A 72,089-nucleotide genomic window follows, 5' to 3' on the forward strand; every position below is an offset into this window, starting at 1 on the left:
CCCCCTTTATTAGGTCCCCCTTGCTAGTAGCGGGTTGGACCTCCTTTATAAGGCCCACCTTGCTAGTCTTGGGTTGGAACCCCTTTATTAGGTCCCCCTTGCTAGTAGCGGGTTGGACCCCCTTTATTAGGTCCACCTTGCTAGTCCCGGGTTGGACCCCCTTTATTAGGTCCCCCTTGCTAGTAGCAGGTTGGACCCCCCTTTATTAGGTTCCCCTTGCTAGTAGTGAGTTGGACCCCCTTTATTAGGTCCCCCTTGCTAGTAGTGAGTTGGACCCCCTTTATTAGGTCCTCCTTGCTAGTAGTGGGTTGGACCCCCTTTATTAGGTCCTCCTTGCTAGTTACGGGTTGGACCCCCTTTATTAGGTCTCCCTTGCTAGTAGCGGGTTGGACCCCCTTTATTAGGTCCCCCTTGCTAGTAGTGAGTTGGAACCCCTTTATTAGGTCCCCCTTTGCTAGTAGTGAGTTGGAACCCCTTTATTAGGTCCCCCTTTGCTAGTAGTGAGTTGGACCCCCTTTATTAGGTCCCCCTTGCTAGTAGTGAGTTGGACCCCCTTTTATTAGGTCCCCCTTGCTAGTAGTGAGTTGGAACCCCTTTATTAGGTCCCCCTTTGCTAGTAGTGAGTTGGAACCCCTTTATTAGGTCCCCCTTTGCTAGTAGTGAGTTGGACCCCCTTTATTAGGTCCCCCTTGCTAGTAGTGAGTTGGACCCCCTGCAATCCTTCAATTTGCTGTTTTGCTCCCGTCAATTTTAATCCCCCAAATCTTAGAAGTTGATGATCCGAGATCTCCGGATAAAGGGGAGGAGTTTTCCATCCTCGCAGTTTTCATTGTGGATTCTGCGGCGGACCTCGCTCCTCTTTATTCCCTGTTCCTGACGGACTCTGACGGTCGGGATCAATAGCCATAAATTATTCATCGTATTTTTGTTGCTGGTGACGGTAAAATATCTCGCTGTCGCGCTCGCTTTGGCGGAATCCCTTTAATATGTATGAGAATAATTATGCTGAAAGACCGTCGCCGGGTCCTAATTGGTTCAAATCGCCCCTTTACCCGGACAACCTGCAGCATTGACATTAGAGGTCCCCCGCTGTGGTGGTACTCCAGGCACAGACGTGCGCACAGGGTGTGCCAGGTGTGCCCAGGCACACCCTAATCACCCTGTGCATCACAGATTCCCCCTAATGCCCTGGCTCCCTACCAGGCCCAGGTGCAGCGGCGGCGGTTAATGATGGGATGTGGGGTTCCAGCACCTTGTACCTCTGGGCCCCTTTACATTACACAGCACCCTGCACCTCTGGACCCTTTTACATTACACAGCACCCTGCACCTCTGGGCCCCTTTACATTACACAGCCGCCTGCACCTCTGGACCCCTTTACATTACACAGCACCCTGCACCTCTGGGCCTCTTTACATTACACAGCACCCTGCACCTCTGGGCCCCTTTACATTACACAGCACCCTGCACCTCTGGACCTCTTTACATTACACAGCACCCTGCACCTCTGGACCCCTTTACATTACACAGCACCCTGCACCTCTGGGCCCCTTTACATTACACAGCACCCTGCACCTCTGGGCCCCGTTACATTACACAGCACCCTGCACCTCTGGACCCCTTTACATTACACAGCACCCTACACCTCTGTTCCCCTTTACATTACACAGCACCCTGCACCTCTGTTCCCCTTTACATTACACAGCACCCTGCACCTCTGGACCCCTTTACATTACACAGCACCCTGCACCTCTGAGCCCCTTTACATTACACAGCACCCTGCACCTCTGTTCCCCTTTACATTACACAGCACCCTGCACCTCTGAGCCCCTTTACATTACACAGCACCCTGCACCTCTGGACCCCTTTACATTACACAGCACCCTGCACCTCTGAGCCCCTTTACATTACACAGCACCCTGCACCTCTGGACCCCTTTACATTACACAGCACCCTGCACCTCTGGACCCCTTTACATTACACAACCCCCCACATTTTGTTGCACAGAAACCCCCCTAACGGTTCTGGACCCCCTGCATGTTACACAAACCTCCCTACAGTACAGACTCCCTCCCTACAATACAGACCCCCCTACAATACAGACCCCCCTACATTACAGACCCCCCTACATTACAGACCCCCTCTACATTACAGACCCCCCTACATTACAGACCCCCCTACATTACAGACCCCCCTACATTACAGAGACGTGACCTGCGGCCCGCCCCTCTGCAGCCCCTCCGTCTTTCCTCCTCTCCTCTCCTGCCGACTGACTACAGAGATGTTTTAGGATGAGTGAGAGAATGGGCGGTAAATATGTATTTATCAGCCCCTTCCCTTTCTGAATGAACATGGTGGGTGATTGGTAGGGTGTGTTGGAGCTTTGGGGTGCACACCTATGAAGTACCCCCAACAGGCCATGTTTGCGTCTTCTTTCTGCACATTCCGGCTGCGTCTCCATTCATTCTAATGGATGAGAAAACAATTCAATTCTCTCAGGAGCCCCTCAGTCCTGCAAGCAGTGGGCTGGCTTGTGGGAGGAGTTATGCAAATATCATAATGCTTTAATGGATGGGTAGAATTCTGGAGGAGGGGGTGTTCCCAGGCAGGCTGTATTTGCATACAGACCGCCCACATGTAACGCTGAGCCTCCATGATTGAAAGAACTGGAATCCAATTCATGAAAAGGGGCGGGGCCGGGGACAGTCAAACTGGGGAGGAAAGAGCGAGATGACGCTGGATGTCCTCCAGCCAGAAAATGGCTAATGTGAGAAGCTTGCTGTGTGCAGTGAAATCAGAGTAATTGTTTCCTACTCTCAGGAAAGACCTTGGAGCTTGTTGTGAACCCGCCCCTCCCCCCTCGGCCTTTATTAAGTCAGCCTCAAAGGTGACGGGACCTTGTCGGTGTCATGTAAACCCCGGTGACATGATGACGGCCTGCAGATCAATTATTCTTTATGAGAAATTTTGCCGGCTGCAGAGCAGATAAGAAATCACCTTGAAAAGGACGGAGCAAATCCCGCGACCGAGGCGCCTGGACAAGCCCGAGGCGGCAAATTTCTATTTTCTATTCGGCGGCTCCGACTTTCATTTTCATCTCACATTTTACATGTTTTCCTTTTCAGTCCGTTTTCTAATGTACTTGAAGGCTGATATACTGTATACAGTGCCTGGGAAAAGTATTCATACCCCTCTATATACAGAGCCTGGGAAAAGTATGAATACCCTTTCAAGGCTCTGTATATAGAGGGGTATGAATACTTTTTCCAGGCGTTGTATATAGAGGGGTATGAATACTTTTCCAGGCTCTGTATATAGAGGGGTATGAATACTTTTCCAGGCTCTGTGTATAGAGGGGTATGAATACTTTTTCCAGGCTCTGTATATAGAGGGGTATGAATACTTTTTCAGGCGCTGTATATAGAGGGGTATGAATACTTTTTTAAGGCTCTGTATATAGAGGGGTATGAATACTTTTTCCAGGCGCTGTATATAGAGGGGTATGAATACTTTTTCCAGGCGCTGTATATAGAGGGGTATGAATACTTTTTCAAGGCGCTGTATATAGAGGGGTATGAATACTTTTTCAAGGCTCTGTATATAGAGGGGTATGAATACTTTTTCCAGGCTCTGTCTATGGAGGGGTATGAATACTTTTTCAAGGTGCTGTATATAGAGGGGTATGAATACTTTTTCAAGGCGCTGTCTATAGAGGGGTATGAATACTTTTTCAAGGCGCTGTATATAGAGGGGTATGAATACTTTTTCCAGGCACTGTATATAGAGGGGTATGAATACTTTTTCCAGGCACTGTATATAGAGGGGTATGAATACTTTTTCCAGGCACTGTATATAGAGGGGTATGAATACTTTTCCCAGGCACTGTATATAGAGGGGTATGAATACTTTTCTCATGCACTGTATATAGAGGGGTATGAATACTTTTTCCAGGCACTGTATATAGAGGGGTATGAATATCGGAGGAGAAACCCTTAAAGGGGACCGGTCAGAATGTCACTCTGATGGCGGCTCCCCGCGGAGTGATCCAGGCGCTGTGTATAGAGGGGTATGAATACTTTTTCCAGGCGCTGTGTATAGAGGGGTATGAATACTTTTTCCAGGCGCTGTGTATAGAGGGGTATGAATATCGGAGGAGAAACCCTTAAAGGGGACCTGTCAGAATGTCACTCTGATGGCGGCTCCCCGCGGAGTGATCCAGGCTCTGTATATAGAGGGGTATGAACGTCGGAGGAGAAACCCTTAAAGGGGACCTGTCAGAATGTCAGTCTGATGGCAGCTGCCCGCTGAGTGATCCAGGCGGCGGCCGCTCCACCGAAATCACCTTTCATTTCATGAAATCTCAATCAATGTGTAAACAGTGAAGAGAAAGGAAACCCGGGGAGGAGCCTGGGGGGGGGGCCTGGAGCTGAGTGAGACCAAGGGGAGGAGCCTGGAGTAGAATGAGACCAGGGGGAGGATCCTGGAGTGGAGTGAGACCTGGGGGAGGATTCTGGAGCAGAGTGAGACCTGGGGGGGAGCCTGGAGCACAGTGAGACCAAGGGGAGGATCCTGGAGTAGAATGAGACCAGGGGGAGGAGCCTGAAGTGGAGTGAGACCAGGGGAGGAGCCTAAAGTGGAGTGAGACCAGGGGGAGGAGCCTAGAGCGGAGTGAGACCAGGGGGAGGATCCTGGACTGGAGTGAGACCAGAGGAAGGAGCCTAAAGTGGAGTGAGACCAGGGGGAGGAGCCTAAAGTGGAGTGAGACCAGGGGGAGGATCCTAGAGTAGAGTGAGACCAGGGGGAGGATTCTGAAACCAATTGAGACCAGGAAGAGGATCCTGAAGATGAGTGAGACCAGTGGGAGGATCTTGGAGTGAAGTGAAACCAGGGGAGGATAGTGAAGTGAGACCTAGGGGGGAGCCTGGAGCGGAGTGAGACCTGGGGGAGGATCCTGGAGAGGAGTGAGACCTGGGGGAGGATCCTGGAGAGGAATGAGACCAGTGGGAGGATCCTGGAGTGGAGTGAGAGGATACTGGAGCAGAGTGAGACCAGGGGGAGGATCCTGGAGAGAAGTGAGACCAGGGGGAGGATTCTGGAGAGGAATGAGACCAGTGGGAGGATCCTGGAGTGGAGTGAGAGGATACTGGAGCGGAGTGAAACCTGGGGGAGGATCCTGGAGAGAAGTGAGACCAGGGGGAGGATCCTGGAGTGAAGTGAGACCAGTGGGAGGATCCTGGAGTGGAGTGAGAGGATACTGGAGCAGAGTGAGACCAGGGGGAGGATTCTGGAGAGGAGTGAGACCAGTGGGAGGATCCTGGAGTGGAGTGAGACCAGGGGGAGGATCCTGGAGTGGAGTGAGACCAGGGGGAGGATCCTGGAGAGGAGTGAGACCAGGGGGAGGATCCTGGAGTGGAGTGAGACCAGGGGGAGGATCCTGGAGAGGAGTGAGACCAGGGGGAGGATCCTGGAGTGGAGTGAGACCAGGGGGAGGATCCTGGAGTGGAGTGAGACCAGGGGGAGGATCCTGGAGAGGAGTGAGACCAGTGGGAGGATCCTGGAGTGGAGTGAGACCAGGGGGAGGATCCTGGAGAGGAGTGAGACCAGGGGGAGGATCCTGGAGTGGAGTGAGACCAGGGGAGGATCCTGGAGAGGAGTGAGACCAGTGGGAGGATCCTGGAGAGGAGTGAGACCAGGGGGAGGATCCTGGAGAGGAGTGAGACCAGTGGGAGGATCCTGGAGTGGAGTGAGACCAGGGGGAGGATCCTGGAGAGGAGTGAGACCAGGGGGAGGATCCTGGAGAGGAGTGAGACCAGTGGGAGGATCCTGGAGTGGAGTGAGACCAGGGGGAGGATCCTGGAGAGGAGTGAGACCAGTGGGAGGATCCTGGAGTGGAGTGAGACCAGGGGGAGGATCCTGGAGTGGAGTGAGTTGGAGTTCCACCTGCGCATGTGCGAGCCGCGCTGCGCTTCACGAATGGTCCTGCAGTCTTCTGGGACCTGTGATGTGTCACACAAGGCTGTGCGGGGAAGAAGGAGGGACTGGCCTTCCGCTCAGATCGCCGCGTCTATCTGGCCAGAAGTGGGGGAGCGGGTACCCGTCAAAATCAGGTACCCCAATCCAAAAAAAAATGCCAACTGTAAAGGAGGAGGGGAGGTAGAGCAGAACTTCCCCTTTTGGGAGACGTTGCGCTTTAAGTTAAGGATGACCCATAGTGCTCTGGGAATCCTTTGTCACGTATTAAACCAGAGAACACGCAATCTGAGATCCGTAAAATAAAGATAATGTAACCAGCAGCCAAATACAAGCCGGATTCCAATATGAAGGAATGGGTAGGCGGAGTCCCCCAAACGATCGGCGCCGGTGGTTCACATGAGAACAGCGCAGTCAATAATATCAGAAGGTGATTGGCCTCTGATAACATCTGAGCTAATTATATTGTGTACAAAGAGCCGCCCTTCCCCCCACCATATCCATCGATCGTCTCTTTTTTATTTACTTGAGCGATTCGAATTCCAATTCTCTCCTCAGGCCGGTCCGCGTTTCCTGCGAGCGAAGACCGCAACGGCCGTATTCATTCTTCCATCATTATACACCATATTGTCAAAAGTATTGGGACGCCTGCCTTTACATGAAGCATCCCAGTCTTGGTTCGTAGGGTTCAGTATTAAGTTGGCCCCGCCCTGTTAAAATCAGGTACCCCCCCCCCCAAAAAAAATGTGAGAAGGGGGGAGGAGGAGGAAAAGCAGGACCTCCCCTTTTTGGGCTCACTACATGAAATGTGGGATCCATCCTCAACCTTCTCTGCATCCTAACAGATTGCCGGGCACGGTAGGGTGGCCACATTTCCAAAGTGCCATTCAGGGACACACCCCCTCTCTTACCTTCCCCCAAAAAAGGTGAGGGGGGCGGGGGCGAGGGAGGAATTGTAGTCTCGGGGTTGATGGGGAATTTGGCGGCGGGTTATTTGTCAGGTGAATGTGCCACTTGCCACCAGATGCAGTGCCGCTTGCCACCCATAGCCTGCCACCAGATGCAGTGCCGCTTGCCACCCATAGCCTGTCACCAGATGCAGTGCCGCTTGCCACCCATAGCCTGCCACCAGATGCAGTGCTGTTTGCCACCCATAGCCTGCCAGAAGATGCAGTGCCTCTTGCCACCCATAGCCTGCCACCAGATGCAGTGCCTCTTGCCATCCAAAGCCTGCCACCAGATGCAGTGCCGCCTTGCCATCCATAGCCTGCCACCATTTGCAGTGCCGCTTGCCACCCATAGTCTGTCACCAGATGCAGTGCCGCTTGCCACCCATAGCCTGCCACCAGATGCAGTGCCGCTTGCCACCCATAGCCTGCCACCAGATGCAGTGCCGCTTGCCACCCATAGCCTGCCACCAGATGCAGTGCCTCTTGCCACCCATAGTCTGTCACCAGATGCAGTGCCTCTTGCCATCCATAGCCTGCCACCAGATGCAGTGCCGCTTGCCACCTATAGCCTGCCACCAGATGCAGTGCCGCTTGCCACCTATAGCCTGCCACCAGATGCAGTGCCGCTTGCCACCCATAGTCTGCCACCAGATGCAGTGCCTCTTGCCTCCCATAGCCTGCCACCAGATGCAGTGTCTCTTGCCATCCATAGCCTGCCACCAGATGCAGTGCCGCTTGCCATCCATAGCCTGCCACTAGATGCAGTGCCGCTTGCCACCCATAGTCTGTCACCAGATGCAGTGCCGCTTGCCATCCATAGCCTGTCACCAGATGCAGTGCCACTTGCCATCCATAGCCTGCCACTAGATGCAGTGCCGCTTGCCATCCATAGCCTGCCACTAGATGCAGTGCCGCTTGCCACCCATAGCCTGCCACCAGATGCAGTGCCTCTTGCCATCCATAGCCTGGCACCAGATGCAGTGCCGCTGTCACTCCCTCTGCATGAGCTGCGTGCATAGGATGAAAGGAGTGGCGTCACTATCTGGAGAGTAAAGATCCCTGGTGTCGGAGGAGGAGGTTCTGAGGTGGGTGGGGACAGCCGTGCTGCACTGGGCGCAGGCCTCGCTCCCGGCCTCGCTGAGAGTAAATTGTCACTGGTTGCAAGATGCCAGGCAGAGCCGGCCTCAGCAACCAGTTCTGGAAATGTAGTTAGTAGGGGGTGACTGTGTCCTCTATTTCATTCTGGGACACTGTATTGTCCCGGAATGAGAGTGCCCGGGACAGACACGTCATTTGCGGGGCAATCCGGGACATGTGGGCACCCTAGGGCCCGGTGATGGTGCGCCCCCTCGCAGAGTGGATTCATGATGCTCTGCACTCACAGTATGTCCTCCGTCTGGAAGATTGAGGACATCTTGTGGGGGTGAAAATTGCAACTCAGTGCTGCTTTTGTTTTGTTTTTTAGGCCAGCTACTAACTACTTTAGGACCGCCCATCTGCCTGCATTGTACTGCGCATGGGCGGCTCCTACAGGCACAGCTTGCTGGCCTCCTCCGGGTACAGTGACCACGCCGACTCCCGTTGTGATTAGACATAGCGGGATATTTTGTCAGCAAGACCCAGCTAATGAGTTGTGGCTGGTACCTGCTGATCGGCTGTGTCCAATCACAGCCCAGAACTCTGTGTTGACAAGCAACACATACAAAGCAGGGAGAAGAAACAAAGAGATCTTTAGTAAAAAGCAGAACACGTTGTACATTGTGAGGCCCACATTGATCACCCCTAGATATTAACCCCTTCCCAGCCAATCAGTGTCACTGAGGAACCCCCAACAATCTGCAAAACACGTCTCGTGTGGTGCCGACGCGTTTCTCATATTAGAGGAAAATCACGGCTGTTACTTCTCCCAGAGATTGGGGGGAGGGGGGTGTATGCTGTGCCTCAAGAGCAGTGTCAATGGCAATCTTGTCACAATGTCGATAACACAGCCGGATCATCGATAATCAATAGGACAGACGGGCACCAGGTGACAAGGGAACAAAGACACCCCCCCCCCAGTAAAACCTTGGTTTGAGAGCGTTTTGCAAGACAAGCAAAATGTTTTATTACATTTCTTGCCTTGATATACAAGCGATGTCTTGATATAAGAGCAGCGTCATGTCACTACTGAGGATAAAAGAGAACTCCAGAACTCTCCTCTCCTGATATACTCTGCTGGAGGACTCTGCTCCTTCCTCTATAACTCTCCTCCCCTGATATACTCTGCTGGAGGACTCTGCTCCTTCCTCTATAACTCTCCTCTCCTGATATACTCTGCTGGAGGACTCTGCTCCTTCCTCTGTAACTCTCCTCTCCTGATATACTCTGTTGGAGGACTCTGCCCATTCCTCTATAACTCTCCTCTCCTGATATACTCTGCTGGAGGACTCTGCTCCTTCCTCTATCACTCTCCTCCCCTGATATACTCTGCTGGAGGACTCTGCTCCTTCCTCTATCACTCTCCTCCCCTGATATACTCTGCTGGAGGACTCTGCTCCTTCCTCTATAACTCTCCTCTCCTGATATACTCTGCTGGAGGACTCTGCTCCTTCCTCTATAACTCTCCTCTCCTGATATACTCTGCTGGAGGACTCTGCTCCTTCCTCTATAACTCTCCTCTCCTGATATACTCTGCTGGAGGACTCTGCTCCTTCCTCTATCACTCTCCTCTCCTGATATACTCTGCTGGAGGACTCTGCTCCTTCCTCTATCACTCTCCTCTCCTGATATACTCTGCTGGAGGACTCTGCTCCTTCCTCTATAACTCTCCTCTCCTGATATACTCTGCTGGAGGACTCTGCTCCTTCCTCTATAACTCTCCTCTCCTGATATACTCTGCTGGAGGACTCTGCTCCTTCCTCTATAACTCTCCTCTCCTGATATACTCTGCTGGAGGACTCTGCTCCTTCCTCTATAACTCTCCTCTCCTGATATACTCTGCTGGAGGACTCTGCTCCTTCCTCTATAACTCTCCTCTCCTGATATACTCTGCTGGAGGACTCTGCTCCTTCCTCTATAACTCTCCTCTCCTGATATACTCTGTTGGAGGACTCTGCCCATTCCTCTATAACTCTCCTCTCCTGATATACTCTGCTGGAGGACTCTGCTCCTTCCTCTATCACTCTCCTCTCCTGATATACTCTGCTGGAGGACTCTGCTCCTTCCTCTATAACTCTCCTCTCCTGATATACTCTGCTGGAGGACTCTGCTCCTTCCTCTATAACTCTCCTCTCCTGATATACTCTGCTGGAGGACTCTGCTCCTTCCTCTATAACTCTCCTCTCCTGATATACTCTGCTGGAGGACTCTGCTCCTTCCTCTATAACTCTCCTCTCCTGATATACTCTGTTGGAGGACTCTGCCCATTCCTCTATAACTCTCCTCTCCTGATATACTCTGCTGGAGGACTCTGCTCCTTCCTCTATCACTCTCCTCCCCTGATATACTCTGCTGGAGGACTCTGCTCCTTCCTCTATAACTCTCCTCTCCTGATATACTCTGCTGGAGGACTCTGCTCCTTCCTCTATCACTCTCCTCCCCTGATATACTCTGCTGGAGGACTCTGCTCCTTCCTCTATAACTCTCCTCTCCTGATATACTCTGCTGGAGGACTCTGCTCCTTCCTCTATAACTCTCCTCTCCTGATATACTCTGCTGGAGGACTCTGCTCCTTCCTCTAACTTTCTTCTCCTGATATACTCTGCTGGAGGACTCTGCTCCTTCCTCTAGAACTCTCCTCTCCTGATATACTCTGCTTGGAGGACTCTGCTCCTTCCTCTAGAACTCTCCTCTCCTGATATACTCTGCTGGAGGACTCTACTCCTCCCTCTATAACTCTCCTCTCCTGATATACCCTGCTGGAGGACTCTGCTCCTCCCTCTATAACTCTCCTCTCCTGATATACTCTGCTGGAGGACTCTGCTCCTTCCTCTATAACTCTCCTCTCCTGATATACTCTGCTGGAGGACTCTGCTCCTTCCTCTAACTTTCTTCTCCTGATATACTCTGCTGGAGGACTCTGCTCCTTCCTCTATAACTCTCCTCTCCTGATATACTCTGCTGGAGGACTCTGCTCCTTCCTCTATAACTCTCCTCTCCTGATATACTCTGCTGGAGGACTCTGCTCCTTCCTCTATAACTCTCCTCTCCTGATATACTCTGCTGGAGGACTCTGCTCCTTCCTCTATAACTCTCCTCTCCTGATATACTCTGCTGGAGGACTCTGCTCCTTCCTCTATAACTCTCCTCTCCTGATATACTCTGCTGGAGGACTCTGCTCCTTCCTCTATAACTCTCCTCTCCTGATATACTCTGTTGGAGGACTCTGCCCATTCCTCTATAACTCTCCTCTCCTGATATACTCTGCTGGAGGACTCTGCTCCTTCCTCTATCACTCTCCTCCCCTGATATACTCTGCTGGAGGACTCTGCTCCTTCCTCTATAACTCTCCTCTCCTGATATACTCTGCTGGAGGACTCTGCTCCTTCCTCTATCACTCTCCTCCCCTGATATACTCTGCTGGAGGACTCTGCTCCTTCCTCTATAACTCTCCTCTCCTGATATACTCTGCTGGAGGACTCTGCTCCTTCCTCTATAACTCTCCTCTCCTGATATACTCTGCTGGAGGACTCTGCTCCTTCCTCTAACTTTCTTCTCCTGATATACTCTGCTGGAGGACTCTGCTCCTTCCTCTAGAACTCTCCTCTCCTGATATACTCTGCTTGGAGGACTCTGCTCCTTCCTCTAGAACTCTCCTCTCCTGATATACTCTGCTGGAGGACTCTACTCCTCCCTCTAGAACTCTCCTCTCCTGATATACCCTGCTGGAGGACTCTGCTCCTCCCTCTATAACTCTCCTCTCCTGATATACTCTGCTGGAGGACTCTGCTCCTTCCTCTATAACTCTCCTCTCCTGATATACTCTGCTGGAGGACTCTGCTCCTTCCTCTAACTTTCTTCTCCTGATATACTCTGCTGGAGGACTCTGCTCCTTCCTCTATAACTCTCCTCTCCTGATATACTCTGCTGGAGGACTCTGCTCCTTCCTCTATAACTCTCCTCTCCTGATATACTCTGCTGGAGGGCTCTGCTCCTTCCTCTATAACTCTCCTCTCCTGATATACTCTGCTGGAGGACTCTGCTCCTTCCTCTATAACTCTCCTCTCCTGATATACTCTGCTGGAGGACTCTGCTCCTTCCTCTATGACTCTCCTCTCCTGATATACTCTGCTGGAGGACTCTGCTCCTTCCCCTATAACTCTCATCTCCTGATATACTCTGCTGGAGGACTCTGCTCCTTCCTCTATAACTCTCCTCTCCTGATATACTCTGCACTGCTCGATCGATGTCTATAGCGCCCTCTAGGTAGAGCTCCACTTAAAGCCAACCTTGAGCTGCGCAGAGATTATGGAAATTCCCGCACTGGGGGGTCTCATTATTCTGCGGATCTCTCTCGGGTCGATGACCGCTCCGGGGCAATCTAGAGAACGCGCAGCGGGATGGCGGCAATTGTCCCGCCCCCGACACTTTTCTCTGATAGAAGAATGGAATTATCCTCGGCGGGGTGATGGGGGGGCGCGGCCCTCTAATGGGGCGACTTTCCTTGTCAGTTATATTTTCCAATTACCTTTCTGTGTGCGGCGTGACGTCTCTGCGAGAAACGGGGCGTGGTTTGTGCGTCTCACAAATGATTGGAGACATCGATTGATTGGACACAAATGTGGCGACACGGAGGTTTAGTAATACTTTTATTTCGTAGATTTTCCTGCGATTATTTCTTGTCCCCGAGGCGTCTCTGATCCTTGGAAACGACTTGCAGCTGTTTCCAGAGGCAGCTTGTCTGGAGGACGTGAATGTCTTCATGTGGAGTGTGGAACCGTCTCTATAGAGTGATAAGTAGACAAGGAAGACGTCCATGGGGAACGGAGCGGGGGAGGGGAGGTCTATAGAGGTCAATGGCAATGTATCAAAATCAATAAAACATAATAAGAGGTACTAACCACTACCCCACCCGGACATTTCTGACACTTCACTCCTACATGTAAAGAATAAAATGGTGGGTGTTGCAATTTTTTATGTCACACAGTTTTTGGGAGGAGTCTGTGATACTTATGTACATGGGAGGAGCCTGTGATACTTATGTACATGGGAGGAGTCTGTGATGCTTATGTACATGGGAGGAGCCTGTGATGTTTATGTACATGGGAGGAGCCTGTGATATTTATGTACATGGGAGGAGCCTGTGATACTTATGTACATGGGAGGAGCCTGTGATACTCATGTACATGGGAGGAGCCTGTGATACTTATGTACATGGGAGGAGCCTGTGATACTTATGTACGTGGGAGGAGCCTGTGATATTTATGTACATGGGAGGAGCCTGTGATACTTATGTACATGGGAGGAGCCTGTGATACTTATGTACATGGGAGGAGCCTGTGATACTCATGTACATGGGAGGAGCCTGTGATACTCATGTACATGGGAGGAGCCTGTGATACTTATGTACATGGGAGGAGCCTGTGATACTTATGTACGTGGGAGGAGCCTGTGATATTTATGTACATGGGAGGAGCCTGTGATACTTATGTACGTGGGAGGAGCCTGTGATACTTATGTACATGGGAGGAGCCTGTGATACTTATGTACGTGGGAGGAGCCTGTGATACTTATGTACGTGGGAGGAGTCTGTGATACTTATGTACATGGGAGGAGCCTGTGATACTTATGTACATGGGAGGAGCCTGTGATACTTATGTACGTGGGAGGAGCCTGTGATACTTATGTACATGGGAGGAGCCTGTGATACTTATGTACATGGGAGGAGCCTGTGATACTTATGTACGTGGGAGGAGCCTGTGATACTTATGTACATGGGAGGAGCCTGTGATACTTATGTACATGGGAGGAGCCTGTGATACTTATGTACGTGGGAGGAGCCTGTGATACTTATTTACATGGGAGGAGCCTGTGATACTTATGTACATGGGAGGAGCCTGTGATACTTATGTACATGGGAGGAGCCTGTGATACTTATGTACATGGGAGGAGCCTGTGATACTTATGTACATGGGAGGAGCCTGTGATACTTTTGTACATGGGAGGAGCCTGTCATACGTCTGTACATGGGAGGAGTCTGTGATACTTATGTACATGGGAGGAGTCTGTGATACTTATGTACATGGGAGGAGCCTGTGATACTTATGTACATGGGAGGAGCCTGTGATACTTATGTACATGGGAGGGGCCTGTGATACTTATGTACATGGGAGGAGCCTGTGATATTATGTACATGGGAGGAGCCTGTGATACTTATGTTCATGGGAGGAGCCTGTGATACTTATGTACATGGGAGGAGCCTGTGATACTTATGTACATGGGAGGGGCCTGTGATACTTATGTACATGGGATTTTTTTCCCTTTTTTATTTTTATTACTTTTGCTAAAGATATCAAACAAACTTCTCTCACGTTGTCACTATTGGGGATTGTTTGTCGAATTTTGAGGAAAATAACGAATTGAATCCATTTTGGAATAAGGATGTAACAGAACAAAGTGTGGAAAAAGTGAAGCGCTGTGAATACTTTCCGGAAGCATCCTATATAATAAATATTATAGATTTTATTAAAGTGACAATGTACATGAAAGGAGCGCCTAGCCGGGGAAACAAACACAGAATGGAAAAACATTTGAAACTTGCGGCAGACAAGACTGATACACAGAACGGCGATGAGATCCATAAATCAGCCGGCAGGGGGGCGGGGGATTGGGGGGGGGGGCGGAGGGATGGGGGCTGGGGGGCGCGGGGGGGGAGCTCATCTCAGGCTGACACGACCCGCTGGGTCACTATAGATGAAAAATTCTCATTATAAATCCTATAAAAGAGCGCAGAGCGAGGCGCTGTATACAACATGGAAATTCTGCGTATAATATTCTGCTGAGAACCCTGAGATCAGGTATAAGACCCGTGTGAGGGGATAGCGGGAGCCTCCATGGGGGGGGGGATAGTGGGAGCCTCCATGGGGGGGGGGGGGGAAGGGGGAGCCTCCATGGGGGGGGGGATAGTGGGAGCCTCCATGGGGGGGGGGATAGCGGGAGCCTCCATGGGTGGGGGGGCGGGGATAATCATTTCCAACGCAGCGCGGCCGCAAATTGCGGTCTAGCCTCATTGCAGACTGGTGAATGGGTCTTGCTTATATTTTACCTTACTTGGCCCCTCCCCCTTCATTAACATGCTAATAATTTTTTTAAATGATACCTTTCTGTTTTCATTGGATGCCTTATATTAGAGCCGGTGATGTCATCACTGGGTCTCTGTGCTTCTCTATGCAATGCCGGCAGATTCCCTCTGGGGGGGGGGGGAGGAGCTGGCGGGATGCTGTACATCAGTGGCAGTTGGTGCTCAATATTTTGGGGGGTGACAAATCAACGCCACCCCCCCCCCCAGTCGGAGACGGACTGGAAGACGGTGATACCCCAACCCCCCTCGGAGGAGACGTACGTGAAGGCGGTGATCAAACCCCCCCATCCCCCGGACGGACAGAGGCCTCCTTACCTTGGAAGGCAGAGTAGAGGGATCTCGCTCCTCACTCGTTGCTTCTCCTTCAGGCTGAACAGGAAGTGGACCCGATTGGCCGGGAGTCCTAAGACTCCCTGGACAATCGGGTCTCAGGACCCGCTTCCTGATTGGCCCGGGAGGAAAATCAGGAAGACAATAGCCAATATTAATTGGCTATTGTCACACAACTGGGTCGGCTCAGGGCGCAGTGCTCTGCGCCCCGAGCACGCCCTTTTTTGAAGCCAATTAGAGCTTCAGGCTCAAATCATGTGCTGAAAAATCCCCCCACCCATTGGAATCCATGTGTCCGGCGCCCCGCATGGAGATTTGGAGCCAGGCCCTTGGATTAGGGGAGGCGGCGCCCCTTATGGACACGCCGCCACTGCTGTACATAGATTCTCTATATTCTCTAGTGTCTTCCTGATTCTCCTCCCGGCCAATCAGAAAGCGGGTCCTGAGACCCGTCACCCGATTGGCCGAGAGGAGAAGCGATTTTATTGGCTGCCGAGGAGAAGGAGGGAGGAGACGCAGGGGAGGAGGAGACTCCGCCCGGAGGAAGTGCTGCCCACGACCTAGTGCAGGGCTGGTGGCAGACTGACCGGGGGGGAAGGGCCTGTGACCCGACCGACGGGGGGGGGGTGATGGCTGAATTGTTTTGGTGCCCCCCCCAAAAAAAAATGGACAGGCTCTTGGGAGGAGTTATGCAAATATCAAAGAGCCTTGACAGGTCTGTAGAAGTGGGTGTTCCTAGGCGGGGTGAATTTGCATGCTGACCTCCCAAGGTAACACGCGTGTATGACGCTAAGCCTCCATGATTGAAAGGACTGAAATCCAATGAATAAAAGGGGCGGGGCCAGGGACAACCAGGTTATGGAGGAAAGTGCTAAATGATGCTGGGCGTCCTCCAGCCAGGAAACGAGGCGGGGCTCTATCTGACTTGTGAGAAGCTCACAGTGTGCGGTGAAATGAGAGGAGCTGGTACACCCGTGCAAGACTGAAGGGAAGGTCGGAGGTCAGATTTATATGTTTTTTATCATTTTGGAGTTTTTTTTGTTTCTATTGCTCCTCCCTCATCGAGAGGTCGGTTGTTACTTTTAACCACTTGAGAGCCGCGCTATAGACGAAAGACGTCCACAGCGCGGCTCTCAACTGCCGGGTGGACGTCCCTGGACGTCCTTTTATTTGCACTCCCCGCGTGTGCCGCTGGGGGCGTGCAGCGGGGAAAAACTGTGCCCGGTGCATTGCTGAGATGCCGATGCGCGTGCCAGGCGGCCCGCGATGTCCGCCAGGTACCCACGATCGGCGGTGACAGGATGTGGATCTCTCTGTGTAATGATGGGGTGTAAACACAGAGCTCCACGTCCTGTCAGGGAGAGGAGACGATCGGTGTTCCTTCTACATAGGGACACAGCATTGGTCCCCTCCCCCAGTCAGTCCCCTCCCCCCCACAGTAAGAATCACTCCCTAGGGAACACATTTAACCCCTTCCTCCCCCCTAGTGTCAACCCCTTCCCTGCCAGTCACATTTATACAGTAATTAGTGCATTTATATAGCGCTGTTCGCTGTATAAATGACAATGGTCCCAAAAAAAAGTGTCCGATGTTTCCCTGAATGGATCTTGGCTCCGCCTCCAAGCGTTCTTTGTCTCTTTTGTTACATTCCGAAGCGTCACAAAGTATATTGCAGAAGGTTGAGGAGAACCTCGGGGGCCGTCTGCGCCCCACATTCATCAAAAGGTCATTGTGCAAAGCCGTCGCGTCCGACGCGTTTCGCCAGTCTTTGAAGGTGTAGTCATGAGGTAGAGTGCGGAGTTCTCTCGCAGGGGAGGAGCCGTCTTGTCCAGGTGAGGGATTGCAGTGATGAGATCTCCTGGAAAGAAAAATAAAACAGGAAGTTATTTTAAGGGAAAACATTGTAACACTTTTTGCTCAGACATCCCATCCCCCTCCTGGGTCAATCCCAGAACCCAACACCAGAGGGAGCCCAGACTGGGGAAAGGAAAGTCTTATATTGGCCCGGATTCAAAGAGATTTGCCCCTTTTTTACGGAGGCACAGGGAAGCGTTTTGGCCCTGTGCCCCCGCAAATTATCTGCGCTGCGCGCGATTCACGGAGCAGTAGCTCCGTAAATTGCGTGTGCGCTCTTTAAAATTGCCCTGCGTAAGGGCGCCTAATGTAAATGATCCCGTAGGGGGCGGGAATCATTTAAATTAGGCGCGCTCCCGCGCCGAGCGTAGAGCGCATGCTCCGTCGGGAAACTTTCCCGACGTGCATTGCGGCAAATGACTTCGCAAGGACGTCATTTGCTTCCAAGTGAACATGAATGGCGTCCAGCGCCATTCACGAATCACTTACGCAAACGACGTGAAATTAAAATTTGGCGACGCGGGAACGACGGGTATCCTTTAGCATTGGCTGCCCCTACTATTAGAAGGGGCAGCCTTACGCTAAACACGCCGTACGGAAACGACGTAACTTGCGTACGCAGGGCCCGCGCAACGTTGTGAATCAGTGTTAGTATGCAATTTGCATACTATACACTGAGCACAATGGGAGCGCCCCCTAGCGGGCATCGCAAGAATGCAGCCTAAAATATGCGGGCATAAGAGCCCTATGCCGCGCAGATTTTAGGCTGCAGTCGGCGTTACGATGTTCCTGAATCAGGACCATTCGTAACGCCGGCGCAAGTCAGCAATTGCGCTGCGTAACTATGGTTACGCAGGCGCAATTGCTCTCTGAATCCGGGCCATTGTTTTTAGAGGTACCAAATAGCATAGACTGGGAGCTGAGGGCCAGCTCTGGGGTGCAACCAGACTCCACCCCCTTTTACATGGAGCTCCCCAGTGAGCCGCTACTCCTCCACAATCCAATCACAGGCTGTGGGAGGTGCTTATCCTGCAATGGAGGGAGGTGCGGCTTCTCTTCTCCGGCAGGGTCAGATATGTCGGGCGCTGGCGCCCCCTGCTGCTTGCTCTGGTTCTGTCCTCCAGCCCATATGTCACTACAGGCTGCTGGTTGGATCCACCAAATGTAGGGGGGGCAGCGCCGTCTTAACGCATGGGCACCCCTGGGCGGTGCCCAGAGGCCCCAGGTGAATGGGGGCCCCATGATAATCTTTTATTATTCAATTCTTACAGATTTTTGCGGTCTAATCACTATAGTTTCTAATTACAGACCCGCCCACCTGACCGTTCTTTGCACATTCGAAGTGACAGCCATGGCAGCTGCCCCCGGGGCCCCGCTCATTGTTGTGGGGCCCATTGGCTGTGTAGGTAGGGTAGTCTGTAGGTAGGTCTCCCTGTCAGTGTAGGTAGGTAGTCTCCCCCATGTTCTCCAGCTAGCATGGTGCAGTGTGCGGTCACAGAGGAGTCAATGGTGTCTCCTCCGCTGTGCGGCCCTTGTAAACCATAATCATGTGCTGTAACCTCTAGCAACCAATCAGTGAGTGGTAAAGATGTGCAGGAACCTCTAGCAACCAATCAGTGAGTGGTTAAGATGTGCAGGAACATCTAGCAACCAATCAGTTAGCGTAAAGGTTGTGCAGTAACCTCTAGCAACCAATAAGTTAGCAGTAAAGATGTGCAGGAACCTCTAGCAACCAATCAGTTAGCGATAAGGATGTGCAGTAACCTCTAGCAACCAATCAGTGAGTGGTAAGGATGTGCAGGAACCTCTAGCAACCAATCAGTTAACGATAAGAACCTCTAGCAACCAATCAGTGAGTGGTAACGTTGTGCAGACCATCTAGCAACCAATCAGCGTAAAGGATGTGCAGTAACCTCTAGCAACCAATCAGTGAACAGTAGTGATCTGATGTAATCTCTAGCAACCAATCAGTGCTGTAACCTCTAGAAACGAATCAGTGAGTAGTAATGATTTGCCGTATGCTATAGCAACCAATTGGCAAGCAAAAATGATGTGCTGTAACCTCTAGTAACTAATCAGTGAGCCATAATATGTGCTGTAACCTCTAGCAACCAGTCAGGAAACAGTTATGATGTGCTGTAACCTCTATAAACCAATCGCAGTCGCTTCCTGATCTGCTGCAGTAAGCTTTTGACAATATAGTGTAGCTCTGTCTGGCTGTAAGGGTAAAATTCGGGTGAGGGGCTGGAGAAACTGCATCTCAGCCACCTGTTTTTACCGCCTCCCCCCCCCAAGCCTTCTGTGTAAAAGAGCCCTTCCAGTGAGTGAAGGAACGGCCACAACGACAGGTAAGCACAACGTCTTTTTTCTCCAGCCTCTTTAGGATAAAGGGTTAATCATCCAAAAAAATATATATATACTGCTGTGATTGCAGTGCCCTCCCCGACGCGTTACGTCCCCGAATACGTCCGCTCACCATTCAGCAGCTGTCATTACATGTCCTGATTTCCCCTCCTCCGTCAGAACAGACAATTGACTCCGCGATTTATTCTCGCCATCACAATGGAGTCCTTAACTTGATTGGTACGCCAACCTGTAATGTGATGCGATGTCGGCGAGCACAGCGGGGCCCCACCTTAATGAGCTCCGCTCTGCGACTATTACAGCTTAAAGAGGAACTCCGGGGAGAGAGGAAAAGCTGCAGGATGTCAATGTATCGCTGCATAAGCCTTGCTTCACACCCGTGCGGCTTTGAAATCGCTCTGCGCAATTTGCCCCAATCTGATTTCATAAGTCGCAATGGATTCCCCCCCAAAAAAGTCCTGCGGGGACCTTTTCTCCGAGTCGCAGCAATTTGAACCGTTCCATTGCCGGCAGTGGAGTGCGACTTGTCATGCGATTTTGTACAGCTGAACTCCATCAGATGGAAAATCAGATCTGTTATCGCTGATACTTTTTGTTACAATGTATCTTTTAACCACTTAAGGACCCCGTCACGCGGATATACGTCAGCAGAATGGCACGACCGGGCACAATCACGTACCTGTACGTGTCTCTTTAAGCCCAGCTGTGGGGTCCGAAGCTCCATGATCGCGCCGCCGCGGGACCCGCGGACCCAATCGCCGCCGGTGTCCCGCGATCGGTCCTCCGGAGCTGAAGAACGGGGAGAGGTGATTGTAAACACAGCTTCCCCGTTCTTCACTGTGGCACCGTCATTGATCGTCTGTTCCCTGGTATAGGGAACGATGATCACTGACGTCACACGTCCAGCCCCGCCCCCCTACAGTTAGAAACACAGATGAGGTCACACTTAACCCCTTCAGCGCCCCCTTGTGGTTAACTCCCAAACGGCAATTGTCATTTTCACAGTAATCAGTGCATTTTTATAGCATTTTTCGCTGTGAAAATGACAATGGTCCCAAAACTGTGTCAAAATTGTCCGATGTTTCCGCCATAATGTCGCAGTCACGAAAAAAATCGCTGATCGCCGCCATTAGTAGTAAAAATGCCATAAAACTATCCCCTATTTTGTAAACGCTATAAATTTTGCGCAAACCAATCGATAAACGCTTATTGCGATTTTTTTTTACCAAAAATAGAAGAATACATATCGCCCTAAACTGAGGGGAAAATACGTTTTTTTATATATATTTTTGGGGGATATTTATTATAGCAAAAAGTAAAAAATATTGAATTTTTTTTCAAAATTTTCGCTCTATTTTTGTTTATAGCGCAAAAAATAAAGGCCTGGATTCAGATACAATTGTGTATCTTTAGGCGGGCGTAGCGTATCTCCTATACGCTACGCCGCCGTACCTTTGAGAGGCGAGTATGGTGTTCAGAAAGATTATGCGCCCAAAGTTACGGCGGCGTAGCGTATAAGGGCCGGCGTAAGCCCGCCTAATTCAAATATAGAAGATGTGGGCGTGTTTTATGTAAATTAAGTGTGACCCCGCGTAAATGACGTTTCTAACGAACGGCGCATGCGCCGTCCGTGAACGTATCCCAGTGCGCATGCTCCTAATTACGCCGCAAATAGTCAATGCTTTCGACGTGAATGTAACTTACGCAAAGCCCCATTCGCGAACGACTTACGCAAACGACGTAAACTACGCAAAATTCGACGCTGGCCCGACGTCCATACTTAACATTGGCTACGCTTCATATAGCAGGGGTAACTTCACGCCGGAAAAAGCCTTACGTAAACGACGTAAAAAAATGCGCCGGGCGGACGTATGTTTCTGAATCGGGGTATCTACCTAATTTACATATTCTACGCGTAAATCTCCGGAAGCGCCACCTAGCGGCCAGCGTAAATATGCAACTAAGATACGACGGCGTAAGAGACTTACGTCAGTCGGATCTTAGCCAAATTTCGGCGTATCTTACTTTCTGAATACAGAAAAAAGATACGCCGGAGCATCCTAGAGTTTACACGGCGTATCAATAGATACGCTGACGTAAATTCTTTCTGAATCCGGGCCAAAAACCGCAGAGGTGATCAAATACCACCAAAAGAAAGCTCTATTTCTGGGGGGGAAAAAAAGGACGCCAATTTTGTTTGGGAGCCACATGGCACGACCGCGCAATTGTCAGTTAAAGCGACGCAGTGCCGAATCGCAAAAAGGGGCCTGGTCCTTTAGCTGCATATTGGTCCGGGGCTTAAGTGGTTAAATGCGAAGACCAGAATCTGACCTGGCATTGTGGTTCCTGTACAGCAGGGCTGGGGTGTGAGAGAAGGAAGCAGCACAAGGAGCCAATCAATTTCACGTGCTGATAGTAGACATGTGCATATGTGGTCCTTAGATGTTGTGGAGGAGAGAGCAGAGTGACAGAGAGATGAGCTCGTCACTGTGCTGCTTGCTTAAAAAAAAAAAAAAAAAAAAGAATGTTATTGGGCTATTTCCTATGCTGTTTTTATTATTTTAAAACAGAAAATACCACATTTGGCCACTAGATGGTGCTAAGTAACTTTTTTTATGATAGTTAGCACCATCTAGTGGCCGGATGTGGTATTTTCTGTTTTAAATGCATGGAAAACATTCAACCAGCACTGGAAATAGCCCAATAACATTTGTTTGTTCCTCCTGTTAGCACAGAAAGAGCGTACATGCGCTTTCACTGGACGGATCGCTATGCAATTTTTTTTTATAAATAGACCCTTTAGTGCTGTGGATACAATTTTTCAGTTTTATTCCCCCCCGGTGGGGTCCTCTTCCTTGTCTACACTTTTGCAGGCGGCATGGAGTTCCCCTTTAAGTCTCAGGCTTCTGTTTCCTTTTTTTAGGGTGTCACAGGTCAGGTTTTCATGTATTCCCCGGGTCCAATCTGCTGGGATATGAAATGCTGTTTAAAGTGCCTTGTTTCCTGACGACACGGAGCGCCGTGTGAATATTTCATGACTTTTTTTTTACTGCTGCGAGATGAGCAACCCCGCAAGGTCAGCACCCCCCCCCCCGCCCGCCCCCACAAAGGAAAGCAATTACAGAGTGTGCATGCTGCGCAGGATTAAAGTGGACCTGTCATCAACTTTGCAAGGCTCAGTGAATAAATCCCCACCAATCCGTGATCAGCGCCAAGAGGGGCTGAACCCCCCGGCTATACTCTGTATTCACATGACTGTTTCATATACACTCACCGGCCACTTTATTAGGTACACCTATTCCATTGCTCGGTAACACAAATTACTAATCAGGCAATCACATGACGGAAACTCAATGCGTTTAAGCATCTAGACGCGGTGAAGACGACTTGCTGAAGTTCAAACCGAGCAGACGGGCTGGTCTGAGTATTTCTGGGATTTTCACACACAACCATCTCTTGGGATCAGTGGCGTAGCGTGGGGGGTGCAGGGGGTGCGGTGACCCTGGGCGCGACATGTAGGGGAGCAAAATTTCGTGTCACTACTGGCTGCCTCCTCTTAATTTTTATTTCCTGTGTCCCCCGAGCTCCGGCCGCCATGTTCAGTATCCGGCGCCTTGTGATTGGGCATATGGGGGTCATGTGCGGCATGTGGCTGGCCTGTCCGTGATCGCGGTTGCTCCTGAAGTCCCGCCTCTGCACATGACGCCCAAGCACAGTGCACCGGAAACACTGAATATAGCGGCTGGAGCGCTGGAAAGTGTGAGCCGCTGGGGTCGCTGTCTTCTCCTCCTCCTCCTCCGTCCGGACCAATGCAGGACAAGAAGGTGAGGAATGGATGGACACAGACTGGGGGGGGGGGGTGCTAGAGGCGCCATATATGTAGTGCCGGAAATTTAAAATGAAAAACCACACAAAACAAGAGTTAAAGTCAATTCACAAAATAAAAAAATAATAATAAATGCATGCGATAAATAAGTAGTGGTCCCGTCGTACGGAAGTTAAGGAACCGGCAGCCGCCAGCATCCTTAACAACCAGTAAACAACATGGTAGTTAAGGAGGGGGTGGCCCGTCTTTTCCTTAATAACCGTTGAATCAGCTGTCAGCGAAGAATGTAAAAAGAATTGCCAACAATGAAAAATTAGGAACACGGAGTAGGGTCCCACCCCCCCCCCCCCAATTCATACCGGGCCCTTCGAGTCTGGTAAGGATTTTGAGGAAAAACCCCCATGCCAAAAATAGAAAAAAAAGACTAGATCTGAAGGGGCTGGTATGAATTGGGGGTGGGGGAGGGGGGGACGCACGCCTTGTTTTTATTTTTAATTGCCAGCAATTCTTTTTACATTCCCTGCTGCCAGCTGATGATTAATCGGTTGTTAAGGACGCAGCGGCCGCCTGCTCCCTTACAACCATGTTGTTTACTGGTTGTTAAGGACACCGGTAGCCACTCGCTTCTTTACAACCCTGTTGTTTACTGGTTGTTAAGGACACCGGTAGCCACTAGCCACTCGCTTCTTTACAACCATGTTGTTTACTGGTTGTTAAGGACACCGGTAGCCTCTCGCTTCTTAACAACCATGTTGTTTACTGGTTGTTAAGGACACCGGTAGCCACTCGCTTCTTAACAACCATGTTGTTTACTGGTTGTTAAGGACACCGGTAGCCACTCGCTTCTTAATAACCATGTTGTTTACTGGTTGTTAAGGACACCGGTAGCCACTCGCTTCTTTACAACCCTGTTGTTTTCTGGTTGTTAAGGACACCAGTAGCCAATCTCGCCTTAAGAACCATGTTAACTGGTTGTTAGTGATGCTGGCGGCTGCCGGTTTCTTAACTATCGCCAGCCGGGACCACTACTTATTTATCACACGCGTTTATTTATTTTTTCCTTTTGTGAATTGGCTTTATCTCCTGTTTTATGCGGCATTTACCAAACGCTTTTGCTTTGTGCGGTTTTAATTTTCAGTTGCCGGAAATTCTTTTTTTACATTCCCCGCTGACAGCTGATGATTCAACGGTTGTTAAGGACGTGGCGGCCGCCCACTCCTTAACAACCGAGTTGTTTACTGATTGTTAAAGACACCGGTAGCCACTCGCTTCTTTACAACCATGTTTTTCTACTAGTTGTTAGGGATGCTGGCTGTTGCCGGTTTTTTAACTATCGCAAGCCGGGACCACTACTTTTTTATCGCACGCATTTATTTATTTTTTCCTTTTGTGAATTGACTTTAACTCCTGTTTTATGCAGGATTTACCAAACGCTTTTGCTTTATGCGGTTTTAATTTTTTCAATTGCCGGCAATTCTTTTCATATTCCCCACTGACAGCTAAAGATTTATCGGTTGTTAAGGACGCAGCGGCCACCCACTCCTTAACAACCGAGTTGTTTACTGATTATTAAGGACACCGGTAGCCACTCGCTTCTTTACAACCATGTTGTCTACTTGTTGTTAGGGATGCTGGCGGCTGCCGGTTTCTTAACTATCGCCAGCCGGGACCACTACTTATTTATCACACGCATTTATTTTTTCCTTTTGTGAATTGACTTTGACAAATGTTTTGTGCGGCATTTACCAAACGCTTTTGCTTTGTGCGGTTTTAATTTTCAGTTGCCGGCAATTCTTTTTTACATTCCCCGCTGACAGCTGATGATTCATCGGTTGTTAAGGACGTGGCGGCTGCTCACTTCCTAACAACCGTGTTGTGTACTGGTTTGTGGGAAGCCGGTAGCCACCCCGCTCCCTAACATCCATGTTGCTTGCTGTGGGTGTTTTGCGCTGCATTTTCTGTGTGTTTCGATTTGCGTCTGCTATCTGCGGTTGGGGCGCGATTAAAACACACACAGCAAGCGCGTTACGTATTTTAGCGCATTTTTTCGTTTGTTCGTTTCTGTTATGCCCAGGTGTGAATGGGGGGGGGGGGGCCTTAGCAAATCATCCTCTCTTTGAGCCCGGGTCCGCTTTAGTGTATAGAAGGATTACAGGTCAGCTGGTCGCGCTCTGGATGTTTTTTTTTTGGCGGACGCGCCGCTCTTCTTGATTAGCCTTTTAATGAGCCGACCAATGCGGCGGAATCCTAACGATCTTGATTAATGAATTATCTTGATGAAGCCATTCGGCGGTCCCATTACCTCTAATTGCAGCGGAGAAGATGGAGCCGTTAAGAGTCTCGGGATGGCGCCGCTCTCCGGGTCATTAAATCGCACACCGCTGTGGACTGGCGGCCCCAATGGGAAAAAAAGGGCGCCATTTATGGGGGTTCTATTATTGCCAATTTATTCTTTTATAGGGAAACTTCTAATTAAAAAAGAGAGAGGCGAGTTATTCTTATCCGGAGTCTCGCTGATAATTCGCATTCCACAGACGGAATTCACACCCCTCTATATACAGAGCCTTGAAAAAGTATTCATACCCCTCTATATACAATGCCTTGAAAAAGTATGCATACCCCTCTATATACAGCGCCTTGAAAAAGTATTCATACCCCTCTATATACAGAGCCTTGAAAAAGTATTCATACCCCTCTATATACAGCGCCTTGAAAAAGTATTCATACCCCTCTATATACAGAGCCTTGAAAAAGTATGCATACCCCTCTATATACAGCGCCTTGAAAAAGTATTCATACCCCTCTATATACAGAGCCTTGAAAAAGTATTCATACCCCTCTATATACAGTGCCTTGAAAAAGTATTCATACCCCTCTATATACAGAGCCTTGAAAAAGTATTCATACCCCTCTATATACAGTACAGGGCCTTGAAAAAGTGTTCATACCCCTCTATATACAGGGCCTTGAAAAAGTGTTCATACCCCTTGAAATTTCCCACATTTCGTCATCTTACAACCAAAAACGTAAATGTATTTTATTGGGATTTTATGTGATGGACACAAAGTGTCACATAATTGTGAAGTGGAAGGAAAATGATACAAATAAATATGTGAAAAGTGTGGGGGGGAGGGGCATTTGTATGGCGCCCCCCGGAGTCAGTACTTTGTAGAACCCCCTTTCTCTACAAGTCTTTTTGGGGGGTCTCTACCAGCTTTGCACATCTAGAGAGGAACATTTCTCCTCCATTCTTCTTCTCTGTAAAATATCTCAAGCTCTGTCAGATTGGATGGAGAGCGTCTGTGATCAGCAATTTTCACGTCTTGGCCACAGATTCTCAATGGGATTTAGGTCTGGACTGTGACTGGGCCATTCTAACACATGAATAGGCTTTGATCTAAACCATTCCATTGTAGCTCTGGCTGTACTTTAGGGTCGTTGTCCTGCTGGAAGGTGAACCTCCCCCCCCCTCCCCCCCGGTCTCAAGTATTTTGCAGACTCTAACAGGTTTTCTTCTAAGATTGTCCTGTATTTGTCTCCATCCATCTTCCCATCAACTCTGACCAGCTTCCCTGTCCCTGCTGAAGAAAAGCATCCCCACCACATGATGCTGCCACCACCATGTTTCACGGTGGGGATGGTGTGTTCAGGGTGATGTGCAGTGTTAGTTTCCCCCACACACATAGCATTTTGCTTTTAGGCCAAAAAGCTAAATGTTGGTGTCATGTGACCAGAGCACCTTCTTCCACATGTTTGCTGTGTCCCCTCCCCCACACGGCTTCATGACAATGTGAATGTGGAAACATCGGACAAACTGTTAGTGAACCGTATCTCCTGGGGACAGAACAAAAAATTCAATTGAAGGAAGAGTTCTTCTTTAAACTCTGATTGGTTGCATCATTAATGGGCTTTATTGGATTGCTTAGAAATCGTAAAAAAAGACGAAGCGGCGGGGGTCCCCGCAGCGCAGTGTCAGCCGCTGTCAATCATTGGCTGTGACCGGTGCTGACAGGCAGACATTTCCCCCTCGCTAAGCGAGATGAGAAGAGTTGAAGAGGCATAAAATCCTATTAGATTTTTTATCGATCGGGAAAAGTCAGCGCAGCGGGGCGGAGAGCGAGATGTCGCGATTTACTGCATCCATAAAAAATCCTTTCAGCTGATTTGAGGGACGGCTCTCATTCCCATCCCGAGGAACGTCTCTGGACAAGATGTAATATTAAAGGAAGGAATGGTGGCTAAGTACACGCTGGAAGCGAAACGCGATTTATACCCCCGGGATAAAAATATGGCGATCTTTACAGCGGAGCCAGAAGATATTTCATGTTAAGTGCAAAGCAAAGTGAAACAATTCCAGGTATTTATTACCTCTCACAGAGATCACAGGACTCCCCCGACAATGTCTTCATCTGCTTTTCTCTCAATTTGTGAGGCACATCTTTGTGCCCCATAATTGGTGCCATTGGAAAGAGTTGTACCCCTTCATTGGTGTCAGTGGGAGGAATAGTGTCCCATCATTGGTGTCAGTGGGGGGAATAGTGTCCCATCATTGGTGTCAGTGGGAGGAATAGTGTCCCATCATTGGTGTCAGTGGGAGGAATAGTGTCCCATCATTGGTGTCAGTGGGAGGAATAGTGTCCCATCATTGGTGTCAGTGGGAGGAATAGTGTCCCATCATTGGTGTCAGTGGGAGGAATAGTGTCCCATCATTGGTATCAGTGGGAGGAATAGTGTCCCATCATTGGTGTCAGTGGGAGGAATAGTGTCCCATCATTGGTGTCAGTGGGAGGAATAGTGTCCCATCATTGGTGTCGGTGGGAGGAATAGTGTCCCATCATTGGTGTCAGTGGGGGGAATAGTGTCCCATCATTGGTGTCAGTGGGAGGAATAGTGTCCCATCATTGGTGTCAGTGGGAGGAATAGTGTCCCATCATTGGTGTCAGTGGGGGGAATAGTGTCCCATCATTGGTGTCAGTGGGAGGAATAGTGTCCCATCATTGGTGTCAGTGGGAGGAATAGTGCCCCATCATTGGTGTCAGTGGGAGGAATAGTGTCCCATCATTGGTGTCAGTGGGAGGAATAGTGTCCCATCATTGGTGTCAGTGGGAGGAATAGTGTCCCATCATTGGTATCAGTGGGAGGAATAGTGTCCCATCATTGGTGTCATTGGGAGGAATTGTGCCCCATCATTAGGGTCAGTGGGAGGACAGTCACATGCCCAATTGTTGGTGTCAGTGGATGGAATAGGGCCCAAAGGGCAAGCAAAGGGCTGCACCCGGCCCCAGGGCCGCAGTTTGGAGACCGCTGGACTAGAGGAGAGTTAGGGGACTGCAGCCCTGCCCAGCGGCACTCTGAAAGCCCTTCTTGCTGCGGGTCATTATAATTTTATTAGAAGAAGGAAGTGGCGGCCCAGATCTCAGCGGGGAGTTCCGGGAGCTGAGCGTTCCGGTAAATTATATTTTAGTGTCACCCGGAGCCGCACATGTCAGAAATCACGGCGCGTTCTCCAACAATTCTCCGTGTGAAAATTCTATAAAACGAGACAATAAAACGATCTTCCGAGTGCAATAAGATTTATAAAGCGGAACGGATACAAAGATTGGAGACAAGTTCCGATCTTATTCAACTCGGAAAAAAATGTTTCTTCTAAAAACACAGACGCCGGCCAGCCAAGAAAAGTCACTTTTTATGGACTTACAGCGGCCAACGCCGGCGGCCGTTATATCTTCTCTTATATTATTGTTTTATTATCTACACTATATCACCAAAAGTATTGGGACGCCGGCCTTTACACGCACATGAACTATAATGGCATCCCAGTCTTAGTCCGGAGGGTTCAATATTGAGTTGGCCCCGCCCTTTGCACCTATAACACCTTCACCTCTTCTGGGAAGGCCGTACACAAGGTTTAGGAGGGTGTCTATGGGGATGTTTGACCGTTCTTCCAGAAGAGCCTTTGTGAGGTCAGGCACTGATGTTGGATGAGAAGGCCTGGCTCACAGTCTCCGCTCTAGTTAATCCCAAAGGTGTTCTATCGGGTTGAGGTCAGGACTCTGTGCAGGCCAGTCAAGTTCCTCCAGTCTTTATGAACCTTGCTTTGTGCACTGGTCCAAACCATTTGGTGGGGGGGGGGAATTATGGTGTGGGGTTGTTTTTCAGGGGTTGGGTTTGGCCCCTCAGGGGTTGGGCTTGGCCCCTTAGTTCCAGTGAAGGGAACTCCTAAGGCGTCACCATACCAAGACGTTTTGGACGAAAGATGTTATTTGGGTGAACCTCCGCTTTAAGCAATGAGTAAAACTGAGAGCTCCCTCTAGTGGCTGATCTGAAAATCTCTATTTCTAATATACCGGATTGAAAATATGGAAGGCCAAGCATGTAAAACTGTGACAGTCACATTAAAATTGACTTGTAGATAAACACGGCAGTAATCATTCACAATCTACACTTGCGGAGAACATGGCGTACTTTCACTTTACACCGCAGCAAATCACCGCGGGATCGAGTATTTTGCTGTTCAGACAAGCGGCCTGATTGATGAATATTTATAGTGTGTATATAAATATCCGCCTTGTGCTTGTTTAATTGATGCGGCTTCGTAGCGCACGCTGACATCCAACACTGAGCGCTGATCACCACCATGGGAGACGCTCCAAGTATATGATGGGAATCTTCCATGGCGGAGCTTCTGCGTGACTTAGTGTCCCAAATGTCACCAATGCTCCAAATAAAACCAGAAGGAGGACATCTGCGGAAATTCTGAGACGCACTTTCACCCGTTTTCCTTGTATAGGGGAATCAGCTTGTTACACAACCCAATATCTAAAGCACATGTGTCAAGCACAAGGCCCACGGGCCGTATCCGGCTCGCCGACCATTTCCTGTGGCCCTCGCACCCAAGGCTTTTTTGTCAGGCGAAACGTGGCGGAACTCTGCCACATCCGGCTTTCGCCCTCCACTCTCCGTTCACCACTGTCACTTCAGAGGCCTTCTGAGTTTACAAGGTCATGTGTTCTCATGAATATGAAGGGTCTCTGTGATGTCACTGGTCTCTAGTGATTGGATAGGCTGTGTTCTCATGAATATGAAGGGTCTCGGTGATGTCACTGGTCTCTAGTGATTGGATAGGCTGTGTTCTCATGAATATGAAGGGTCTCGGTGATGTCACTGGTCTCTAGTGATTGGATAGGCTGTGTTCTCATGAATATGAAGGGTCTCGGTGATGTCACTGGTCTCTAGTGATTGGATAGGCTGTGTTCTCATGAATATGAAGGGTCTCGGTGATGTCACTGGTCTCTAGTGATTGGATAGGCTGTGTTCTCATGAATATGAAGGGTCTCGGTGATGTCACTGGTCTCTAGTGATTGGATAGGCTGTGTTCTCATGAATATGAAGGGTCTCGATGATGTCACTGGTCTCTAGTGATTGGATAGGCTGTGTTCCCATGAATATGAAGGGTCTCTGTGATGTCACTGGTCTCTAGTGATTGGATAGGCTGTGTTCTCATGAATATGAAGGGTCTCGGTGATGTCACTGGTCTCTAGTGATTGGATAGGCTGTGTTCTCATGAATATGAAGGGTCTCGGTGATGTCACTGGTCTCTAGTGATTGGATAGGCTGTGTTCTCATGAATATGAAGGGTCTCGGTGATGTCACTGGTCTCTAGTGATTGGATAGGCTGTGTTCTCATGAATATGAAGGGTCTCGGTGATGTCACTGGTCTCTAGTGATTGGATAGGCTGTGTTCTCATGAATATGAAGGGTCTCGGTGATGTCACTGGTCTCTAGTGATTGGATAGGCTGTGTTCTCAGGAATATGAAGGGTCTCGGTGATGTCACTGGTCTCTAGTGATTGGATAGGCTGTGTTCTCATGAATATGAAGGGTCTCGGTGATGTCACTGGTCTCTAGTGATTGGATAGGCTGTGTTCTCATGAATATGAAGGGTCTCGGTGATGTCACTGGTCTCTAGTGATTGGATAGGCTGTGTTCTCAGGAATATGAAGGGTCTCGGTGATGTCACTGGTCTCTAGTGATTGGATAGGCTGTGTTCTCATGAATATGAAGGGTCTCGGTGATGTCACTGGTCTCTAGTGATTGGATAGGCTGTGTTCTCATGAATATGAAGGGTCTCGGTGATGTCACTGGTCTCTAGTGATTGGATAGGCTGTGTTCTCATGAATATGAAGGGTCTCGGTGATGTCACTGGTCTCTAGTGATTGGATAGGCTGTATTCTCATGAATATGAAGGGTCTCGGTGATGTCACTGGTCTCTAGTGATTGGATAGGCTGTGTTCTCATGAATATGAATGGTCTCTGTGATGTCACTGGTCTCTAGTGATGGATAGGCTGTGTTCTCATGAATATGAAGGGTCTCGGTGATGTCACTGGTCTCTAGTGATGAATAGGCTGTGTTCTCATGAATATGAAGGGTCTCGGTGATGTCACTGGTCTCTAGTGATTGGATAGGCTGTGTTCTCATGAATATGAAGGGTCTCGGTGATGTCACTGGTCTCTAGTGATTGGATAGGCTGTGTTCTCATGAATATGAAGGGTCTCGGTGATGTCACTGGTCTCTAGTGATTGGATAGGCTGTGTTCTCATGAATATGAAGGGTCTCGGTGATGTCGCTGGTCTCTAGTGATTGGATAGGCTGTGTTCTCATGAATATGAAGGGTCTCGGTGATGTCACTGGTCTCTAGTGATCGGATAGGTTGTGTTCTCATGAATATGAAGGGTCTTGGTGATGTCACTGGTCTCTAGTGATTGGATAGGCTGTGTTCTCATGAATATGAAGGGTCTCGGTGATGTCACTGGTCTCTAGTGATTGGATAGGCTGTGTTCTCATGAATATGAAGGGTCTCGGTGATGTCACTGGTCTCTAGTGATTGGATAGGCTGTGTTCTCATGAATATGAAGGGTCTCGGTGATGACACTGGTCTCTAGTGATTGGATAGGTTGTGTTCTCATGAATATGAAGGGTCTCGGTGATGTCACTGGTCTCTAGTGATTGGATAGGCTGTGTTCTCATGAATATGAAGGGTCTCTGTGATGTCACTGGTCTCTAGTGATTGGATAGGCTGTGTTCTCATGAATATGAAGGGTCTCGGTGATGTCACTGGTCTCTAGTGATTGGATAGGCTGTGTTCTCATGAATATGAAGGGTCTCGTGATGTCACTGGTCTCTAGTGATTGGATAGGTTGTGTTCTCATGAATATGAAGGGTCTCGTGATGTCACTGGTCTCTAGTGATTGGATAGGCTGTGTCCTCATGAATATGAAGGGTCTCGGTGATGTCACTGGTCTCTAGTGATTGGATAGGTTGTGTTCTCATGAATATGAAGGGTCTCGGTGATGTCACTGGTCTCTAGTGATTGGATAGGCTGTGTTCTCATGAATATGAAGGGTCTCGGTGATGTCACTGGTCTCTAGTGATTGGATAGGCTGTGTTCTCATGAATATGAAGGGTCTCGGTGATGTCACTGGTCTCTAGTGATTGGATAGGCTGTGTTCTCATGAATATGAGGGGTCTCGGTGATGTCACTGGTCTCTAGTGATTGGATAGGCTGTGTTCTCACGAATATGAATGGTCTCGGTGATGTCACTGGTCTCTATGCTACATTCTCATGAATATGATGTATCTCAGTCATCTACAATGTACATTTTTATATTCAGTATCAGGAAGTGATTGTATTACCAGCCAGGCTGGAGTCTCGAAGGCTGTAATTTCTCTACATGAAGCCTCTAGGTCGGTAGCATGCAATAAAATAATAGATTGCTCGGGGCTTTGTGGTTTCCAGGGAAGTTGCAGACGTGTGTTGTGTTCTTTGTAGAAGTGCCTCTTATATTGTTACGCATCGTATACAGTAACTGATCCTCAACCTCCTCCGCAGGCAGCTCTCTGATTGGTTTACCCTCTCACTGCCAGAGACTGACTATGCTGCAAACTGCCCGAGAAAGAGAGACACCATCCTATGGCAAGCATGGTATGGATTTGGGGCAATGCTGGTACACATAGTTTGTGAGCTCATCAGGTAACAGCAGGGTGGATAAAAATCAACGAGACCCTTCATATTCATGAGAACACAGCCTATCCAATCACTAGAGACCAGTGACATCACCGAGACCCTTCATATTCATGAGAACACAGCCTATCCAATCACTAGAGACCAGTGACATCACCGAGACCCTTCATATTCATGAGAACACAGCCTATCCAATCACTAGAGACCCGTGACATCACCGAGACTCTTCATATTCATGAGAACACAGCCTATCCAATCACTAGAGACCAGTGACATCACCGAGACTCTTCATATTCATGAGAACACAGCCTATCCAATCACTAGAGACCAGTGACATCACCGAGACCCTTCATATTCATGAGAACACAGCCTATCCAATCACTAGAGACCAGTGACATCACCGAGACCCTTCATATTCATGAGAACACAGCCTATCCAATCACTAGAGACCAGTGACATCACCGAGACCGAGAACACAGCCTATCCAATCACTAGAGACCAGTGACATCACCGAGACCCTTCATATTCATGATAACACAGCCTATCCAATCACTAGAGACCAGTGACATCACCGAGACCCTTCATATTCATGAGAACACAGCCTATCCAATCACTAGAGACCAGTGACATCACCGAGACCGAGAACACAGCCTATCCAATCACTAGAGACCAGTGACATCACAGAGACCCTTCATATTCATGAGAACACAGCCTATCCAATCACTAGAGACCAGTGACATCACCGAGACCCTTCATATTCATGAGAACACAGCCTATCCAATCACTAGAGACCAGTGACATCACCGAGACCCTTCATATTCATGAGAACACAGCCTATCCAATCACTAGAGACCCGTGACATCACCGAGACTCTTCATATTCATGAGAACACAGCCTATCCAATCACTAGAGACCAGTGACATCACGAGACCCTTCATATTCATGAGAACACAGCCTATCCAATCACTAGAGACCAGTGACATCACCGAGACCCTTCATATTCATGAGAACACAGCCTATCCAATCACTAGAGACCAGTGACATCACCGAGACCCTTCATATTCATGAGAACACAGCCTATCCAATCACTAGAGACCAGTGACATCACCGAGACCCTTCATATTCATGAGAACACAGCCTATCCGATCACTAGAGACCAGTGACATCACCGAGACCCTTCATATTCCTGAGAACACAGCCTATCCAATCACTAGAGACCAGTGACATCACCGAGACCCTTCATATTCATGAGAACACAGCCTATCCAATCACTAGAGACCAGTGACATCACCGAGACCGAGAACACAGCCTATCCAATCACTAGAGACCAGTGACATCACCGAGACCCTTCATATTCATGAGAACACAGCCTATCCAATCACTAGAGACCAGTGACATCACAGAGACCCTTCATATTCATGAGAACACAGCCTATCCAATCACTAGAGACCAGTGACATCACCGAGACCCTTCATATTCATGATAACACAGCCTATCCAATCACTAGAGACCAGTGACATCACCGAGACCCTTCATATTCATGAGAACACAGCCTATCCAATCACTAGAGACCAGTGACATCACAGAGACCCTTCATATTCATGAGAACACAACCTATCCAATCACTAGAGACCAGTGACATCACCGAGACCCTTCATATTCATGAGAACACAGCGTATCCAATCACTAGAGACCAGTGACATCACCGAGACCCTTCATATTCATGAGAACACAGCCTATCCATTACTAGAGACCAGTGACATCACAGAGACCCTTCATATTCATGAGAACACAGCCTATCCATTACTAGAGACCAGTGACATCACCGAGACCCTTCATATTCATGAGAACACAGCCTATCCAATCACTAGAGACCAGTGACATCACCGAGACCTTTCATATTCATGGGAACACAGCCTATCCAATCACTAGAGACCAGTGACATCACTGAGACTCTTCATAGAGAGAAGGAGCCAGGAGCACCGACAGGGGGACCCAAGAAGAGAAGGATTTGGGCCACTCTTTGCAGTTCTGTTGCACAGCACAGGTAAGTGTAGACATGTTTGTTATTAAAAAAAAATTGCCTTTGCAACCACTTTAAACTCTGAAGATTTAGGGGGCCCATCTTATCCCGGGGGGACGCTGAGGGCCCACATTACCCTGGAACGGCATGCTTTACCTGCCCCCACCCTGATATTATTCATGAGTCTGATGAACAAACAAGGTGAAGAAATCGTAATATGGTGGGACGGATCCCATGGCAGCTCTGGGCTTTGGGTGTCGTTATGGAGATCCGGTGGGAAAGGTGTTACATGAAGCACTTGGGGAAGCAGATGGAATGAATGTTCTGAGAAACCAAAAGAATTTATAGAAGAAGGTAGGAGGACGTGTTGTAAAGGAATATATAGAAACAGATCGGCGTCTGAAGATCGGAGGAGGTCTATGTCTCCTCCTTCCCATTTCATAGACCGGTGTTGGCCACCCATGCAAGTTATCCAAAAGGTGGCGGGCCGTAGTAGAAACATGACCGAGGAGCCGACCCTTTCTACTTGAATTAAAAATGTTGAATGGAGTTCTGCTTTAAGAACCACTAATAGGGGCCAAGGCACAGGTGGGCGGAGCTGAGAACACACTTCCAAACTTTCCTAAATCCCCAAAAGATGGAGGCCATTAATGGCTTCCATTTGTCATCTTCTCAGTTCTGAGCCGGCATCTCGTTCCAGGAAGTAGATGGTGATCCTGGGGTGATACTTGTACAAAGATGGGGGGCGTCATTTTGGAGAGAAAAGCAGAGGAAGTCGTTGTCAGGGGGGGAGTACTGTGACCTCTGTGAGTGGTAATAAATACCACTCCGTAAAGGGCGCAGGAGCACCGCCCCCTCTCTCCTGCACCGCTCTACCATCATAGATAGAATCATGCATTGGTCGCCACTGACACCCCCTATTTAGGTGTCTGGCCCCTTTTCAGGTGTCGGGCACCTGAATTACAGCGGCGGGAGTGTTTTTTGGAAGCGCCTGATTAAAACCATAGGCTCTAATAGGGGCTCTAAACTGTGAACATCGAGCGCCAAGCTGGGCGTTCGCTGATCACTCAGCTGTGTGTTAGCAAAGCGATGGAATTCGCTTTGCTAACACTGAACCGCCTCTCAGCCTATCAGGTTGCCGGGTCTGATACCGGTCACCTGATTGGCTGAAATGTCAGGCGCTGTGATTGGACGCCTGAGAGAAGACAGAAGAAGACATGGAGGACGTGCAGGAGACCACCACTGACCCGCTGCGAGACAGGTAAGTGCCGGGCAGCATCTCATGGGGCACAGTGGCGGCTATTGATGGGCACAGTGTCAGCAATTTATGGGTACAGTGGCTTTGTTTGATGGCACAGTGGCAGCAATTGATGGGCACAGTGGCATTGTTTGATGGGGCACAGTGGCAGCAATTGATGGGAACAGTGGCAGCAATTGATGGGGCACAGTGGTGGCAATTGATGGGCACACTGGCGGCAATTGACGGGCACAGTGTGAGCAATTTCTGGGTACAGTGGCTTTGTTTTATGGCACAGTGGCAGCAATTGATACCGCACAGTGTCAGCAATTGATGGGCACAGTGGCAGCAATTGATGGGCACACTGGCGGCAATTGATGGGCACAGTGTGAGCAATTTATGGGTACAGTGGCTTTGTTTGATGGCACAGTGGCAGCAATTGATGGGGAACAGTGGCGGCAATTGATGGGCACAGTGGCGGCAATTGATGGGCACAGTGTGAGCAATTTATGGGTACAGTGGCTTCGTTTTATGGCACAGTGGCAGCAATTGATGCGGCACAGTGTCAGCAATTGATGGGCACAGTGGCGGCAATTGATGGGCACAGTGGCGGCAATTGATGGGCACACTGGTGGCAATTGATGGTCACAGTGTCAGCAATTTATGGGTACAGTGGCTTTGTTTGATGGCACAGTGGCAGCAATTGATGGGGAACAGTGGCGGCAATTGATGGGCGCAGTGGTGGCAATTGATGGGCACAGTGGCGGCAATGTTTGGGCACACTGGTGGCAATTGATGGGCACAGTGTGAGAAATTTATGGGTACAGTGGCTTCGTTTGATGGCACAGTGGCAGCAATTGATGGGGCACAGTGTCGGCAATTGATGGGCACAGTATCGGCAATTGATGGGCACAGTGTCAGCAATTTATGGGTACAGTGGCTTTGTTTGATGGCACAGTGTCGGCAATTTATGGGTACAGTGGCTTTGTTTGATGGCACAGTGGCAGCAATTGATGGGGAACAGTGGCGGCAATTGATGGGCGCAGTGGTGGCAATTGATGGGCACAGTGGCGGCAATGTTTGGGCACACTGGTGGCAATTGATGGGCACAGTGTGAGAAATTTATGGGTACAGTGGCTTCGTTTGATGGCACAGTGGCAGCAATTGATGGGGCACAGTGTCGGCAATTGATGGGCACAGTATCGGCAATTGATGGGCACAGTGTCAGCAATTTATGGGTACAGTGGCTTTGTTTGATGGCACAGTGTCGGCAATTTATGGGTACAGTGGCTTTGTTTGATGGCACAGTGTCGGCAATTGATGAGCACAGTGGCGGCAATTTATGGGTACAGTGGCATTGTTTGATGGCACAGTGGCGGCAATTGATGGGTAGAGTGACTGTGTTTTATGGCACAGTAGCTGCGTTTGATGGGCACAGTGGCTGCAATGTATGTATTTTTTTTCAGTTTTTTTTTATAAAATTGGAATAACTTTGTTCAAGTTCACGCAAAGACGGACGCCGGCGAGCGAATTGGGGACGATTTTCGCCCACACAATCGCCTACTGTGCCAGCTCAGCCCTGCAGAGAACGCTTCGGAGGTTGTGTCCCTCATCAAGGACACTAAATCCATATTTATCTCCCTGAGAGAGGATTCTAAATAGAAGAAAATGATAAATATATTTGAATATTCAGGTTATTTTATTATATACTGTATACACAGTACTCTGCAAAAGTCTTAGGCAGGCGTGAAAAAAATGGCGTAAATGAAAAATGCTTTCAGTAATAGACGTGTTAATGGATTATTTTTTATCAATTAACTAAATGGAAAGTAAATGAAGAGAAATCCAATCAATATTTGGGGTGACGGCCCTTTGCCTTCTTCTGGGTGGTCCTGCACACATTTTTTGAAGGCACTCGGCGGGTAGGTACGTCTTGGAGAACTCAGAAGAGATCCTCTGTGGATTATCGGCCGCCTCACATCCTTCTGTCTCTTTAGGTCATCCCAGACAGACTCCATGATGGTGAGATTAGGGCTCTGTGGGGGCCAAACCATCACTTCCAGGACTCCTTGGATGGCACAGTGGCTGCGTTTGATGGGCACAGTGGATGTGTTTGATGGGCACAGTGGATGCGTTTGACGGCACAGTGGCTGTGTTTGATGGAACAGTGGGGGCAATTTATGGGCACAGTGGCTGCCCTTAATGGGCACAGTGGCTGCGTTTGATAGGCACAGTGGCAGCAATTTATGGGTACAATGGCTGTGTTTGATGGGCACAGTGGCTGTGTTTGATGGGCACAGTGGATGCTTTTGATGGCACAGTGGCTGCATTTGATGGGCACAGTGACTATGTTTGATGGGCACAGTGACTGAGTTTGATGGCACAGTGGCTGCATTTGATGGGCACAGTGACTGTGTTTGATGGGCACAGTGGCTGAGTTTGATGGCACAGTGACTGCATTTGATGGGCACAGTGGCTGCGTTTGATGGCACAGTGGCTGCTTTTGATGGGCACAGTGGATGCTTTTGATGGCACAGTGGCTGCATTTGATGGGCACAGTGACTATGTTTGATGGGCACAGTGACTGAGTTTGATGGCACAGTGGCTGCATTTGATGGGCACAGTGACTGTGTTTGATGGGCACAGTGGCGGAGTTTGATGGCACAGTGACTGCATTTGATGGGCACAGTGGCTGCGTTTGATGGCACAGTGGCTGCGTTTGATGGCACAGTGGCTGCTTTTGATGGGCACAGTGGCTGCATTTGATGGCACAGTGGCTGCGTTTGATGGCACAGTGGCTGCATTTGATGAGCACAGTGGTAGCAATTTATGGGTACAGTGGCTGCGCTTAATGGGCACAGTGGCTGCGTTTGATGGGCACAGTGGTTGCGTTTGATGGGCACAGTGGCTGCGTTTGATGGGCACAGTGGATGCGTTTGATGGCACGGTGGCTGCGTTTGATGGGCACAGTGGCTGCATTTGATGAGCACAGTGACAGCAATTTATGGGTACAGTGGCTGCACTTAATGGGCACAGTGGCTGCGTTTGATGGGCACAGTGGCTGCGTTTGATGGGCACAGTGGATGCGTTTGATGGGCACAGCGATCCGATTCCTGTCCAAATTGACAGATTGCGCTGCGATATGCGAACCGATCTGGGGGTGTCACTAACTTTGTATTGACACCCGCAGCAGTTGGCATGGGGAGAATTTGGGGAGGTGGTAAGAGATTTTCCCTGCAGCCCTTTATTACAAATATGAAAAGTTCAGGATCGTGGCCCCTCATCAGGGTACGGGGGCCATTTCTCTACAATCATTTAATTAGCGTTTTGTAAGATTGCACTCGAGTTTTCTGGGTTGTTACCGCAGCATTCAGTGAATCCGTTAAAAACCAGACTCAAGTCAAACCTCCCCCATAGACACCCTCCTAAACCTTGTGGACGGCCTTCCCATAGACACCCTCCTAAACCTTGTGGACGGCCTTCCCATAGACACCCTCCTAAACCTTGTGGACGGCCTTCCCATAGACACACCCCTAAACCTTGTGGACGGCCTTCCCATAGACACACCCCTAAACCTTGTGGACGGCCTTCCCATAGACACACCCCTAAACCTTGTGGACGGTCTTCCCATAGACACCCTCCAAAACCTTATGGATGGCCTTCCCATAGACACCCTCCTAAACCTTGTGGACGGCCTTCCCATAGACACACCCCTAAACCTTGTGGACGGCCTTCCCATAGACACCCTCCTAAACCTTGTGGACGGCCTTCCCATAGACACCCTCCTAAACCTTGTGGACGGCCTTCCCATAGACACCCTCCAAAACCTTGTGGACGGTCTTCCCATAGACACCTTCCAAAACCTTGTGGGCGGCCTTCCCATAGACACCCTCCTAAACCTTGTGGACGGCCTTCCCATAGACACACCCCTAAACCTTGTGGGCGGCCTTCCCATAGACACCCTCCTAAACCTTGTGGACGGCCTTCCCATAGACACCCTCCTAAACCTTGTGGGCGGCCTTCCCATAGACACCCTCCTAAACCTTGTGGACGGCCTTCCCATAGACACCCTCCTAAACCTTGTGGACGGCCTTCCCATAGACACACCCCTAAACCTTGTGGGCGGCCTTCCCATAGACACCCTCCTAAACCTTGTGGACGGCCTTCCCATAGACACCCTCCTAAACCTTGTGGACCGCCTTCCCATAGACACACCCCTAAACCTTGTGGGCGGCCTTCCCATAGACACCCTCCTAAACCTTGTGGACGGCCTTCCCATAGACACCCTCCTAAACCTTGTGGACGGCCTTCCCATAGACACCCTCCTAAACCTTGTGGACGGCCTTCCCATAGACACCCTCCTAAACCTTGTGGGCGGCCTTCCCATAGACACCCTCCTAAACCTTGTGGACGGCCTTCCCATAGACACCCTCCAAAACCTTGTGGACGGTCTTCCCATAGACACCCTCCAAAACCTTGTGGGCGGCCTTCCCATAGACACCCTCCTAAACCTTGTGGACGGCCTTCCCATAGACACACCCCTAAACCTTGTGGGCGGCCTTCCCATAGACACCCTCCTAAACCTTGTGGACGGCCTTCCCATAGACACACCCCTAAACCTTGTGGGCGGCCTTCCCATAGACACCCTCCTAAACCTTGTGGACGGCCTTCCCATAGACACCCTCCTAAACCTTGTGGACCGCCTTCCCATAGACACACCCCTAAACCTTGTGGGCGGCCTTCCCATAGACACCCTCCTAAACCTTGTGGACAGCCATCCCATAGACACCCTCCTAAACCTTGTGGACGGCCTTCCCATAGAAACCCTCCAAAACCTTGTGGGCGGCCTTCCCATAGACACCCTCCTAAACCTTGTGGACGGCCTTCCCATAGACACACCCCTAAACCTTGTGGGCGGCCTTCCCATAGACACCCTCCTAAACCTTGTGGACGGCCTTCCCATAGACACACCCCTAAACCTTGTGGGCGGCCTTCCCATAGACACCCTCCTAAACCTTGTGGACGGCCTTCCCATAGACACCCTCCTAAACCTTGTGGACGGCCTTCCCATAGACACACCCCTAAACCTTGTGGGCGGCCTTCCCATAGACACCCTCCTAAACCTTGTGGACGGCCTTCCCATAGACGCCCTCCTAAACCTTGTGGACCGCCTTCCCATAGACACACCCCTAAACCTTGTGGACGGCCTTCCCAGAAGAGGTGAAGGTGTTATATCTGCAAAGGGCGGAGCCAACTCAATATTGAACCCTCCGGACTAAGACTGGGGCGCCATTAAAGGTCATGTGTGTGTAAAGGCCGGCGTCCCAATACTTTTGACAATATAGTGTGTGTTTATAAAGGAAATTGTGCCTGGAGTTCCTCTTTAACCCTTTGGAACCCATATACATATATATAGACGTTCTTCTACCTGCCTGGGGACCTTTATCGTTACAGAAATGAAAAAAAAAAACATCTGACTCAGAGGTGTTGGAGATTGCTCAGGCGAGGTGAGAGGAAGAAACGCGTAGGGACAACACAGCCGCGGGAGGTGTCGGAGCACATTCATAAAATCCAGCATGAATTAAAGTGTCTGTATCACCTGTTATCCAATCAGGTTGAAGACAAATCTGACACTTTATCTGCGAGGAACGACACACGGCGTCACGCATTGCGCATCTGCTCTTTTTTTTTTTCCGTGTAGTCACGCTACATGTATGGGGCAGTTCATTCATTTCAAAGTGACTCTGCAGCCACTATATCTGCTTTCCCCAGGAGCCTGCAGTCACTACATCTGCTCTCCCCAGGACTCTGCAGTCACTATATCTGCTCTCCCCAGGAGCCTGCAGTCACTATATCTGATCTCCCCAGGAGCCTGCAGTCACTATATCTGATCTCCCAGGAGCCTGCAGTCACTATATCTGCTCTCCCCAGGAGCCTGCAGTCACTATATCTGATCCCCCCAGGAGCCTGCAGTCACTATATCTGCTCTCCCCAGGAGCCTGCAGTCACTATATCTGATCTCCCAGGAGCCTGCAGTCACTATATCTGATCTCCCCAGGAGCCTGCAGTCACTATATCTGGTCTCCCCAGGAGCCTGCAGTCACTATATCTGCTCTCCCCAGGAGCCTGCAGTCACTATATCTGCTCTCCCCAGGAGCCTGCAGTCACTATATCTGATCTCCCCAGGAGCCTGCAGTCACTATATCTGATCTCCCAGGAGCCTGCAGTCACTATATCTGCTCTCCCCAGGAGCCTGCAGTCACTATATCTGATCCCCCCAGGAGCCTGCAGTCACTATATCTGCTCTCCCCAGGAGCCTGCAGTCACTATATCTGATCTCCCAGGAGCCTGCAGTCACTATATCTGATCTCCCCAGGAGCCTGCAGTCACTATATCTGCTCTCCCCAGGAGCCTGCAGTCACTATATCTGATCTCCCCAGGAGCCTGCAGTCACTATATCTGATCTCCCAGGAGCCTGCAGTCACTATATCTGCTCTCCCCAGGAGCCTGCAGTCACTATATCTGATCTCCCCAGGAGCCTGCAGTCACTATATCTGATCTCCCCAGGAGCCTGCAGTCACTATATCTGATCCCCCCAGGAGCCTGCAGTCACTATATCTGATCCCCCCAGGAGTCTGCAGTCACTATATCTGATCCCCCCAGGAGTCTGCAGTCACTATATCTGCTCCCCCCAGGAGCCTGCAGTCACTATATCTGATCCCCCCAGGAGCCTGCAGTCACTATATCTGATCCCCCCAGGAGCCTGCAGTCACTATATCTGCTCTCCCCAGGAGCCTGCAGTCACTATATCTGATCTCCCCAGGAGCCTGCAGTCACTATATCTGCTCCCCCCAGGAGCCTGCAGTCACTATATCTGATCCCCCAGGAGCCTGCAGTCACTATATCTGGTCTCCCCAGGAGCCTGCAGTCACTATATCTGATCCCCCCAGGAGCCTGCAGTCACTATATCTGCTCTCCCCAGGAGCCTGCAGTCACTATATCTGATCTCCCCAGGAGCCTGCAGTCACTATATCTGCTCCCCCCAGGAGCCTGCAGTCACTATATCTGATCCCCCCAGGAGCCTGCAGTCACTATATCTGGTCTCCCCAGGAGCCTGCACTCACTATATCTGCTCTCCCCAGGAGCCTGCAGTCACTATATCTGCTCTCCTCAGGACTCTGCAGTCACTATATCTGCTCTCTTATTCGCTTCTCTGGATCCGCCCCCTTTTATACAAACCGCCGCGCGTCCAGAAGATGAGAACATTCCTCATTATAATGTAAAATGCCGATCTCCAGTCACTCGTGTGTTTCGGCTCACAGCCATTTAAAGGTTCGGCGTTGCGTGGAACGTTCGTAGTGCCATAGCTTCAGTAATCTAGAAGAAGAATCAGAAGCCCCCCCATCACATCATAACCCCCCCATTACATCAGAAGCCCCCCCATTACATCATAACCCCCCCATTACATCAGAAGCCCCCCCATCACATCAGAGGTCCCCACATCACATCAGAAGCCCCCCCATCACATCAGAAACCCCCCCCATCACATCAGAAGCCCCCCCATCACATCAGAGGTCCCCCCATCACATCAGAACCCCCATCACATCAGAAGCCCCTCATCACATAAGAACCCCCCATCACATCAGAGGTCCCCTTTTAGATCAGGGTTCCTCCTTTCCATTATGACCTCCCCTTTACATCAGAAGCCCCCCCATCAAATCAGTAGTCCCCCTTCCACATCAGATTCTCTCTTTCACATCAGAGCCCCCCCCCCATATCATATCAGAGCCCCCCCCTTATATCAGAGTCCCCCCTCATCATATCAGAGCCCCCCCCATATCATATCAGAGTCCCCCCCCCTCATCATATCAGAGTCCCCCCTCATCATATCAGAGTCCCCCCCCTTATATCAGAGTCCCCCCTCATCATATCAGAGCCCCCCCCCTTATATCAGAGTCCCCCCTCATCATATCAGAGCCCCCCCCCATATCATATCAGAGTCCCCCCCCCTCATCATATCAGAGTCCCCCCTCATCATATCAGAGTCCCCCCCCTTATATCAGAGTCCCCCCTCATCATATCAGAGTCCCCCCATACCTTCAGCAGACGTGGCCCGCGGGTCGTAGTTTGGAGACCCCTGCTCTAAGGTCTCTATTATAAATCTCTGGTGATCTAAAGCAGCTACAGATAAAGAACAATCTTGTAATCATCCTACATCGATCACACATCCAATCGTCACACAGGACACAAGGGACACAAAATGATTGCACGTTGGTTGGCACCGATCTACATTGATTGGCAGATCTCGGGTGAACCCGCAGTCACCAAGCTGGGATATACAAGCCAGCGGGGCCAATGCCATGATAGTGAGATCTCTCTATATCTGAGCCCACCTTTAGCATTGCACAGGCACAGAGACTGCATGTTCTGCTGATTTCTCACTCTGTGTCCACTGCTGCAATACTGCGGAGCAAACTGAGAAAAACCGTGACCGCTTCAAAAGGAAATCTGAGTAAGGCAGCAAAGGCAGCTGCCTAGGGTGCGGAAAAGAAAAAGGGGCACCTTATCACAGTGTAAATAAAAATAAAAACATGGCAACTTCTAGTGACGTGAGTTAAAGCTGCAATATTTAACCGGAACTGCCTGAGCCTGGGGGGGGGGGGGGGGGGGGGTGATATAGCATGCCAAATGGGCATGGCTTGTTAAAAATGCTCAATGAAAATGGGGTGTGGCCTGGAATGTTTTTTGTGGAGAAGGCATGGCTGAAAACTTCCTTGCTTCTGGCTTGTAAAGGGTTGTTTCATTAAGGCTCGGATTCCACTAGTGCGACTTTTTACGCGACTTGGGAACTGCAAAGTCGCATGACAAGTGATAACGACTTGGGATTTTGTAACAGAAGCAACTGGTACAGGGCGCCCCCCCCCCCCCATCCCTGCAATAAATCATTGTACCCGGGGGGCAACCGCTCCCTCCTGCCCTCCCCTTGTCCCGACCCTATTTCCAGAGGTTTCCTACCAGTGCTGGGACAGAAGCAACCGTCACAGGGCGCCCCAATCCCTGCAATAAATCATTGTGCCTGGGGGGCAACCGCTCCCTCCTGCCCACCCCTTGTCCCGACCCTATTTCCAGAGGTTTCCTACCAGTCCTGGGACAGAAGCAACCGTCACAGGGCGCCCCTATCCCTGCAATAAATCATTGTACCCGGGGGGCAACCGCTCCCTCCTGCCCACCCCTTGTCCCGACCCTATTTCCAGAGGTTTCCTACCAGTGCTGGGACAGAAGCAACCGTCACAGGGCGCCCCTATCCCTGCAATAAATCATTGTACCCGGGGGGCAACCGCTCCCTCCTGCCCACCCCTTGTCCCGACCCTATTTCCAGAGGTTTCCTACCAGTGCTGGGACAGAAGCAACCGTCACAGGGCGCCCCAATCCCTGCAATAAACCATTGTGCCCGGGGGGCAACCGCTCCCTCCTGCCCACCCCTTGTCCCGACCCTATTTCCAGAGGTTTCCTACCAGTGCTGGGACAGAAGCAACCGTCACAGGGCGCCCCAATCCCTGCAATAAACCATTGTGCCCGGGGGGCAACCGCTCCCTCCTGCCCACCCCTTGTCCCGACCCTCTCTCCTGATTCTCCTTCCAAAAACCTCTCCTTTAGGGGATTTCCAATGAGTAGCGTTCTTATCTGTGCAGCTTCAAGTCGCAGCGAATTCAAAGGCGTCCCCCTGCGCTACTTTGGCCCCACGTTGATGCGACTTGAGGTTCATAGACCTCGGCATTACATAGGCATTGTTTCCAGTCACATCAAAATCGCTGCAAAAAAATTGCGGCAAAATAGCGCAATAGTGGAAACAGAGCCTAAAGGGGAGGTTTTTGGATGGAGAATCAGGAAATAGGGTCGGGACAAGGGGTGGGCAGGAGGGCCGGCAGCCTCCCTAGGCACAATGGTTTATTGCAGGGATGGGGGGCGCCCTGTGTGCCGGTTGCTTCCGTTTTCGGTTACAAAGCTGACAAGAGTAGTGACAGTGACATCACTACTAACCCTAGGAGGAAGGGGGGGGGGGGCGCAGTTTGGGAAATTTGCCCTGGGCACTGGATGACCTTGTCCCTGCACTGGCAGGAAACCTCTGGAAATAGGGTCGGGACAAGGGGGGGGGGAGCGGCAGCCCCCCCGGGCACAATGGTTTATTGCAGGGATAGGGGCGTCCTGTGACGGTTGCTTCTGTCCCAGCACTGGTAGAAAACATCTGGAAATAGGGTCGGGATAAAGGGGGTGGGCAGGAGGGGGCGGCAGCCCCCCGGGCACAATGGTTTATTGCAGGGATGGGGGGCAACCTTTGCCAGTTGCTTCTGTTACAAAGCTGACAAGAGTAGTGACAGTGACATCACTGCTAACCCTAAGAGGAGGGGAGTTTGGCATATTTTCCCTGGGCACTGGAGGACCTTGACCCGGCACTGGTAGGAAACCTCTGGAAATAGGGTCAGGACAAAGGGGGGGGGGGGGCGGAGGAAGCGGCAGCCCCCCGGGCACAATGGTTTATTGCAGGGATGGGGGGGGGCACCCTGTGTGTCGGTTGCAACTGTTACAAAGCTGACAAGAGTAGTGATAGAGAGGACCTTGTCCCTGCACTAGCAGGAAACCTCTGAAAATAGGGTTGGGATAAGGGGTGGGCAGGAGGGACAGCAGCCCCCTGGACACATGGTTTATTGCAGGGATGGGGGGGGGCGCCCTGTGTGTCGGTTGCAACTGTTACAAAGCTGACAAGAGTAGTGATAGAGAGGACCTTGTCCCTGCACTAGCAGGAAACCTCTGAAAATAGGGTTGGGATAAGGGGTGGGCAGGAGGGGAAGCAGCCCCCTGGCACATGGTTTATTGCAGGGATGGGGGGGGGGCCCCCTGTGTGTCGGTTGCAACTGTTACAAAGCTGACAAGAGTAGTGATAGAGAGGACCTTGTCCCTGCACTAGCAGGAAACCTCTGAAAATAGGGTTGGGATAAGGGGTGGGCAGGAGGGACAGCAGCCCCCTGGACACATGGTTTATTGCAGTTATGGGGGGCGCCCTGTGACGATTGCTTCTCTTCCGGCACTGGTAGGAAACCACTTTGGTTGTCAGGGGCGGGGGATGGGGTTCTGCTCATCTCCCCAACCAACTGCTCAGAAACGGCCCCTTTAATGGGCGTAGGCTACACACAACTGTTCTGATACGTCTCCGAAGCCCATTGGTGAAGAATTGTTGGACCACATACATTAAATTGATTTCCTACCAGTTGGGACCAATAAAGTCTGAAGCAGTTGGAAGAGTTACGTTCCCGGTATTACTTACCGTGGTCAGCGGGTTCCCTCCCTCCCGCGGTGAGCGTGAAGCCAATGCCGGACCCAGGAGGACCTCTTCCAGTCACTTGGTGTCCCTGACGCCAGTCATCCCCATAGATTCGGTGGCGTAGTCGTAGTGGTTGCTGGAGGACATGGAGCGCCCCCACGAGGAGCACTGCAGGCTGGTCCCCCTTTTGCGGAAGGCCGAGGTGAAGCGGTAGAACTTTTTGTGGCGGTTCTTCAGGTACTCCCGGTAGTTCTTGGTGAGGAGGGTGTACAGGAAAGGGTTGATGCAGCTGTTGCTGTAGGTCAGGCAGGTGACCAAGTAGTTAATGCACTTTTGGGTTTGGGAGGAGAGCGGCGGGGACACGTCGTAGAGCCGGATCAGCTGCCAGATCCAAAAGGGCAGGAAGCAAGCCCAGAAGACCAGCACGATGCTGAAGATCATGATCAGCACCTTCTGTTTGGGGGACCTCTTGTTCTCCTTCTTGCTGATGGGGTTCCGCTGAGACTCCAGGTAGGTCCTGGCCAGGCGAGTGTAGAGGTAGCCGATCACCATCCCCGGGGCCATGATGCTGGTGCTAAAAAGTACAGTTAGGTAAGTCCTGTAGGCGTCCTCGCTCCAGGTGGGCGCGCACATCCTCTTCCCCCCTTTGCCCTCGGCCTCTCTCAACGTCATCATGATCATCATGGGCAACGTCAGAAGAAGGGACAAGAGCCACACGGCCACCACGATGGACTTGCGGTAGCCCTTGGACCTCCGGACGGTGTCCAGGGGCTTGGTGACGGCCATGTACCTCTCGGTGCACATGACGGTGAGGGTGAAGATGCTGGCGTGCATGGTGAAGAGGTCCAGGCTCAGCAGGATCCTGCAGCCGATGTCCCCGAAGTACCAGTCCTTGGCGAAAGAGGTGCAGACGATGAACGGGATGCTGGACAGGTAGAGGAGGTCCGCCAGGGCCAGGTTGATGATGGAGATGTACATGGAGGCGGCGTACCTCATGGAGTGACACATCACCACCAAGGTGTACACGTTGCCGGCCATCCCGGCCACGTACATCAAAGACAAGATAGTGCTGAAGGTGGAGGTGATGATCAGCTCCTCCGTTCTGTGGCCCCTGGGGTCCGGGCTGGACAAGTTCCCCGGGCCGGAGGAGTTGAGCTCCATGAGAGCGTTAGCGGCAGCCGGCCCGGGGAAAGGACCGTCTTGCGGAGAAGACTGAAGCTTCTCATCAGTCAGGAACAGCGAAGGAGAGAGCGAGCGAGCAGAGGAGAGGGAGGGAGGGGAGAGGGGGCCGTGACGTGGGCTTCTCCCTCTATCCTTCTGTCTTCTTACTTTACGTATCCATTGTTTGTCCCTTCTTTGTGTCTGGCTCTTCACTCCGCTTTTCTCATCTTTTCCTCCTTCGCTTGGCTTTGGCGTTCCCTTGTTTCCGTCCCACTTCTCGAAATCTGATGCACCTCCTCCCATCCAATCCTCTTCTGCTGCTTTGACCCATTTTCACTGTCGCCTTCTTTCCTCTCCTTTTTTTGCTTCTTCTTTTTTTTATCTTTTCTTTTTGTTTGTTTTGTTTTTTTAATCATTTTTTTTTGTTCTCTTGCTTCTTTGTCTGTTTTTGTCCTTTTTGCTTTTTATTTTCTCTTTTGATTTTTTCTTTTTCTTTGTTTTTTTACTTGCCTCTTTTTGTCTTTTGAGGCTTGTACAATTTTTTTATCTTTTGTTTTTGTTTTAATTTTTTGTCCTCTTGCTTATTATTTTCTTTTTTTTATTTGTTTATTTTCGCCCTTTTGCTTTTTCTTTTGAAGGGACAATTTTTTTTCCTAAATATCTTCCTTTACCTCAGTGCAGTCCTCCTTCACTTACCTCATCCTTCCATTTTACTTTTAAATGTCCTTATTTCTTCTGAGAAATCCTCACTTCCTGTTCTTCTGTCTGTAACTCCACACAGTAATGCGAGGCTTTCTCCCTGGTGTGGACTGTCGTGCTCGCCCCCTCCCTTGGACTACAGGAGAGTCAGGACGCCCACTAACACACAGCTCCTTTCTCTATCTGCAACGTAGAGAGCGTCCTGACTCTCCTGTAGTCCAAGGGAGGGGGCGAGCACGACACTCCACAGAAAAGCCTTGCATTACTGTGTGGAGTTACAGACAGAAGAACAGGAAGTGAGGATTTCTCAGAAGAAATAAGGACATTTAAAAGTAAAATGGAAGGATGAGGTAAGGGAAGGAGGACGGCACTGAGGTAAGTGAATGAGGACGGCACTGAGGTAAGTGAAGGAGGACGGCACTGAGGTAAGTGAAGGAGGACGGCACTGAGGTAAGTGAATGAGGGCGGCACTGAGGTAAGTGAAGGAGGACTGCACTAAGGTAAGTGAAGGAGGACGGCACTGAGGTAAAGGAAGATATTTAGGGGAAAAAAATGTACCTTTACAACCCCTTCAAAAGAAAAAGCAAAAGGGCGAAAACAAACAAATAAAAAAAAAGAAAATAATTAGCAAGAGGACAAAAAATTAAAACAAAAACAAAAGATAAAAAAATTGTACCTTTACAACCCCTTTAAGGTTTTCTTTTTGTTTGTTTTTTTACTTGCCTGTTTTTGTCTTTTGAGGCTTGTACGATTTTTTTTATCTTTTGTTTTTCTTTTTTTGTCCGCTTGCTTATTATTTTTTTTATTTGTCCTTTTGCTTTTTATTTTCTCTTTTGATGTTTTCTTTTTGTTTGTTTTTTTTTTCATTTGCCTGTTTTTGTCTTTTGAGGCTTGTACAATTTTTTTTATCTTTTGTTGTTATTTTAATTTTTTGTCCTCTTGCTTTTTTTTTTTTTTTTTAAATGTGTTTGTTTGTTTTTGCCCTTTTGCTTTAAGGTTTTCTTTTTGTTTTTTTATTTAGTTTTTTTACTTGTTTGTTTTTGTCCTTTGAGGTTTGTACAATTTTTTTTTTTATGTGAAAATATAGCTGCACCTCCCATCCTTTCCTCTTCTGGTACTTTTAAATATATTAACTGTTATGCCCCGTACACACGATCGGATTTTCCATTGGAAAAACCTTGGATGTTTTTTCAAACGGAATTCCGCTCAAGCTTGTTTTGCATACACGCGGTCCCACAAAAGTTCTCCGAACTTTCGACCGTCAAGAACGCCGGTGACGTACAACACTACGACGAGCCGAGAAAAATTAAGTTCAATGCTTCCAAACATGCGTCGAATTGTTTCTGAGCATGCGTCTGAATTTTGCGCGTCGGAAATTGCTACAGACGATCGGAATTTCCGATTGGAATTTTTTGCAGTCGGAAAATTTGAGAGCCAGCTCTCAATCTTTCATGGCGGAAATTCCGACAGCAAAAGTCCGATGGAGCCTACACACACACGGTCGGAATTTCCTACCAAAAGCTCACATCAGACTTTTTTTTCGGATTTTCTGATCGTGTGTGGGCGGGGCATAAGTGTTGCCTTCTTACCTCTCCTTTTTTGCTTCTTCTATTCTTTTTTTTTATCTTTTCTTTGTCTTGTTTTTTTAATAATTTTTTTGTTCTCTTGCTTCTTTTTTTTTCTTTGTCTGTTTTTGTCCTTTTTCTTTTTATTTTCTCTTTTGATGTTTTCTTTTTGTTTGTGTTTTTTTTTTACTTGCCTGTTTTTTGTACCTTTACAACCAATTTTTTGTTTGTTTTTTTACTTGCCTGTTTTTGTCTTTTGAGGCTTGTACAATTTTTTTTACCTTTTGTTTTTATTTATTTTTTATGTCCTCTTGCTTATTATTTTTTTTATTTGTTTGTTTTCGCCCTTTTGCTTTTTCTTTTTTGTTTTTTTACTTGTCTGTTTTTGTCCTTTGAGGTTTGTACAATTTCTTGCTTGACGTGGAAATGTAGCTGCACCTCCCATCCTTTCTTCTGGTACTATGACCTATTTTAACTGTAAAGCCTCATACACACGATCGGACTTCCATCTGACTTTTCCGTGAATTTTGCTTCAAATGGGCGTTGGTCGTGAATTTGTTCTGCATACACAGGGCAGGACTTTTTCAGGCAACTTTCACCAAATCACGTGGTTTTTCAGCTCTTTACCGCCACCCTGTGGGAAACTTCTGCTATTGTTGTCTGATCTTTAGCATTGGTTCTGAGCATGCGTGTTTGTACTTTGGACTTGTGTACACACAATAAGTCCTGAGCTCAATTCCCAAGAGGCGTCCTATTGGTAGGATCTCATTGTGTTACTTCTAGATGCTCCATTCTGATTCGTCACACAAACCAAAAACGTTGCGTCAATGTAATTGGCTTCCACGCAAATCGTCTCTAAGAATTTACGTGTGTGGTTGTGGACGGGACAATCAGAGCTCCTTGAGCCCTCCAGGATTCTTCATTACAGCATGGCAGGCGGGAGGACCCGGGGGGTGGGCAGGTCTGGATGGAGTGAATGCTGGGGAAAGAGTTGAACTGGGCCATTGCCACCTATGTGCTGGGCTGAGATGTGCCACCTATTTTGGATCGAGTATTGCCGCCTATGCCCTGGATTGGGCCATACCACCTATTTTTGACTTGCTGCCTGCACGTTGGACTGGGCTGTGCCCTCCATGTGCTGGAAAGGGTCGTCCAACTTATGCACTGAAGTTGGCTGCGCCACCCATGTGCTAGACTGGGCAATGCCGTTTATGCGCTGGACTGGGCTGGGCCACCCAGGGCCGCCATCAGGGGGGTACAGGCATTATACCTGTAAGGGGCCAGATGGTCCCCAGGGGCCTGGTCGCCCCCCATTTTTTTTATCTTATTTTTTTTATTTATTTTTTCATCTGACCCCCCCACCTTTAGAAACTCTCGGCAGGGGAAAGCCCACCTCCCCATTTATTTTTATTTTTTCCGTCTGACAAACCCCCCCCCCCCCCACCTTTAGCAACTCGCAGCAAGGGCCCGATAACACCGGCCACCGGTTTTTATTTTTATTTTATTTTTTCATCTGACCCCCCCGCCCTTTAGAAACTCGTGGCAGGGGAAAGCCCCCTTCCCCATTTATTTTTAGTTTGTCTGTCTGAAACCCCCCCCACCACCTTTAGCAACTCGCGACAGGGGCCCGATAACACCCGCCCCCCCTTTTTTTTCCGTCTGACTTTAGCAACTCGCGGCAGGTGAGAGAAAAGAAGATTTGACCTGACTTTGTTTTGTTTGTCAGCACCAACCTCCCCCCCCCCCCCACTTATTATCTCATCTCGCGGTAGAAGAGAAGAGATGACACTTTCGTCATCACAACCCCCCTCCCCGCTTATCATCTCGCGGCAGGAGAGAGAAGCCCCCCCCCAGTTCTCTGCTCCAGGGGGGGGCCCTGCCTAAAGCTGTGTAAGGGGCCCCACAATTTGTGATGGCTGCCCTGGTGCCACCTATGTTGGACTGAGCTGTGCTGCCTGTACACCGGAACAAGAAAATGATGGGAGAAGCCCCAACCGTCAATCTGCACTCCTGTCCTTGAACTTTTAGAAGCGGTCGGATCACCGACAACAGCCAGGCAACTGGTATTTTCTGAAGGTGAATTCCAAAATGGCAACCTATGCGCTCTCCCAGTACATGATTCATTGAAGCTGTAAAAAGGGAACAGAAACCCGGCTACAGGATCTGGTCACACAAGCAAACGACTAGGCGCCGTGTCACGCGGTCCTGGTTCTGATTGGTCCATCCCCTCCGCCGCCGCGGGACGTTTTTGTTTTACTAGTCCTGCAATTTATTATTTAGTCGCCACGTGTCGAAAATTCACAGCTGCATTTCTGCTCTTCCTCCCGAGATGAATAATTTAGAGCGGCGCTCGCAGTTCTTGTACATTTTGAACATAATTAAGCAAACCGCAGTCCCCGTGCGCCACTTTGTAAATAAAATGTGGACGGGGGGGGGGGGGGAGATTATTAGGACGCTGTGATTGGACATGAATATTTAAAGAGGCCCAGCCATGAGAAAGATACGTGGGCTGCCGTCGCTGAATTTGTTCTGAAAATGCTTGTTAACTGGCCGTGATCCCCCCTATCCTCTGGCTTCATTGCTCAGTCATTTATGTAAAGCCCTATATCAATCTGTTTTCATTTCACTAACTGCATGATTGCCAATAGCAATTTGGCTTCCTTGCCCTGGGCACTGGATGATCTTGTCGTGGCACTGGCTCCGTCTGCCCATGGTTGGAAATATATTTGCACTGCTTACGTGTGGCCTTGCCCAGACTGGCGCAAACCCGGCTGGGAATACATCTAGAGGACATCTAGACACCGTTTGGCACCAGTCCATGCTGGCTGTGCGTGCCACTGTGTGCCAGTGAGCCACTCGGTGCACATTTGTGCCGCCATGTAAGATACTGGCAAGAATGCCAGATCTTTGTGAGATTCTACTGCAGATTGAGTCCTGACAGCATCACCCAGGTGTGAAGCAACCCTTAGTGTTAGGATTAAACTCACCCCAATAGATAACTCTGCAGCCCTTATACTTACCTTGTTCTAGGTGTCTTCAGTCTCTAGGTGTCTTCAGGTCTCTAGGTGTCTTTAGGTCTCTAGCTGTCTTTAGGTCTCTAGCTGTCTTTAGGTCTCTAGATGTCTTCAGGTCTCTAGGTGTCTTCAGGTCTCTAGGTGTCTTCAGGTCTCTAGGTGTCTTCAGGTCTCTAGGTGTCTTCAGGTCTCTAGGTGTCTTCAGGTCTCTAGGTGTCTTTAGGTCTCTAGGTGTCTTTAGGTCTCTAGGTGTCTTCAGGTCTCTAGGTGTCTTCAGGTCTCTAGGTGTCTTTAGGTCTCTAGGTGTCTTTAGGTCTCTAGGTGTCTTTAGGTCTCTAGGTGTCTTTAGGTCTCCAGGTGTCTTTAGGTCTCCAGGTGTCTTTAGGTCTCTAGGTGTCTTTAGGTCTCTAGGTGTCTTTAGGTCTCTAGGTGTCTTCAGGTCTCTAGGTGTCTTCAGGTCTCTAGGTGTTTTCAGGTCTCTAGGTGTCTTCAGGTCTCTAGGTGTCTTTAGGTCTCTAGGTGTCTTTAGGTCTCTAGGTGTCTTCAGGTCTCTAGGTGTCTTCAGGTCTCTAGGTGTCTTCAGGTCTCTAGGTGTCTTCAGGTCTCTAGGTGTCTTTAGGTCTCTAGGTGTCTTTAGGTCTCTAGGTGTCTTCAGGTCTCTAGGTGTCTTCAGGTCTCTAGGTGTCTTTAGGTCTCTAGGTGTCTTTAGGTCTCTAGGTGTCTTTAGGTCTCTAGGTGTCTTTAGGTCTCCAGGTGTCTTTAGGTCTCCAGGTGTCTTTAGGTCTCTAGGTGTCTTTAGGTCTCTAGGTGTCTTTAGGTCTCTAGGTGTCTTCAGGTCTCTAGGTGTCTTCAGGTCTCTAGGTGTTTTCAGGTCTCTAGGTGTCTTCAGGTCTCTAGGTGTCTTCAGGTCTCTAGGTGTCTTCAGGTCTCTAGGTGTCTTTAGGTCTCTAGGTGTCTTTAGGTCTCTAGGTGTCTTTAGGTCTCTAGGTGTCTTTAGGTCTCTAGGTGTCTTCAGGTCTCTAGGTGTCTTCAGGTCTCTAGGTGTCTTCAGGTCTCTAGGTGTCTTCAGGTCTCTAGGTGTCTTTAGGTCTCTAGGTGTCTTCAGGTCTCTATGTGTCTTCAGGTCTCTAGGTGTCTTCAGATCTCTAGGTGTCTTTAGGTCTCTAGGTGTCTTTAGGTCTCTAGGTGTCTCTAGGTGTCTTCAGGTCTCTAGGTGTCTTCAGGTCTCTAGGTGTCTTCAGGTCTCTAGGTGTCTTCAGGTCTCTAGGTGTCTTCAGGTCCCTAGCTGTCTTTAGGTCTCTAGGTGTCTTTAGGTCTCTAGGTGTCTTCAGGTCTCTAGGTGTTTTCAGGTCTCTAGGTGTCTTCAGGTCTCTAGGTGTCTTCAGGTCTCTAGGTGTCTTCAGGTCTCTAGGTGTCTTCAGATCTCTAGGTGTCTTCAGGTCTCTAGGTGTCTTCAGGTCTCTAGGTGTCTTCAGGTCTCTAGGTGTCTTTAGGTCTCTAGCTGTCTTCAGGTCTCTAGGTGTCTTCAGGTCTCTAGGTGTCTTCAGATCTCTAGGTGTCTTTAGGTCTCTAGGTGTCTTTAGGTCTCTAGGTGTCTCTAGGTGTCTTCAGGTCTCTAGGTGTCTTCAGGTCTCTAGGTGTCTTCAGGTCTCTAGGTGTCTTCAGGTCTCTAGGTGTCTTCAGGTCCCTAGCTGTCTTTAGGTCTCTAGGTGTCTTTAGGTCTCTAGGTGTCTTCAGGTCTCTAGGTGTTTTCAGGTCTCTAGGTGTCTTCAGGTCTCTAGGTGTCTTCAGGTCTCTAGGTGTCTTCAGGTCTCTAGGTGTCTTCAGATCTCTAGGTGTCTTCAGGTCTCTAGGTGTCTTCAGGTCTCTAGGTGTCTTCAGGTCTCTAGGTGTCTTCAGGTCTCTAGGTGTCTTTAGGTCTCTAGCTGTCTTCAGGTCTCTAGGTGTCTTCAGGTCTCTAGGTGTCTTCAGGTCTCTAGGTGTCTTCAGGGAGACAGTTTCTCTCTGTGATTGCTGGTTGATCTTTGGCTCTCCAGTGCGTTTGTACCTGTTACCCTTACATCTGTGGGTACCTGTTACCGACTTGGCTTTTGACTGCTACCCACGTTTTGGGGGGCCATTGTGAAATAACGGGGTGTCATGTCGCTCAGGTGTGAATGCACCCTAATCCTTTTTTTTAGGCTTTACCAAGCCAATGTGAATTCTACCAAAAAAAGGTTTCCCCAAGCCGTCCACATGATGACAATTGTGGCAAAATTGTGGCAAAATTTTAAAGGAAATCAGACCGTTTATCTCTACTTCTCAAGACCGCTAATTACTGGACGATGGCAGAACCATTGCGCTTTGCGTTACGACACTCAGATATGCGGCAGATAGGACCGGACTGGAGTCTTGCGGCTCTATATGAGAGTGAAACGTGTCGGATTTTTACGGATAAAAGGGCTGTAAAAGCAATAAAAAGAGCCATTTAGGGATGGAGGAGAGAGGAGTTAGAGCAAATAATGAAAAAAAAAAAGGTTTAATAATTGCGGGATCAAGGGGACGCGGCGAGATAAGACTCGCGACTTTAAAATAAACCCGCAGATTTGGCCAGAAAGCCGCGGCGCTCTCTTCTCCTTCTGTCCTCTGCGCTGTCTCCTTTCATTATGGAACGTGTTCCTCACCATCTTCATTAATGAACCTTCCTTTCCTAATAGGAAATAAGCAGGTCTCATTATCATGCAGTTACAGCGCCTCTCAGAGCGCACTTCATTCAGACACGTACGCCATGTTTAAGTGGTCACATGACCAGGCAGATGAACAACCCTTACACAAAGATTCAAGGGTACTTTTAAAAAAATAGGTGTAACTGGGTGACATTTAGTTTTGCTAAACGATCATAAACAACAAACGTGTCACGCGTGTGCCCGTTCGATCGCCTCTGGGCCATGACTTGTGCACATGAGTTAGTGTATGCGTGCACGCGCTGCAGCGTGTGTCCCTGATACTGGGCATGCTCACTGGCTTGGAGGGTATTTAAAAACACTTTGCTATTAGGTGATTAGTGGTGTGTTTTGGATCGAAGAACTTAGTTGTGGGACTTTGAATGGAGCACACTACTAAGTTATAGGAACCAACTATAGTAAACATTGTTTTATTAATACAAAGAAGGCATGACATACACATATAGAATAATAAAATATAATAGTCATAGATCTCAATGAATAAAGTCTAGACAATACTGACTGACTGACTACTCTGCCACTTGCTGCCTGCCTTGATCCCTGCCTAGACCTGTCTACTCTCTCATCTGCTGCCTGCCTTGACTCTTGCCTGGACCTCACTACTCTCTCATCTGCTGCCTGACTGGAGCTGACTACTCTCCTACTCTCTCATCTGCTGCCTGCCTTGACCCTTGCCTGGACCTGACTACTCTCTCACCTGCTGCCTGCCTTGACTCCTGCCTGTACATGACTACTCTTTCACCTGCTGCCTGCCTTGACTCTTGCCTGGACCTGTCTACTCTCTCATCTGCTGCCTGCCTTGACTCTTGCCTGGACCTGTCTACTCTCTCATCTGCTGCCTGACTGGAGCTAACTACTCTCCTACTCTCTCATCTGCTGCCTGCCTTGACCCTTGCCTGTACATGACTAATCTCTCACCTGCTGCCTGCCTTGACCCTTGCCTGTACATGACTACTCTCTCACCTGCTGCCTGCCTTGACTCCTGCCTGGACCTGACTACTCTCTCATCTGCTGCCTGACTGGAGCTGACTACTCTCCTACTCTCTCACCTGCTGCCTGCCTTGACCCTTGCCTGTACATGACTAATCTATCACCTGCTGCCTGCCTTGACCCTTGCCTGTACATGACTACTCTCTCACCTGCTGCCTGCCTTGACTCCTGCCTGGACCTGACTACTCTCTCATTTGCTGCCTGACTGGAGCTGACTACTCTCCTACTCTCTCACCTGCTGCCTGCCTTGACCCTTGCCTGTACATGACTAATCTATCACCTGCTGCCTGCCTTGACCCTTGCCTGTACATGACTACTCTCTCACCTGCTGCCTGCCTTGACTCCTGCCTGGACCTGACTACTCTCTCATCTGCTGCCTGACTGGAGCTCACTACTCTCCTACTCTCTCACCTGCTGCCTGCCTTGACCCTTGCCTGTACATGACTACTCTCTCACCTGCTGCCTGTCTTGACTCCTGCCTGGATCTGACTACTCTCTCACCTGCTGGTTGCCTTGACTTCTACCTGGACATGACTACTCTCTCTCCTACTCTGCCTGCCTTGACTGGATCTGACTACTCTCTCTCCTACTCTGCTTGTCTTGACCCTTGCCTGGACATGACTACTCTTTCTCCTACTCTGCCTGTCTTGACCCTTGCCTGGACATGACTACTCTCTCACCTGCTGCCTGCCTTGACCATTGCCTGGATCTGACTACTCTCTCACCTGCTGCCTGCCTTGATCCTTGACTGGATCTGACTACTCTCTGACCTGCTGCCTGACTTAACACCTGTCTGGACCTTACTACTCCCTCACCTGCTGCCTGCCTTGACCCCTGCTTGGACCCGACTACTGTCTCATTTGCTAAATGCCTTAACCCCTGCCTGGACCTGACCTCTCTCTCACCGGTTGCCTTCCTCGACCCCTGCCTTGACCTGACTAACCTGCCACCTGTCTTGATTCCTGCCTGGACCTGACTACATTCTCATCTGCTGCCTGGCTGGAGATGCCTGGATCTAATTGACTCCTGCCTGGATTTAATTACGTTATTGCCTAACTCATTGTTTGCCTAGACTTGGTTAGTTTATTTTCTGCTGCCTGCCAAGACCTTTGCTTGACCTGACCACTGACTTGCAGCCCCTTGACCACAGCCTTTCCATTTCAGACACCTTTTTGGCGGGAAAATCTTGAAAGTTGTCCCCTAGTGCCAGGTTGCAGCAAAGAAATGGTGACCAGTGGGAAGTAGGGAGGAGGAAGGAGGACACACGCCAGGCACGGCTGCGGCGCTGGAGGTGTTATTCCAGCGGGGTCAGCGGCAAAAAAAAAAAACCCTAGGGAGAGTCAGGATGGTGTCACCCCTCTAGCGAGTGTCACCCGGGTGCGGACCGCACCCGCCTAGCAACGCCATTGGTGACCACTTAGGTTCCTGGCCTCCATCAGGGTGACAACACAGGAGCACAACTGGGAGACAGAGCGTGGTCACCTTGTAATAAGAAGTGCCTGAATAAGAGTCTTCATGGCAGGATCACCGGGGATTATTTTAATGAAAGCTGCAAATTTATAAAGAAAAAACTTTGACATTTGCATGTTATATCTTATATGAGGGATTTGGATTTGATTTTCTTGAATGATGAAGACTGGATGTCCTTTGTCACCTAAAACGAGCCGCCATCTAGATAAACGTCCTTCACAAACCATAAAGGTTCTTCCTGGCGCCGGATTTTTTTTTTTTTTTACGGCGTTTCTGTGGAGAAAAAAAAAGAAAAAGGCTTCAAAGATCAAACTTGTGGTTGTAGCAATTTTCCAGAGTGCAGAAAATAACTGTCACCTTGGCTACAATGTTTCTTTTAGAGTTCCGTTACAAGCCTCAGGTTCTATTTCATCTCGGAAAACAGACGATTTGCATGAGTTTAACCATCTCAGTGCCGACATGAATGAATGAATGAATGAATGAATGAAAAATTTATATAGCGCAGCACATGCGAACTAAATCGCCTCTGGGCGCTCCTCCTTTCCCTTGTCAAAAGATTTCTATTAAGTTCATAGAAATAAACATAACAGTACTGACATGTTTCACCCCCTTCATTAGCAGGCTCTATTTTCAGCGTTGTGATCATTTGACTGACAATTACTTTGTCATATAACACTGGACCCAAAATAATTTTATATATATTTTGAGACACAGCTAGAGCTCTCTTTTGGTGGTGTTTAACCACTTGCGTGACCGCCCTATTGCAGTCTTACTGTGCGCTGGATCACGTATATATATATATACATATTAGGGATGCACCGATACATCGGCACCGATACATATCGGCCGAAAACAGCTGTTTTGGCGAAATGCCGAAAAAGCTTAAAAATTGCCGATATGGGCATCGGGTGCCCGTAAAAAAATGATGGCCGCTGGGCTATCACGGCTCCGTCCTCTGCCTATGGCGAGTGTCACTGCCAAAGTGTCCCTCCTGATTCCTCCTGACTCGATCGGCTATTCAAAAATGGCGCCGGGTGGCGCCATTACGTATCTGTGCATGCGCCACCCAACCGAGCGGATACAAGCTTTTCCAACGGCCGGGCGGCGCATGCACAGATTCGTAATGGCACCACCCGGCGCCATTTTTGAATAGCCGATCGAGTCAGGAGGGACACTTTGGCAGTGACACTCGCCATAGGCAGAGGACGGAGCCGTGACAGCACAGCCCAGAGTCCAGCCCTGCTTCAAGGTAATAAAGAAGATGGTGGCAGAAGGTGATGGCGGCACTGTGGCAGGAGGTTGTGGGGCAGAAGATGATGTTGGCACTGTGGCAGTAGGTTGTGGGGCCCCCAACCAGCCTATTTTGAATTAGGCGGGGGTTACGCCGGCCCAGTTACACTGTGCCGCCGTAAGTTACAGCGCAAGTTCTTTGTGAATACAGGACCTGCTGCTCTAACTTACGGCGGCGTAGTGTATCTGAGATACGCTACGCCCGCCAAAATCTACCTGAATGTAGCCTGGGGTCTTTTGTCTTTTTATTACCATTCTTTAAAAAAAAAATCAAAGTCCCTCCTCAGAGCATCTTTTTGGAAGAGATCAAAGGCTCCTCCAGTCATTCCTTCATCTTTCATCCCCATCTCAGCCTGGTGTCTCTTTTCTATGACACCCGTCTCCTCCGAACCTCCTCGTGTCACCTCCTCGTGTCTCCTCCTCGTGTCTCCTCCTCGTGTCACCTCCTCGTGTCACCTCCTCGTGTCTCCTCCTCGTGTCACCTCCTCGTGTCTCCTCCTCTCCTCCTTGTGTCACCTCCTCGTGTCACCTCCTCGTGTCACCTCCTCACCTCCTCGTGTCACCTCCTCGTGTCACCTCCTCGTGTCACCTCCTCACCTCCTCATGTCACCTCCTTGTGTCACCTCCTCGTGTCACCTCCTTGTGTCACCTCCTCACCTCCTCATGTCACCTCCTCGTGTCACCTCCTCGTGTCTCCTCCTCTCCTCCTCGTGTCACCTCCTCGTGTCACCTCCTCGTGTCACCTCCTCACCTCCTCGTGTCACCTCCTTGTGTCACCTCCTCACCTCCTCATGTCACCTCTTCGTGTCACCTCCTCGTGTCACCTCCTCGTGTCACCTCCTTGTGTCTCCTCCACACCTCCTCGTGTCTCCTCCTCTCCTCCTCGTGTCACCTCCTCGTGTCACCCATGATGTACATATTATACAATGCGGAACGGATGCTTTGAAAAGTGGAATTCCTTCTGACTTCTTAATGATCTCTACATTCTCTTTCCTCTCAGATCTGATCTCCGGGGGGCAGAAGAGAGAGAGAGGCCCACTGATCTTCTTTGATGAAGCGATTTTATACAGGTGATGTTTTTATATTTAGAAGATGAGGGGAAATCAAAGAGGAACGCCGGCTTCTGAAAAAAAGTCGATCTTGTAAGAGAATTGTGTAGGCATATCAAGCTTCTGAGTCCTATCTGAGGTTCCTCACAGAGGTATTTGACTTTGTTACGGTACTTGCAGAATCCTCGCTGGGTCGTCTAGAACTCCTACTCTCAGAATCCCTACCAGGACTTCCAGATTTCCTACCAGGACTTCCAACGGTACTTGCAGAAGCCTTGCCATGACTTCTAGAACTTCTACTCTCAGAATCCCTCCAGGGACTTGCAGAATCTCTGCCTGGACTTCCATCTTCCAATGATAATAGTAGAACCTTTGCCAGGACTTCCAATGGTACTTGCAGAAGCCTTGCCATGACTTCTAGAACTCCTACTCTCAGAATCCCTACGAGGACTTCCAGAATCCCTGCCAGGATTTCCAGTAGTGCTTGCAGAAGCCTTAATATGACTTCCAGAACTTCTACTCTTAGAATCCCTGAGAGGACTTGCAGAATCTCTGCCTGGACTTCCAATGATAATAGTAGAAGCTTTGCCAGAACTTCCAGAATTCCTTGACCTCTGGCCGGACCCCGACTACTGTCTTGCGTACCGCCTGCCCACGACCTTTAACTCGAGCTGACTACTTTTCTGCCTAGCATTCCATGTCTAGTCTCCATACCATAGCTATGCCCTTGGTGGGTCAGTCTTGAGGACCACAACCTAGTGACAGCTGGCAGCAAAGAAATGTGGAACCTCCAAGGTTTCTGGCCCATCTCTATCACCAAGAACTGTCCTTTAGAGTCCAGGCCTTGGGTGGGGCAGCATTACCTCCCGGGGGGCACCATAACAGACCTGCAGTTGACGTCCTTCTGAACAGCGACTGGAAAAGCCAATGTACACGGGCCGTAGACAATGAGTTGAGATCCTGAAGTGCTTGCTGAGAAATGTTCAAACTTTGCCCATAGTGCTGGAAATACACCTGACTATGACTACAACTATCTGCAGTCTTCTACAGCACCATTGGATCAGAAGAATAGGGCGGCCATAGATGGTGGGAAGCTTCCTGAGAATGACCAGCCTTCCATTAGTGGACAAGTATCCTCCACAATCCAATGCTGAGGACGGCCCATCTATGGAACTTTTTATCCTTTAGTTGTATCAGCAAAACAACAAGGAATGCAGGAGAAGTTTCCAACAGGTTGGACTCTTATGGCTGTAGGTTCTCACTATCGCCCTCTACTGGGCTGGAGGTTGAAAATGTTGTTCGTTTTTGATTGGACGGGTTTACTTTCAGTGCTGGCCATGATGACCCAAAAGCAATAAATCTGCATTAGTAAGGGTTTACATGCGGTGGATCACTTTTCAGAAGGCATTTGACAAGTGGCAAGGAGGCATGATATCTAACAGACATGTGCGCCAAAGAGAGGAGGGGAGAGGCAGGAGAGGTGCGGGCTGTGCTCTCTCTTCTCCTTCTCCCCATAATGAAGGGTGGGGGGGGGGGGGGCGCAATTTAGCATCCTTGCCCTGGGCAAAGACATGAAAGGCATGTGTGTTTGAGCTTCGGGGTGCACACCTATGCTTGCATCCTTGATACAATACAGGGTTTGCGCTCTCTTCCCATGCTTGCCGGATTTTTAAATGACCTCAACAGAACATTAATGGGCCCCCTTCCACCCTCCAGGCCCCATAGCAGCGGCGTGGGGAGCTATCACTATTGTCACTGCCACTGTGCTCTTCCGCCTGTTATGTGATCGAGTTATCTTTGCGTCTTTCCCATCACTGGGGATGAACTGAAGTGCGGAGTTGGAAACAGATGGACAGGTTGGATCAATCGTAGATACAAAGAGAGTGAGCCAGAGATTAACGCGTCAATAGATAAGGGACTGAAGTTCGGGAGATATTCATCCCTTCCGTCCCGTCCCCCCCTCCGGTCCCCTCCTAAGTGACCCCTGGCAATCCATATGTATTATTACCCGTTCCTACGCCGCGGCTTCTCGCTGACCTTGTTTCTCCTTCTAGAAATGTTTTTTTCTCCATCGTGTATTTTTTATCACATCCGCAGGGCGAGGGATTTGTAAGAACAGCGAGAAACTTCTCTGCCGGAGCTGCTCACATTGCGGAACGCTGAATTCACACCTGTTATGCGTCGCTGTGATGTGTAAGAAAAAACGCCCATTTTAGTGACAATTACCGCAATGCGCGGCGACGCAGGACGGGCTGTATGAGGTCTTTATTTAGAACGGCATCCCGTTGTACAAGTACAGAGAGTGCCGCATTCTACCATCATGTAGTGTGCAGATGAGGCCGGGGCAAAGTGTCACATGATTGTGAAGTGGAAGGAAAATGATACAAATAAATATGTGAAAAGTGTGGGGGGGAGGGGCATTTGTATTCAGCCCCCTTTACTCTGATAACTAAAATCTAGGGGAACCAATCGCCTTCAGAAGTCACCTGATTAGTAAATAGAGTCCCTCTGTGTGTGTTATGTAATCTCAGAATAAATACAGCTGTTCTGTGAAGCCCTCAGAGGTTTGTTAGAGAACCTTAGAGAACAAACAGCATCATGAAGGACGAGGAACACACCAAACAGGTCAGGGATAAAGTTGTGGGGAAGTATAAAGCAGGGTTAGGTTATAAAAAAATCTCCCAAGCTTTGAAGATCTCACGGAGCTTCTGTTCAATCCATCATCGAAAAATGGAAAGAGTATGGCACAACCGCAAACCTACCAAGACATGGCCCTCCCCCTAAACTGACCGGGCCGGGCAAGGAGAGCATTCATCAGAGGAGCAGCCAAGAGGTCCATGGTAACTCTGGAGGAGCTGCACAGCTCAGGGGGGGGGAGAATCTGTCCACAGGACAACTATTAGTGGTCTCTCCACAAATCTGCCCTTTATGGAAGAGTGACAAGAAGAAAGACATTGGAGAAAGAAAGACATAAGAAGTCCTGTTTGTAGTTTGTGAGAAGACATGTGGGGGAGGGGACACAGCAAACATGTGGGGGAGGGGACACAGCAAACATGTGGGGGAGGGGACACAGCAAACATGTGGAAGAAGGTGCTCTGGTCACATGGCACCAAAATTCAACAAAAACACTATGTGCGGGGGAAACTAACACTGCACATCACCCTGAACACACCGTCCCCACTGTGAAACATGGTGGTGGCAGCATCATGTGGTGGGGATGCTTTCCTTCAGCAGGGACAGGGAAGCTGGTCAGAGTTGATGGGAAGATGGATGGAGACAAATACAGGACAATCTTAGAAGAGAACCTGCAAAAGACTTGAGACCGGGGGGGGGGGGGGGAGGTTCACCTTCCAGCAGGACAACGCCCCTAAAGTACAGCCAGAGCTACAATGGAATGGTTTAGATCAAAGCCTATTCATGTGTTAGAATGGCCCAGTCACAGTCCAGACCTAAATCCCATTGAGAATCTGTGGTAAGACTTGAAAATTGCTGATCACAGACGCTCTCCATCCAATCTGACAGAGCCTACTTTCTATCGGACCCCCGATGGGGGGGCATTCATGTGAACTCACCCATTGAAAACAATGGCTTAGCTGTGTCTGGGACATTCACTGACACCTCTGTGTTTTAATTTCCGCATACAAATATATGAAGAGCCTAAAATTTGGCAGGTGGGATTTAATTGGCTGCTGCGGGAAATGTGGGGGATTTTCTATGAATGGCCCTCATGTGGCTGAATGCGGGTCGGTGGCCACAAGGGGGCGACGTGGGGCTGTTTGTTTTCTCACTGCAGTAAACAGGCTGAACAGAAGCCGATCCATACGGATAACAATCAATGTAAAAATCATAAATATGGATGATAATTTCTTACAGCGAACGGCCAGAACTGCGGTCACTTGTGAGCGACATTTCAGGGGTTAGAAACGCATGGGGTGACAATTACAGCTGAACTCCGAGAAGATATAAAAGATACAAATATATGTGGCTCTGTAATCATCGATACATCAATAAACGTATTCATTTCTCAGCATGCGGCCGGAGACGGCGACTTCCAGACTTTCGCAACAATGTATTTATTTTTTTGATGCACGCAATTCAAGGAGCCAAATTTAAAAAATGAACTCCGGGCACAAAAAATGTCATTCATAAATATTCCTCAAGAGCCACGAAGGATATAAATCCAAATGCCTTTGCAAACTCAAATATTACCTTGTAAAGTAGCGGTGACATCATCACTGCGCTGTCCATAGACTGGGCAGAGAGCAGAGCCGTGGGAGGGGCCTACCAGGCTCCACCCTCTACAGGCTGCCTGCAGAAAATTACAGGAGGGGGTGGAGACAAGACCAGGCACCCTGCACAAGGAGAGAGAGAGAGAGAACAGGGCAGTGGGAGGGGCCTACCAGGCTCCACCCTCTACAGGCTGCCTGCAGAAAATTACAGGAGGGGGTGGAGACAAGATGTCACCCTGCACAAGGAGAGAGAGAGAGAGCAAAGTTGTAGGAGATTCCTCCCAGCAAGATTTGACCCCCCAGCAACATAATGCCCCCCACAACACTAGACTCCCTTGCAAAAATAGATCCCCTCCAGTGACAAAAGATCCCCCAGGTCAGTCTGTACTCCAGTATAATCCCCCCAAGTCAGTCTGTACTCCAGTACACCCCCCCCCCCCCAGGTCAGTCTGTACTCCATTAAAATCCCCCCCCCCCCGGTCAGTCTGTACTACAGTAAAATCCCCCCCCCCCCCAGGTCAGTCTGTACTCCAGTAAAATTCCACCCCCAGGTCAGTCTGTACTACAGTAAAATTCCCCCCCCCCCCAGGTCAGTCTGTACTCCAGTAAAATTCCACCCCCAGGTCAGTCTGTACTCCAGTAAAATTCCACCCCCAGGTCAGTCTGTACTCCACTAAAATCCCCCCCCCCAGGTCAGTCTGTACTCCAGTAAACCCCCCCCCCCCAGGTCAGTCTGTACTCCAGTAAAATTCCACCCCCAGGTCAGTCTGTACTCCAGTACAAACCCCCCAGGTCAGTCTGTACTCCAGTACAAACCCCCCAGGTCAGTCTGTACTCCAGTAAAATCCCCCCAGGTCAGTCTGTACTCCAGAAAAATCCCCCCCAGGTCAGTCTGTACTCCAGTACATCCCCCCAGCTCAGTCTGTACTCCAGTAAAATCCCCCCCCCCCCCCAGGTCAGTCTGTACTCCAGTAAAATTCCCCCCCAGGTCATTCTGTACTCCAGAAAAATCCCCCCCTAGGTCAGTCTGTACTCCAGTACATGCCCCCAGGTCAGTCTGTACTCCAGTACATCCCCCCCAGGTCAGTCTGTACTCCAGTAACCCCCCCCCCCAGGTCAGTCTGTACTCCAGTACATCCCCCCCAGGTCAGTCTGTACTCCAGTAACCCCCCCCCCCCCAGGTCAGTCTGTACTCCAGTACATCCCCCCAGGTCAGTCTGTACTCCAGTAAACCCCCCCCCCCCCAGGTCAGTCTGTACTCCAGTAAAATCCCCCCCCCCAGGTCAGTCTGTACCCCAGTAAAATCCCCCCCCCCCCTGGGTCAGTCTGTACTCCAGTAAAATTCCACCCCCAACGCAGTCTGTACTCCAGTAAAATTCCCCCCCCCCCCAGGTCATTCTGTACTCCAGAAAAATCCCCCCACCCAGGTCAGTCTGTACTCCAGTAAACCCCCCCCCCCCCCAGGTCAGTCTGTACTCCAGTACATGCCCCCAGGTCAGTCTGTACTCCAGTTACCCCCCCCAGGTCAGTCTGTACTCCAGTAAACCCCCCCAGGTCAGTCTGTACTCCAGTAAACCCCCCCAGGTCAGTCTGTACTGCAGTACATCCCCCCCAGGTCAGTCTGTACTCCAGTAAAATCCCCCTCAGGTCAGTCTGTACTCCAGTAAACCCCCCCAGGTCAGTCTGTACTCCAGTACATCCCCCCCAGGTCAGTCTGTACTCCAGTAAACCCCCCCAGGTCAGTCTGTACTTTAGTACACCCCCCCCCAGGTCAGTCTGTACTCCAGTAAACCCCCCTCTCCCCCCCCCCAGGTCAGTCTGTACTCCAGTATAATCCCCCCAGTTAAAGTGTCCCCTCTACCAATATAGTTAAAAGCACTGGAAGCTGACGGGAGGGGAGAGGGGGATAGGAGGACTGGTGCTCCCCCAGGATTGAAAACCGGGACTGTCCGGGTGAATCCCAGACAGGTGGCAAGTAACCCTAGTTGGTAACATCACTGGTTGCATCCAGTGCGAATATCTCCCAAACGATGCCCATTTAAGAGATACATTTATATTACCTACAGCCTTATAGGCTTAAGAGTAGGTAAAAAAAAAATCACAAAGTGGACTTTACTATCGCTTTAAATATTTAGCATTAACCGTGTGTACACAGGGGGCGGGGCATGTGATCTGCTCTCCATGAATTAAATATCTATGGCAGAGCGCCTGTGTACTTATATGTGGCTTGCGCTGCCTGTGGGGTTGAATATGGTAATGGCGGGATGGCGATGTGTTTTATCTGCGCTCACAAGCCAAGGAACCTTAATACAGTCATCTATATGGAAATAGCGGGGGGGATTATAGATGGAGTCCCGGCACCGATCCCTTCGCTCATCATCACCGCGCCATTGTCTTTCCGCTGCCCTCAGGTCCGCAGTGTGTAAAGGATCAGTCCACCGAGAAACCAGAATGCAATTATGAAGGATGACGGCATGAAGAGACATCTATCAGCCATCCATCAGCCATCCATCAGACATCTATCAGGCATCCATCAGACATCCATCAGACTGGCACAGTGGCGGCTGGTGCTCAAATTTTTTTGGGGGGCGCAAACGTAAAAAATAAAAAAATTGCAGCCTCACTGTGCCCATCAAATGCAGCCACTGTGCCATCAAACGCAGCCACTGTGCCATGCCATCAAACGCAGCCACTGTGCCATCAATTGTCACCACTGTGCCATGCCATCAAACGCAGCCATTGTGCCATCAATTGTCACCACTGTGCCATGCCATCAAACGCAGCCACTGTGCCATCAAGTGTCACCACTGTGCCATGCCATCAAACGCAGCCACTGTGCCATCAATTCGCACCACTGTGCCATGCCATCAAATGCAGTCACTATTCCATCAATTCGCACCACTGTGCCATGCCATCAAACTGGCACTGTCACTGGCACAACGACTCTCTGCTGCTGAGACCTCCAGACCTCTTTAATTGAAGCAGATGTAAAACCGATCATCGACATTTCATAGAAGCTTTCACATGGCCGTGTCGCTACAAGAGTCGCTTTCAACCTTTTTAAATCTGCCGCCTTCATTATAATAATACCTGGTGATCAGGAACATATGGAAGGTCTCAACATGTTTCGTGGTTCCCCGCTTCTTCAGGAGAGCAAACAGGAAAAAAAGGAGGACTATACACTTGGAATAGTAATACAATCATTCACAAGAAGGATATCTACCTTAAAGGGTGAACTAGCAAACAGGGGAGGAGGCGGGATCACTCAGAGTTAGAGATACCTCCAATCACCATATGAACATATAAAAGGTCAAACTCTTAACATGTTTCGTGGTTCCCCGCTTCTTCAGGAGAGCACACAGGAAAAAAGAAAGGCCTATACACTAGGAATAATAATAAAATCATTGACAAGAAGGATTTCTACCTTAAAGGCTGAACTAGCAAACAGGGGAGGCATCAAGGTCAAATATATTTTAGGGGTATTTGACTTTGATGCCCCCCGTTAGTTCACCCTTTAAGGTAGAAATCCTTCTTGTCAATGATTTTATTATTATTCCTAGTGTATAGTTCTCCTGGTTTTTTTGTTTGCTCTCCTGAAGAAGCAGGGAAATGCAAAACCTGTTGAGAGTTTGACCTTCTATAAGTTCATATGGTGATTGGCGGTATCTCTAAGGCCCCTTTCACAAGGGGGCGGGAGGTGCGGTGGCGGTATAGCGCCGCTATTTTTAGTGGCTCTATACCATTGGAATTGCGGTGGTATTCGGCCGCTAGCGGTGCGGTTTTAACCCCCGCTAGCAGCAAAAAAAGGGTTAATACCACGGCAATGCGCCTCTGCAGAGGCGCATTGCTGGCGGTATAGCCGCGGTTTCCCATTGTTATCAATGGGAAGGAGCGGTGGAGGAGGGGTAAACACACCACTCCAAAGATGCGGCTAGCAGGACTTTTGGAGCGGTCCTGCTAGTGCAACGCTCCAGTGTGAAAGCCCTCGATAAATAGATAGATAGAGAGAGAGAGAGAGACAGACAGACAGAGAGAGAGAGATAGAGAGAGAGAGAGAGAGAGAGAGACAGACAGAGATAGATAGATAGATAGATAGATAGATAGATAGATAGATAGATAGATAGATAGATAGATAGATAGATAGACAGAGATATAGACAGATGGATAGAGAGATAGATAGATAGACAGACAGATAGAGCGATAGACAGACAGACAATTAGATAGATAGATAGAGCGATAGGCAGACAGACATACAGACAAATAGATAGATAGAGAGACAGACAGACAAAGAGAGATAGGTAGATAGATAGATAGATAGATAGATAGATAGATAGATAGATAGATAGATAGATAGATAGATAGAGAGATAGATAGATAGAGAGAGAGATAGATATAGAGAGAGATAGATAGATAGATAGATAGATAGATAGATAGATAGATAGATAGATAGATAGATAGATAGATAGACAGAGATATAGACAGATAGATAGATAGATAGATAGATAGATATAGACAGACAGATGGATAGATAGATAGAGATATAGACAGATGGATAGAGAGCTAGATAGAAAGACAGATCGATAGAGCGATAGGCAGACAGACAGACAGACAGACAAATAGATAAATAGATAGATAGATTAGATAGATAGACAGACAGACAGATAGATAGATAGATAGATAGATAGATAGATAGATAGATAGATAGATAGATAGATAGATTAGATAGATAGACAGACAGATAGATAGATAGATAGACAGACAGACAGACAGATAGATAGATAGACAGATAAATAGAGAGATAGATAGAGAGATAGATAGATAGACAGACAGACAAACAGATAGATAGATAGACTCTTCCACATTGCTCGGAGTTTTATCCTGTGATTACATTTATTTCGGCTTTGTTCTAATGATGTTTTTTGGATCCCGTGTGTGGCGGTGGCCTTGTCACACCTCACTGATCGATACACTGATCGATAGTATCAATGAAGCTCGGATGAAAATCATGTTTGTTTATTGCCGAGCTTCTGACACCTCATCTGCATTTGTTCCGAGGAGCTTTGCTGAACGTCACAATGAATCACGTTGGGTCCACAAGAGTGTGACAGACGCGTCCTTCCACGAGCCGGTGTCATCGGTGGGACAGAAAGGCCAAGGTCAACGATCTCCGAATAATGAAACGAAAAAGCTCCCAATTAGAAGGACGGCTTGCTGTCATAGCAACGGCGGATGGGTGACAATTTATTTTTTCAGGCGGGTTAATTAGGTGGTTAGGTCAGGTGGCTCATCGTTAAGGTTCTTAAGGGGACAGAAGCCTATTAGTAGGGTGAGGGTTGGCCTTTTGGATCAGGAGAGTGTTGTGGACATTTCTTGTATGGAATGTTGGTGATTATTTGATACGCGGAATTCCATTTTCTTCTCATTAATTCCAGAAATGTCGTCTTCATGTCACCCATTTACTGGAAATTCCAGGATCTAATGATCTAGTACAGTGGTCTCCAAACTGCGGCCCGGGGGCCAGACGTGGCCCTTTGCTTGTTTTTATCTGGCCCTTGGGGTGCTTTTTTATTCATTGGCACCAATGATGGGGCAGAATTCCTCCCAATGACCCCAATGATGGGGCAGAATTCCTACCAATGATGGGGCAGAATTCCTACCAATGATGGGGCAGAATTCCTCCCAATGACCCCAATGATGGGGCAGAATTCCTCCCAATGACACCAATGA

General features: G+C 49.4%; 1 protein-coding gene across 1 annotated transcript; it reads right to left on the reverse strand.

Moving 5' to 3' along the window:
* Nucleotides 1-17,079: 17,079 nt before the first annotated feature.
* LOC120918207 (urotensin-2 receptor-like) lies at nucleotides 17,080-49,401 on the reverse strand. The gene is made up of 2 exons (XM_040329697.1): nucleotides 48,176-49,401; nucleotides 17,080-17,385 (listed from the first exon to the last, which is right to left on the reverse strand). The coding sequence occupies exon 1, from the start codon at nucleotides 49,331-49,333 to the stop codon at nucleotides 48,248-48,250; it is 1,086 nt and encodes a 361-aa protein (XP_040185631.1). The 5' UTR covers nucleotides 49,334-49,401; the 3' UTR covers nucleotides 17,080-17,385; nucleotides 48,176-48,247.
* Nucleotides 49,402-72,089: the final 22,688 nt, after the last annotated feature.

The sequence above is a fragment of the Rana temporaria genome, chromosome 12 (genome assembly GCF_905171775.1).
Source record: "Rana temporaria chromosome 12, aRanTem1.1, whole genome shotgun sequence".
NCBI lineage: Eukaryota > Metazoa > Chordata > Amphibia > Anura > Ranidae > Rana > Rana temporaria.

Bases quoted from the DNA above. Each gene is read 5' to 3' on its own strand.
- LOC120918207 (XM_040329697.1), bottom strand. From the start codon at position 49,333: ATGGAGCTCAACTCCTCCGGCCCGGGGAACTTGTCCAGCCCGGACCCC.